The sequence below is a fragment of the Pseudorasbora parva genome, chromosome 8, assembly GCF_024679245.1.
Source record: "Pseudorasbora parva isolate DD20220531a chromosome 8, ASM2467924v1, whole genome shotgun sequence".
Lineage (NCBI taxonomy): Eukaryota > Metazoa > Chordata > Actinopteri > Cypriniformes > Gobionidae > Pseudorasbora > Pseudorasbora parva.
The window spans coordinates 24,205,258-24,277,346 of NC_090179.1; the positions used below are offsets into that span (position 1 = coordinate 24,205,258).

A 72,089-nucleotide genomic window follows, 5' to 3' on the forward strand; every position below is an offset into this window, starting at 1 on the left:
CTTTTAATAATAAATATTATTATTAGCCTATTATTAATAATATAAACGTTTAAGTTATAACGCGCATTTAGCAAGCTCATGGCCGATTTAAAGCAAATATCAAATATCAACAACTTATCGTTGTTGATAATAAACTGAACAAATAAACTGAACAAAAGAAATTGTATTACGTAAGTGATAAACGGTCCTATGCGCGTGTAAACAAAACTTCATTTCCCACACTGCAAAGCATGAAACGCTACATCAAACAGCTGACTGGGGGGGAACCAGATGCGAGCGCTTCTCACAGGGCTTCACGGGATATACATACAACGCTTGAGGCGGAACAAGCTGACAAGGCGTTCTGTCTGGCTGTCAAACCAGTCCGAGTTTGTTTGAGGAGTATGGTTTCGCTCTGAAGTAGCTAGTACACAACTCATTTGGAGTAGCACTATCACCTCCGTTTAGTCTACATGCGTTTACAAACATGCCTTTGGACTTGTGTTTGCTGTAGTTCGAGCTCATGCCCCTAAAGCCGTGCCAATGCCGAGGAATGGATACTAGTGTCTCTGGCAAAGGTGGAAACATGGTCGCAAGTGATGAGGAGCATTTGGACGGGAGCGATGGCAGTAACGCCGGGATAGACGCGCTTCAACAGTGCAAACTCATCCAGAACTTGATCGAGATCTCCATTTCTAGTCTAAAGGGGCTCCGGACCAAGTGCGCCGCATCTAACGACCTGACCCAACACGAGATACGCGCTTTGGAGGTAACGTAGGATTCACTTTTTGCTTATGTGTTTTGGAAAATCAAGCTTTGGTGCATCTATAGGTTCATGTTCATGCCAGATTGCAGATTTACAGTACACTAGTTGAACTCAAACTGCGATGAATGGTAGGCTACTTCTTGATATGTCTAAATAATGATGCTTGCTTTATAGGTAGGCCTACATCTTCAACTCTTCATTCATATTTCTTGTCTATTAGCTAATAAATTGACACACACGTCATAAATGTTAGGGTTCATGGAAACCCCCTCTTGGCTCTCATTGCTTCCTGGTTCTTGAGGTTGCATCTACCTACCCTATCCTGATGTCAAGTTTGACTTGTGTTGTGCATTGCGAAGTAGAAAAGTTATGCACTTGAAGAAATGAACAGCACATTTGAGAAATAACATGGAGCAGGTCACTCCTTTATATTGAAATCACATGACCAGCTGTGTCATGAAAATAATATGTTTACTTTATATGGTGCTTTACAAAGCAAAAACAGATATTTTACAACAAACAGTTTATAAAAATGATTTGACAGAAAGTCATTAGGCTACATTAAAGAATTAGTTCTCTTTATAATGAAAATTACCCCCTGATTTACTCACCCTCAAGCCAACCTAGGTGTATACGACTTTCTTCTTTCTGATAAACAATTGAAGTTATAATTAATAAATATCCTCGCTACAGAAGGCAGAAGGTAGATATTTTACTTTATAAAGTTTAAAATATAGATATTTTTTAAAACCCATCAATTTGCTTCAGAAGGCCTTTATTAACCCCCCAGAGCTGTGTGAAGCAAATCAAATTCATATAAAATATATTTAGGATATCTTTTATATTTTGTAAAAGATATCTAGGATATCTTAAGGGTGAGTAAATTACGGGGTAATTTTAATTGAACTGCTTCTTTAATGCCGATTTTTCAATAATGACGTTGTAAATGCTTTCATATTGTATAATTGTAGTACTCATCCTCATGCTAATCACTGCAATGGAATACTTTTGCAATAGTCTATTGTAGATGAGTTAAAAAGTAAAAAAGTTCCACCATCATGTCAAACAGCCTGTTATCTCAGTTTTGCTCTGCAAACAAGAGGAGCATATGTCAGAGGAGTGTTAGTGCTATTTTTAACCAACATATGCAGGTATTTTGTAACAGTGGTTAACCCCTCCCACAAAAAATGAACTGAAATCCAAAGTTGGCCGAACCTGTGGGACAGTGTCACTTTTAGTCATGGTTGTATTTTTGAAACACTATAACAAGTGGCTTTTCTGTGTATACAAAATTATCTACTTAGTAAGGTCAAGCACCTTCTTCTCTGAATCAAAACATGGCTTTCATGTTCACTCCTAGATATCCATGCTTGCAGATTCAAACTTTTAAATAATCAACTTGTGCTTAAGTTTTTTTATAAATAAACCATCCAACTTTGAAGATTTTATGATGCCTGTTCTCACAGAGGTAATTTAATTGTGGTGGGTTTTGGAGATTCTTATCTGCTGGCTGTGTGCGTCTTAGCGAGCCGCTTCAAGTATTTCTCATGATTAAGTTAAAAAATAGCACTCGTTCAAGTGAGCTCATGTCAGGTTTTTTATATCGTTAATATAAGCTAAGTGCAAGAAAGAGAATTAAATACATGTCCTTTGAAACCACAGCAACGATGATATAACACAATATGATGGACCAAGGCCAAACATTAAACTGTATAATTACAAGCAATATACAATAAGTGGTAAGCAATATGTAACCACAGTGCAACGTACAAAGTAAAATATAGTGTTAAACAGTGCAGACAGTGTCAGATAGTCTTGTGTTGCAAGATGTTAACGTATACAGATTCTAGTGCTCATAGAATGACTGTAATGCAGCAAAGATTGTGCTGAGGTAGAACAATAACAAGCAGAGTCAAGAGTATGGGTTGCATTTCTGCATTGGGTGGGGGTGGACAGTCTGTTTGTTGATTGTCAGTTGTTGGATAGTATGAAAACTTGTGGGAAGAAACTGTTCTTTCGTCTAGTGGTTTTGTACTGATGGTAGGGATAAGAAACTAGATGAGACCCATAATGATGCTGTGGTCCTTCCCATTCAGTCCTTGATAGCTGAACATCAAGTTCCAGCAATGAACTGAGCTATTTTTACCACCCACGGCAAAGCTTCTATTTTTGTCTAAAAAGAGAGTGGTTCACATACCAGACAGTGATCCAACAAGTACCTCAGGTACTCTCTACGACACACCTGTAGAAGCGGTAGAGTTTTCATTGGCTGATGTTTAAGTCTGTCAGGAGCTATCAGGTTAAGGAAGAGGTGATCAGGGTTGATGTGTTGAGGTCACTGTTAAGGTGCGCATTGTTGTCAATACGAACAGTTGGTTTATCTGACCTCTCCAATCATTTGTTTTGATTTGTTTTCTTTTCATCAGACTTTGAGCTGTGCTAACTTTCGTCCGTTGGCCATCTTGTTGATGTCATCAGCTTATGTAATTGCTTTTATGTCTGGATCTATTGGTCAGCAAGGTGTGTACACAACCCCGGTGACACCTGTGTGGAGAAAGGTTGCCTTTGAAGCGAAGAAACAGCAGGTGGACATGGCTCTTTTGATACCTGTGGAGATGTAGGTCCAGTGCCAGATCTGCAAGCAGAATTAAAAGCTTTGGGCAATTGTGGAGGGCTGAGAGAAGACCAACACAGTATGGCACCAGGCCTCAGAGAGTGGATTGACATCCCAAGGGCTGGCTAAGGGAGGGACATGGTAACCTGAGTCGCAGCAGTATCCAGGCAATGGCATGGGATTCCCTAACGGCTCACTTCCTGGACCTTTAAAGATACAAATTTGCATACCCAGTGAAGATGCCAATCTCCAGAAGTTATCGAAATCTGTCCAGAGGGAAAGTTTCAATCCAGTCCTACTCCTGGAGAGCAGCCTTTCTGCAGAGTCCACCTTTCCATTGTTGGAGATCAGCTCCGCAGGGCATCGGACCTAAACAATGGACATTTTCCAACACACCTAATCTGAAAGATCTAGAGAAACCAGTTCAGGTGAGTCAGGAGCTAAACTCTGCAAGAAGGTAGCCCTCCAGGAGCAAGATTGGACACCCCTTATTTAAGGAAAAGCATTCATTGGACCTAAACATAGGGGTGTGTGATATGACCATTTTTGATTGTGAACAATTCAAATGTCTCCACGATCTGCTTATGAAGTGCTATAGTCACTGTACAATCTATCATTTGTAGTTCTGGCGCTTTCATCCCAACATACTGTACAATGTAACGTACGTTTACATCGCATGTTAAAGCAGAGGTCACTAAGGTTTAAAGTCCTCATGAAATCAAAATTTACCCAATTTACTTTAGCACATATTAAAGGTCTTACAGTAAACAATTAATCCATGCAAGTAAAAATACGGAAAACAATAGTTTGTCATGGTAATCTTTAAATCAAAATCTGAGAAGTAACTTCCAGTCTGGAAACGGTGTTCCTTCTCAGATGACGGCAGTTTGACGACTTAGGTTTAAAAAATGTTTAACCATGCTCAGGTAAGATGACGTCAAATTATCAGAGAATTCTGTCTGTTTAGTTTTGACTGCTTTGCTCGCTTTCATCACTTTTGCACTTATTCTCGTGCACTGACTCGTTCGCTAAGCTGAACAGCCAATCAGAGTTCTCTCTCTCACAACTGCCCGACGCAGATTCTACATGTTGAATCGGCCCCCCAAAAAACCTCAACCTCAACGATTCCCGACTAGAGCCAACAGTGACCCTCAAAAACAGCTCGATGTTGCCTGACGGCCGGCTGACCGTTGGCTTGGTCTGTTCCTGGCTTCAGGAGAAACGGCAAAAGACAGAGAAAATCACTTCCAGCTCTTCACTGAATAACTTTAATTGCTTTATATTTTTATGTAGTTTTATTTTTACATTTGTTTATTCAATTTCTTACTTGAATGCTATGGACACCCATGTGAAAAAATAAAGCACTCCAATTTATATTAAATGGTATTTCTAATGTGCATCTTTGTTCACATTTTTAAACAAAGCTAAAATAATGAAATTTTCATCTTCGCTTACCCCTTCTTTGGCCTAAATAGTCTCTCTTCTTTTTTCTTTTATATTTTGTTACCTTGTAAGGCTACATTTTTTTAAATCGGGAAGTTGGTTTGGCTGTACTTCTCAGTCACCTGCAAAATAGTAAAACAAACATAAAAATAATCGTGATATGATATTGTCGCCATATCGCCCACCCCTACCACGGCATTCAGCCAGGGTGTTTGATTGGGTAGTGTGCTGATCAATGCATTTGTTGAAGTAACCTATTACCAATACAAATGCCTCCATTTAATATCCATATAGCCTTTTTGAAAATGTCCCTATCATTGTGACCAAAACAGTTGGGCAGGGCTTTGTTTTCTCCCTCTGGACACACTTTGATAACCGTGGCGATCTGTTTTTCCCGACACTCAAAGCAAAGCACAGAGACAGACATGGTGCTAAATGGCAATTATCGTTTAGATTCCTGTCAGTAAATCTCACTAAATTCCTGTGGATGAACTAGCTGTCTCTGGCAGCTGAGAATCTCTGGTTAGTGGTTTGTCTTCTCTGGTCATTGGAAAGATTGCTGTGTGTTTGTGCTATTGTGGCCGTTCCTATATTTAGCAAGCTTGCTCACTTCACATGCATGTGATTAGTGAGTAAGATTCTCCAATCCGAGGGATGGTTTGAAAAGTGAATCTGACTGCACGGTACAATCCTGTAATGCCGATTGCCGAAACTCCACTAAGCACTTTGGTGTAGACAGCGGGTATCTGTCAAAGGGCAGAAGAACAAAAGTGGTGGAAAGTGCAGGCAATGCATTCTTCCCTCTCCCCGCTTGAACAATAAGCCTGCGAGTGACAGGCCGAATTGCATTAGGAGTAGGGTTACATCAAGCACTTCGAATCAACCGAGTCGACTGTGTGTTTATTGATATTGGAGAAGACGAGCAGTTTGTATTTTGACATCTCTTTTATCTGTCTTGATGGTGGAACAAAAGAAAATCTTTAGGTTCTTGTTTAATCTAGTGAGGAGAACAGATGCAGACCTGGATAGACACTAGCAGATGTCCTACAACTACATGTTACACAATAACCTAAACAACCAATGAGTGTTACGTTTCTGCCTGGGAGCAGACCCACACTCTCTCCCTGTAAAGACGTCAGGCTCATATTAACAACAATTTGGAGGTCTGGAGGTCACCAAGTCGTTGTACTGGTAGGCATTCCTGCTTGACTGGAGTAGGCTATTCAATTGTATTCAATTGTATTATTACCCCAGATGGAACTCCTAGTGGTAGTTGCCAACATTCATTGAAAATTCATGACTTTGTCGCTGCAAATTATAAAGTAGGACATATGTAAAATTCCACTTGCATTAATAGTCAGCATCACAATTCAGTATAATTTATGTTGCATATGAAATATGCACAGCTTTAGAGCATTTTTGGATGTTCCATGCATTTAAATTGTATTTCTCCCTCTATTTGTCTCCACAGATATATGCATATATTTGTTGTTGTATTATGTGTCTCATTCCAGCATGTGAGAAACAAGTTTTGCACAGAGGTGTCATCATGCAGTTTAGGTTTAGAATGAAATGTCGGTCAACCTATACTGTCAATCTACAGTTTTAATCGTACACGTTATACTTTCACTTTGAAATAAGTGTAAGTCCCTTCAATAAAAGCTTTGTCTTTCAGTAACGCCATCTAGCTCACTAAATGTTCTCCACGCTCAGTACAAATCTAGCCACAACCATTCTGTGGCCAGAGTCTCAGTCTGCAAGACTGTTTGTTCTCAGAAGCGAATCATGCATTTGTTTTAAATGTGTATATGCAAGGGTTTTTTTTACTGGTCAGGAAGTGCTATGCATTGAAGTCCCATTTTCTACTTGTTTTGAGCTGGTGAAAAAACTGTCAAGTTGTGTGTTAGGATTTGTTTTGTGAATAAGCATAGCTGTTTTAACAGACAAAGTATGAATGTTTAGTATTTACTGACTACTAGCTCACAAAACATCATCCTGTCTTTTATAATGGCTTGAAAGTTTTGAGAGGTTTAAGCACAAATTCAAAATTACATCCAAGATCTGTAGTCAGAGAACTTGTAGGTAGTCTAAAACTGAGAACTAGACTAACGTATTTTATCGAATTTTTCACAGATTTGACTAGTATGGTGGGTACAAAAATTTGTGGCTTATGATAAGTTATATTCAAATAATTTTGCTCTGTGTTGCTGGGTATTTGGTGCTGCCCCTGCATGCCGCAGTGACGCAACTCTTAATGAAGGGGTCTCCCCCATCTGAAGACACGGTGGGAATGTCTGCTGTGAGGCGCATCATCTGTGTAAATAAAAAGAAATGCACTACTAATCTGAACATATTAAAATGGATAATTCACCCAAAAATGTAAATAAAAAAATTAAAACATCATAACTCAAAGCTATGTTCTTCCAAATCTTTATGACTCTCTAAGAATGTTCCCCCTTAATTTATTTTAAAGGGGGGGTGAAATGCTGTTTCATGCATACTGAGCTTTTTACACTGTTAAAGACTTGGATTCCCATCCTAAACATAGACAAAGTTTCAAAAACTAATGTTGGACGTTTGATGGAGTATTTCTGTGTCAAAAATACTCCTTCCGGTTTCTCACAAGTTTCGGCGAGTTTTTTTCGAGTAATGGGTCTACTTGACGTTAATAAGAGCGAAAGGTCCTTGTATGGGCTGTACAGGCTAGTGTTGGGCGATATGCCTAATTTTCCAATCGTCATATCGTCAGCCTGTGAGATCGCCGATACGCGATCTTATCGCGTCGGGGCGGAGCATTCAGTGGCATAACTTTGTTTTAAAAAGTGGGTGGGACAGTCTCACGAAAATGCGTATAGTACGAGTGTGCAATCTCGTGGAATGTATACGTCAAAATGAGCTTTGGCTTACAAATGGTAGGCTACGCAGTTTTTTGTGTGCATATGATACACACTTTATGGCGTATTATAAGGGGATGCATCTAAACACAATATAGCGTTAGTGTCCAGATTTTTCACGTGAATAAAGGCATAGATTTGCACACTTTAAATCCTCGTATTTTTTTCTCATTAAAACCGAATATCATGAAGAGCAGGGACAGTTTTTGTGCATTTTGTTTCGTGATTTTACCGGAACGAATACAAAAGTTAGATTAAAGTGCTCTGCACATGCACGAGCCACGAGAGAAATCTGCACCACTGAAAACAGCGGCAACGAGCACCCGATCGCCTCTTATTTAACAATCGAAATGATGCTCTTCTAGTTAACCAGATGTGTTGTGTTTGTATTAATTAGGTTCATCCGTGAAGCAATCCGTGTGCAACTGGTCCGCTGTTGCATACCACAAACACAGCATTTATTCATTATTTTTTATTTAAAATCCAAAAGTTTTTACTGAACATGGCTCGTCACTAGCCTACATAAACAGCATTTTATTCAATTAATTTATTCATATTTAGATTTAGCTCACACAAGTGGCAAAACATTTAAACATAGGTTATAGCCTAAATCACAAACATTTTAAATTAGAAACTTACAATAGGCTATTCAAAAACAGCCGACTCTCGTCTTTTCTTTCGTTTTTAAACCTTTTAAAGGAAATCCTGCAGTCTCGTTTCCTTGCTTAACTTGAGAAAAAAAGCCATGTGCTGACTTTGAAACAAGAGTAGGCCTATATTTTAAATTATACGCATCTGTGGTTAAATTACTAGATTTTCGCGTCAATAGCCTACCTGTTTATTTTAATGCGAACAATGTTCTGTCGTTTTAATGCAGCAACGCAGCGCAGCAAAAAATAGCCTCGGTACGAAAACGATCCGTGCACTGCTGCAGACGCACCGCTCCTGGAACGGACTGACGGACAGCACCCGCGTGCAGTGTGACAGCTGTCATCCGTTAACATGGGTACGGAAAAAAATACGCACCGCACACGCACTGCAGACGGAGTAGCCTATGTATGAAACGGGCTCCATCGGAACGCGTGTTCATTGCAGCGGGCAACATAACTCCCCACCGCAACCTTCTCAAACCAGCTGGTTTTCTTTATACAAAACATTTTTGGGAATAGATACCTGAATTGCATAACAATAATTGTTGTCTTAATTGTTTCTGGCCTTGTGTTTGTTTTAGCAATAAGTTAATTCAAGTAGTCTATACATTTGAGGTGATTTAATTGTTTTGCCGTTTTATTTGAGTTATTTCATTGTGTTTTTTATTTATTAAAGCCTATTTCGTTATTTATTATTTTTAGGCTACCGTCAACGTGGTGTCACAGCCTGTCTATTTTAATAAACTATTTATTTCTGTAGCCCATACAGCGGGCAAGGGCTAAAACACATTATTAGAAAATACATTGTCTGCTGACATTTAAGTATTTCACTGCACTTTAACAAGAAATCTTAGCTTAACAGCCAGTGCAATATTTTTTGTTCATTGTTGTTCCGTCGTTAAGTCGTTTGAAATAAAGCTGCTTTTACTTTTTGACTGATTGCTCTGTTCAAATGTATATGCTATAGCCTATAATTATAATATAGCAATTTGTTATTGTATTATTATAAGTATAAAATAAATGTACATTTATGAAAAAAAAAATGCTTTAGCCTGATGATGATGATGATGCCGTTTTCGCCGTGGCTTATGTGAATTTGTGAATATAGGGCTAGGTTGATCACCTTGCAATTAAATTCTGAAACTATGTAGTTTTTTCGTCTTAAAAAAACATTTTTTTCACTGAAGAGTAACTCATTTTTACATTTTAAAAGCGTGTGGTGTTGCACTCGCAGTATATGCGGCACGTAGCCTGTGAGTGCAACACCACGCGCTTTGATGTTGATGTGAATAGTAAGGCTAAGCAGAATAAGTACAATTAATGTAATGATGATGATAATAATAATAATAACTATGATCATAATATTTTCATTTAATAATAATTTTTATTTATTTATTATATTCATGGGGAACAAGCCAAATATCGCCTTGAAATCGCCAACAGCTTCAGCTTTCGGCGATCTCTCTGCCTATCGTCGATACACGATACTATCGTCTATCGGCACAACCCTAGTACAGGCTCTTCTCCCGGTAGGGTGCGCGTGCGCGTGACTAGAGCACGCTGTAAACAGTCTCTCAGATGCAGATCCAGTCGTCCGTGAACACTTATGTGGCGCCGCGCTCCACTTTATTCCTATGGGTGACGTCGAGCGACTTCAACGCTTCAGCACAGCATTCCGGGAAGGCAGCGCTGCATTTGAACCGATTTGAACGCAGAAATGACGGGAAGCTTGACAACATCGTTTCAGTTGCGTCTCAAAATGGATTTACACGCCACTGCTGTCAGGACTTTACCAAATCATACCAAAGAAGTGTGTTTTTGACGGAGCGGTCCCAGCGATAAAGCTTCGACGGTGAGTTAACTTAAACTGCTTCAAATGTCTCATTCAAATGCGCTAACTGACTCCATTGTTGTTCTCTGTATAACGTTACAGTATTCTGACGTGCAAAACCGTTTTGCTTGCTACTTCTAAGGTCTAGTCGCATACAATAGTCCATAAACCGAATCATGTCCTCATACACTGCGAGTAAACACACAGAAATGTGGAGAGGGCATTAAATACAGTAACTTACATACCACAGAGACGGACGTCCTGCTGTTGCCGTTTCTCCTGTTCAATTTATTTCTCCCTCAGATTTGATTGTGGATCATTATCTGTATTAGCTGAGATAGCCACGTCACCGCTTTGCGCGCTTGTCATTCTTTAGCTCTGCCCACACGATACGCCTCCAGGCGCTCGGTTTTTTCCGGAAAGACTCGGTACAGCCTATATTTCTTTTATAAATATGATAAAACTAAAGACTTTTCGGAGATATGAAGGATGCAATACTACTCTATAGGTACTCAAGATTGACATGAGATTGACTGAAACTGAGTGTTTCACCCCCCCTTTAATAATTTGTTTTACTTCTAATGGTCAATGGTGTTCAAATGATCCCATTTACTTTTTATAAAGAACAACAGCAACAACACTGAGACAAATGTTGAAATGTCTTTGATTGTGTTGCAAAAAAGAAATTTTGGGATTTGAGTTTTCACCATTGTGATGCTCTTAGTTAGAACATGTTAACCTATTGTGTTCTGTGGTTAATTTAAAGGGGTCATATAATTTGTGTTGTCATTTTGCAGGAAGTTACTTTGGACACCCCATATTTAACAAATTGCTGGTGACTCGTTACGAAATATATTTTAACTACCTGATTTCCTTTTAATTATCCCCTGCAAGAACCATTGTGGGCCAGTTACCTTGAGTACAGACCTGTGGATTATTGCAAAATCATTAAATGTGCAGTAGATGTGAAGAAGGATTGCCACATTGTTGAATGTTAGCTCATAAAAGCAGTTTGTTGCGCCAGGGCTGTGGTAATCGTAATTACTTGAGTGATTTTCCTAGATGACGCTCTTTCATGTAATATACCCTATAATTGACTGAAGAGATCTGGGAAAACAGATTTTGAAGAATCGCAACTCCCTAACGTCTCAGTTTTGGTTTCTGGGAAATGCTATTCTTTGCTCAGTAGCGTGAGCGCTCATCAAAGGCTTTTTAAGGCTCATTTGCACTTTGTTTCTATGGATGGAAAGTTAACACATCGCTGTGAGGCCCATTAGGTGCGGTGAAGCGTAGACCTCTCTACCGGCTAATGTTTGTTCGTCTCAGGAAATCCCCAATGCGGTTTTTCAACAGCTTTTTCCCCCTTTCTCTTTTCTTGTGTCTTATGACGTTCCACACACCCTTGCACTTTGTCTGATGCCTCTCAGATTTTTTTATTCACTTTTTAATTCGTGCTTGCAGCTTGCCTTTTTTAACATCCATGTTCTTTTCTATTAACCATTCTGTTTTAATTCTCTACTTTATTTTTTTGGGTGAATTCTCTCAACATTGAGACAAACTATTGCCACATTTCTGCTTCCCCATGTGCCCTACTCAAGTGATTTAAAATACCCATCCTGATTTTGGCGCTAGAAGGACTGTTTAAACATAACATTTATTATCCCATATGCCTTTATGTTATTGTCAGAAACAAAAGGAGCGGGTTTGCTTGCATTGGTGACAGTGCGTAACAGGATCCACACCACTCCACTACAGTCTACAGTTACCTTATCATCTGGTAGCCTACAAATGTGACACGTCTTTATGCAAAGCTTTTTATGCATGTCAAATCTGATGAAATGAAGCAAATTTGCAGTAGTGGGTGCATGCCGACACAAAAGATGCGGAAATTACGTCATCTAATCTTATGTGTCTTCCTCCATGCAAGCTCTTGCCAGAAACACTCCTCTTCCTGAAATGACTGTTGCGCCGTTTTGCCAGGAACCATAATGATGAAATCTGTGTAACACTTGCCAAAATACTTTTTGTGTAGCTTTCGTAAGACAGAATCGCACCATATGGATTGCACCACCTCTCTAATGAAGCTCATTTCATTAGATCTCATCTATGGGCCTCTTCGTGGGGCCGGCTGTTTTTGAACGTCACAAAAGATTCTCAATTTATCCTCTCAGGTCTCATGCAGACACTTTAGTTAAGCAGGTCCCCCCTGCCCCATACTCCATCCACCCCTTGAGAGGTGTAATGGAGACGGCAGATGAGAGGATAGATACAGGCGTCATTGAATACAGGCGTACTCCGGCACATTGTGCCAGGCTATGTCTGGTGCAAGCTAACACCCCGTTGTGTTTGAGGTACGCTCGTGGCCGACCGATGCATCAAATCAGCTTGGGGGCATTCTCACATAGTACCTAGAGAAAAGAGCCAGCACACCTTCTCAGACTGCTATAGACCTCTTGAAACTTTAATGATACACTGCTCCTCTTTTGAAGACTGCGCTACATTCTATCTTAGCGGTTTTGCAAGGTCGAGGTGATAATTCGCTCATACATAAAGCCATCCGCTGCTGTCGTGTCTCTCAGTGGAATTAACAGCTAGTAAGGCGCTCCAATACTGCAGCTGCGTTCTTCTAGAGTGCTGTGACCTTATATAGATACGAATGGAAAGAGCTAATCAACTGCACAGGTGGCCGGTTGCTGGGCTACAGGTGCAGGCTGATTTGTCACAGTGATCTACCAGGGCTCTTGTAGACTACAGAGTGTATTTCTCTGTGGAGTTTTGTTAAAAACGTTAAATTGACCCTATTATGCAATTTTAAAGGGCCCTAGAATGAGTTGAAACAATATTTTAAATTGTTTTCTGATATCTACATATAGGTTATGTGACTTATTTAAGGGTTCAAATTGTCCAGATACGGTTTTACATGTCCATTTACAACCTTAGAAATTGTCCACAGGATGTAAAGCTCTGTTTTTGCCTTATTTGGAAGGGGTCATGAATATTAATGTGGAGTTCGGCTCTGATTGGCTGTTTCACTGCGCGACTCATTTTCAATGACAGAAACACATCTACCGTATACTGTCAATCATTGAGAGATTATGCATCCAACCTTATGTTTGATCCTGTTTCTGACGAAGATAACCAATTGTTTTGAAATTGGAAATGGATGGTTCTGAGTTGTAAGTTTAGTCTTTATTTTCAGTAAGACCTGCAAAACGTAACGTCAGTACTATAACTTCAGCCTACATGTGAACTAGCATATAACATTATCTTTTAATGGTAACTCATATTTTTAGTAGTCACAACTATTTTTTAGCATTTTAAAAACATTTGAGGCTACGTCTACACTAATCCGGATAAATTTAAAAACGGAGTTTTCGTCTAAAAACGCTCTGCATCCACACTATCATTTTCAATCGTTTTCCAAAAAGTGTTCATCTACTGAAACGTCCTAAAACGCTTACATCCCCGTACTGCGCATGAGCAAATCCAAGACGATTCGACTTGCGTCATTTCCGCTAGGCTACTCGTTTATACTCATTTTGTGACAATGTCGAGAAAAGGCACTGAGTTTTTTTAACAGTATGTACAAACTGACATTAATATTTAACAAGGCTGTCAAAACAGAAAGCATACAAAACAACTGCTGTACAATGTCGTTCACCATCTTGGCTGAATTGGTCATATGACTGCATCACATGGCTAAAAATGCGTCATCGTATTATAAAGCCTCCGTTTTCACAGTCCACATTACTACGTGAAGACTGCGTTTTTCAAATTTATCCGCTCTGGAGAGCGTTTTCAAAATGATACGTTTTCATTGACTTAAGACGCTGTCTCAGTGTGGACGGAAGGCCAAAACTGAGAGAAAAATATACGTTTTCAAATGAAAATGTATTAGTGTGGACATGGCCTGAATCACTGTAATGCATCACCGTTTGATTGTACAATGATAGCTTCTTCACTTTGAATCACAAACGTTTAACATTAGCGCACAAATATGTTGTTTGTACAGTACAGTAGCCTAGAGGTTTTAAAAAAAATGTTTAAACAAATTGACGATGCCATGACAAATTAATACCGTTTCAACTTAAGTGATGATGACATTAGAAGGATTGAGTGAGCGATTTGTAAGCAATCTAAAGTTAGCTCCTGAGTTATGTGTTGTTGATGAAAATTGGCCTATAGGCTAAATTATAAATTCTATCCGTCAAAAGGGACTGCCATATCTACGGTTGTATTTTGTAGGTTTGTATGATAACACTGGCAGGAAATAATATCAACCTTTGACATTTTGTCATACTGATGTATACTACTTGGAGTTTCCTATTGTTACTGTACTAGCAGCTTGCGTTGGATCTAGACAACACAGGGGATATTATCGTTAATGTTGTCTCCCTGAGAAACTTCCAGTTTAATCAGAAATTGTTTAGACAGTTAACAAGTGAATAAAATCGCTACTTAACGATCGCAGGGATATTATTTGAATTGCCGCTACTCCAGTATCAGATGCTGAGTGATGCTTGCTATTTGTCCAGGTTAGAAAAACTGTCTGTGGTCAAATGGGCCAAGCAAACGAACAACTTTTAATTAAATTGTTGCGGTATCCGGTTATAGATAAACATGCCTGTTGACAGTTTTTTTCAGTGGGAAGGGTATAAAAAAAGTTTTAAAAAATGATCTTTGAGCATTTTGGAAATCCCGCCTTTTGAGATTTGAGAAGCAAAATGCGAAGTAAAATGATATTTGAGGACTGGTCAAGTTGTTTGCAGCCTGTTGACGGACAACAAATGCAAATGTCCTTTCTAGTTACATAGAACCATCAGGCAGTGAGATTCGAATTAAAAACAACTTGTATAGGCGGTTCAGAGGCAACGTTGCAGAATGTTTACATTCACAAACATCTGTATACTGTATGAAAAAAACCATAATAGGGCACTTTAATCTGTAATGCTGTGTGAAATCTAGAAATGTTTGTGGTTCTCATAAATGGATGGATCTACTTCAGTTCTCCTAAATGGCTGGTATCCTAAATAGAAATTTAGACTTTTTCGACTGCTTGCTTTCTTTTACATGACGCTCTAGAAAACGTACTTTTCTCCAAAAAAACAATGCTACAGTTATTCTACTTTGAAATATCCGTTCCGTTTCAAACTGTCTGGTTTTGTTTTGGTCTGTGTGATACCACCCACTGCTGATTTACCCAATAGTATTACAACATCCCGGGTTACTAATTGGTGGAAAACAAAGTGTATTGTGTAGTAATTGAAATCAGCTAACAAACTGGGTCTGAAATCGCAGATTCTACCTGACCTTAAAAACCACTGCAATAAAAATATTGCAAACATATAGATTAGCTTATCAACTATACGCCTAATCTCATTCAAGCTTTCTATCGTCAATTGCACTCCTTCCTGTTGCATGTCCTCAACCAGATAACCTGCATGAGCGTCTAGGAGGAGGTGGGGGAAACAATTCTCTAAAATTTTGAATTTGTATTGCAGCACTGTCAATATCACATGCTGCATCTTTAACCCAATGGTGCTGTTCTGTCGATTTTAACAGAACAATGTAACATTTTGGTTTTTATTTCTTTTTTTAAATTTTATTTAAATGGAATAGTACGAAACTCTGGTTTTGGCACTTGGTAATTGGTTTTGTGAACACGCACTGGCAAAAAAAAAAAAATCATGGTCTTGAAAAAAAGTCACACTTGTATTGTTCTATAATTTTTTTTGGTTGAACTTTTTTCATTTTAAGCCTATGCTCCAAAGCATTAAATATTTAACAGTTTAAGTTGGAAATTTCATTTCAGGTCTATGCTCAAAAAATGGTTAACAGGTAATAAGTTCATGCAAATAGTTGTAACTGATGCAATAAAAAAATAAAGTTAAATTTAAAGCAAGAATGCCACTTTTTGTAATACACTTTTTTAATAATTTTTGTAACCGTCTTTCATTTGCTATAATGCATCACAATTACCTTAATTCAAGGCCTTTCTGAGCAAATATTGATATGATTAAATTTGATTAATTTGGTTAATCGCTGCACATTATGTAATAACTTTGTTAAAGGTAACTTTGTTAAAGGTTGTATTCATATATGTATGTATATAATACACATACACACTAACTTTTTTAAAAAATTGTGTGTAAGACTCACCACGTCTCAATTTATTTGATCAGAAATACATTAAAAACACACTTCATCATTACTCCAGTCTTTAGTGTCACATGATCCTTCAGAAATCATATGCTGATTTGCAGAGAAACATTTATAATTTCAGTTAAATATTTTGTAGTAAATTCTTTGATCAATTGTAAGTTAAAAAGCAGACCGATTTGATCAAACTAAAGTATCCCATTTCTAAAAAAAAAAAAAAAACTGAAATCTTACTGACAAACAGTAGTGTACTGTTACTGTATTTCTATTTTACAGCTATATCCATATCTACAGCTATATCTCAACGGATAGCTATTTATATCTATATATGTAAACAAGGGGAGTACCAGGATTGTTTCGTTTCATGCAGTTTGTAGTCAACAAAGTGAATTAAAAAAGAAGCACCAAACATCCCATGGGACCAAGTCTTTAAGTCTTACCCAAAGTAACCTTTTTTATTTTCAAGCAGTCGTTACATGTTTTCAGTCAGTGAAACCAACCCCTTCTTTATGAGCACAGTTGCAGCTGTGGTTGTCTCTGAGGTGGTTTAACTTGTACCTATAGAGGCAGGTGTGAGGTGGTTTCTGTTAACCTGCGGACCGCAGTGTCTTGCTGCTCCATGATGTCACATGGGACTCTGGCTGCAGTCGCCAAGTGTTCCAGCCAGCGTTACCATAGTGCCGGAACAGACGCCCCCGTGAGAAAGAGTCCAGACACCCTTGCCATGATAACCACTGTCTATTTTTAGACAGTTTATTGCAGTGGGAGCGTTACAGCAACAAAGGGAGGGCACCGTCTTTGTCCTGCAAGCCTTGAACATTATTGCCTTGTTGTTTTAAACCCGATATATGAGTCTAGTGTCAGTAAGATAATGACTGGTGGAAGCACTGAACAAGAAATCATGGCGTGTTTGTGTACAGTGTTTGTGTGCACTGTAGTTGGTTGTTTAACTGACACCACGCACACACACAACACTTTCATCGCCCACCCGTTTACAATGAAGTCACACATGGGGATTTCCTTTTGCTCTCATCTCATTTTGCATTCGGTGTGCAATGCTCGCTTGCGGACACGGAAGGTTTAGAGAAAAAAACGCTTACGATTAATTATCATTGACATCCTTATTTTGATCTTCTAAGGCATCTGATTAACTTTGAAATGGCTATTTTTCTCTGAAGTGCTCTGAAATCTTTACATTTTAACGTTTTAATGTCTGACATTTCTTCAAGGATTTTAATCCATAAACTTAATATTAAATTCACAAGAAAAGATCATTTCTTTTCACTTAAAGCAGGGGTCCCCAAACTCAGTCCTGTCCTGCAGAGTTTTGCTCCAACCCCAATCAAACACACCCGAAAAAGCTAATCTATGTGAGCGTCTAAATCAGCTCCCTAGTTCAGTTGTCAGGGCACTGATCAGGGAGTCAGCCCATTGACTTATGTCCTGATTAGTGCCCTGACTAGTGAACTAGGGAGCTGATTGAGACGCAGAGACTGCCTTTACAGGACCTAGTTAAGACATCGATTAGCTGGTTTAGGTGTGTTTGATTGGGGTTGGAGCTAAACTCTGCAGGACACTGCTCCAGAACCGAGTCTGGGGACCCCCTGACTTAAAGGGATAAAAACTAATCGGAGGACAGGTGGTGTCAATGTTAAAAGCAAACAGGTATATAACTTAGCTCAACAATTCTCAGATCAGTTGTTACACCAGTTACACCAGTTTGTCTGTGTGTGTGTGATTGCCATCTACAGGTGAAGCTGGTGAAGTACATCAGTAAACAGTTGGAGTGGAAGCAGAGTGTTCCAGAGAGCGACAGACCGCTGGTGCTGGACTCTTACCCACACCTCACAGACTGGCTCCACACCATCAACCTCCGGCCAGAACTCATAGAGGTACCATTATGTGTGTTTGTACTGAATGCATTTGTTCCTTAGTTCCTTTGTGGCCTTGAGGAATTTTAATGTTGACCATTATTTTCCTGCTTCGTGGCCTTTATTGAGCTAATGGACCGTTTTTGGGCATTTTGCTTTGCTTTTGCTTTTTGTTGATTTAAGGGTTAGTTTATAAGTTACTTTTTTACAATAAAAAAATGTAGAATAAATATAAATAAATGCATGCATACATACATCTGATTAATAGAATAACATTCAGAATTTAATTTTATAAGTTTTACTGCATTTTTGCATTATACATGTTTTTTTATTATTATATAGCAATATTTAAAACATGAAAGTACAATATAATCTCTTCCCTTTAAAAACAGGCTTCTTAAAGGGGTAGTTCACCAAAAAATGAAAATGTGATGTTTATCTGCTTACATACATCATTACGTGCATCCAACTTGTAGGTGTCTTTGTTTCTTCAGTAGAACACAAATGAAGATTTTTCTTTTTGCGTTGTCCCAGTCATATAATGCATGTGAGGGTAACAATTTTATGAGAGCAAAAAAAAAAAAAAACATGCTTTGACAACATGCACGAAGAGCCCTGTGGCTCATGATGACACATTGATATCTTAAGACACAAAACGATCAATTTGTGTGATAAATCAAGCAGTATTTATATATTTTTTTTACTTCAAATCCAACGCTATATACAACAGCCTGGAACGTGCTTCACTTCCAGTACGGAAGGTCAATATACACGCTCTGGCGTTGTGTATGTGTAAAGACATCACTTCCGGTATACACAATCAATGTGTCATCATGAGCCACAGGGCTCTTTGTTCATGTTGTCTAAGCATGTTTTTTTTTGCTCTCATAGAATTGTTACACATTCACATGCATTAAATGACTGGGACAGAGCAACGGTTTGAGTTAAAAAGCTTAATTTGGCACCTATTTGTTGGATGCACTGGGGGTAAGCAGATAAACATCACATTTTAATTTTTGGGTGAACTATCCCTTTCAACTATATCTTCAACTTAAAGAATGTTTAAAAAAAAAATGTTATTGGAGGGTTCGGACAGGGGAGGAAAGATGTTTTGCTTGCTCGCTGCGGTGGTATCTGTGGCGTTTCAGCCCTTGGTAGATCCACACACCTGATCCCACTCCAAAGCTCAGAATGTGCAGTGTCAGCCACTGTGTCAAAAACTCTCCCGTCAGACTATTTATAGACTGCAAAAGGGGTCTCTCTCGGCCAACCAAACCCCCTGCCCCCATACTGCCATACACAAATCTGACCAGAACAGCACCGCATTCATGACTGCCTGGCAAATGCGCAGACTTGTTTGTCTTCGATAGACACGGAAACAGACAAACGGGGAAATAAACAGCATAGACAAAACTGAGGAACGAAACTTAAACTAAAAATAAAAACGATTTATCCTTGTGGGGACAAGAGGGGTCACTTTGCGACATGCCTCTGATTAGATGACTGCTTAACTTCGGTCACTGTGGTAGGACAACATGTTTTTTTCTTGTGTTTTTTATTATGTCTCCTCCAGTTTTCCTCTCTCTCAGATGTCCCAAAATACTTGCTTTGTCGTTGTAAACTCGCAACAGTCCATTACTGTCTGTCTATGTCAGCCTGTGGCCTAGTTTTGCTTTGGGACCCAGATTTTCCAAGTGTTGACCCAATATGGTACCATAATTGTGTATTGTACAAAAGTAAACTAAAATGTCTTGTAATTCATTTCAAATCTATTCATATATATATATATATAATATAATATAATATAATATAATATAATATAATATAATATAATATAATATAATATTATATATATATATATATATATATATATATATATATATATATATATATATATATATATATATGAATAGATATATATATATATATATGAATAGATATATATATATATAGATATATATATATATATAGATATATATATATATATATATATATATATATATATATATATATATATATATATATATATATATATATATATATATATATATATATATATATATATATATATAATGTGTGTGTATACAGTATGTTTACAGTATACAATATATATATTGTATACAGTATGTTGACAAACAATGACACTTGATAATAAGCCTATTTATTTTCCTATCATTTTTATTTATTTCTGTAATTTCATTTATTTTATTCCTGTAAGGTGGTAACTAATTTTGAGCAACAAATTGACAGTTACTGCTCTAACTCAATACGCATCACACCAGGCTTCTAGAGTGTGATTCATGGGGCAGGAATGCTGGCATGTGGCAGGACACCCATGGGCAGCCTGCCCCTCTCGGAGAGGACAGCAGAGATAGAAAAACTATTATTTGGGGTACTAATATGCAGTCTTTAGTTACAACGGTGTACCTTTTGAAAGGGTACCGCCCCAGTGACAGCTTTTGTTGAGTGTATGGTCATCAAGACTTCAGGCAATTTGGTTGTATTTGCATGATTAGGCAGTTTAGGGAAAGATGTTTCATTGGAGATATTTTGCATATGTGTAACTTGTGGTTCCTGGTGCGTCTACAGGAAACACTTCTGTTTTGTGAATATTTGTTTACATTGCAGTTACTAGAAATGGAGAACTATCTAGGGTGCCATCATACTGTGACTGATCATATCCATATATTATAATATCCTTCATATCTGATCATGTTTAGTCATTATGTCATGATGTCACAGCTTGCTTCATCTGATATCATGCCCTATCTGAAATTATAGATGACCTAAAAGTGTGATACTAATAAAACATAGGCTATTAATGATACTAGCATTTGTTTAATTACGCAAGTCTTTCTTCTTTTTTGACTAACTTTTGGTATGAAGTCAATTCCCCTCAGGTTTCGCCTGAAAGAGTGCTTATGTTATATTTCTTTCAAATAAACACTACTTTGATTTGAACATTTGTTATGTAAGGCAATAACATTATGACTTTAAGCACAGTGTCCAAATACTTTCAGGGCATCTGTTCATGTCCTATCTATAACCATCTGATGAATTTGGGTTATTATCGTTAAGTAAAAACATTTTTGTTAATTGAAATTAAGCTGAACTAGTTGAATTAATAACATAAATATTAGATGCAGCACTAAAATGAATGATTTTATCTATGAATTAATTAATAAAAAATTCACTGGAAATAAGTTATAAAAATGAAATAAATGAGATTTAACCAGTAATATAAAAAACACAAACCATTAACAAACGCATATAAACACATAATTTACTTTAAAATAATTAAATCATAAATTACTTCAAAATAAAAGCTACTTCAAAATATTAATTAAAAATATATTAGTATGTAAATTATACTAAAATAACACTGATTAATATGCAAATGTTGTGTGCGAGTCAATGAGCAATAACAGAGTTGACGTCACTATACTTTATTTTGTAGTGTGACTCATTCCTTGTTGTTCCCAGCTGCCACAGACTGATGGGGTTTCCCATTGCTCAACAACCATGATGCACCATTCAGAGTTTTGTTTATATATTTCTTTTTGCTGTATTTTGTAGCGGTGAGTTGCCTGTGGAATATAATGCTTATATTAAATCAACCAGGTTTGGAGAGTTTGGATTTAGTCCGTCCAAAACATGCAAACGTGTGTTATTGAGAGTCTAAAGGGCACAGGCAGGAGTGGTTGTCTGAGTCACTTTTTTTTGTGGGTCACATCCTGTGGATTCACTAGAGTCCTTCCTTAAGGCAAAGATAAAGAGAAAGAGATAGAACGAAAAAGAGTCCGTGACGAAAGCAATCTCACCCAAACCGCTGTTTCCTGTGCTGTACCCCTTTTCTTGCGCTCCTTTGTTCCTCTAATGTGGCCTCTCTTTTGGCCCAGGATGATCACTCATGCACAAAATGTATGGTGACAGGTCAAAGAACGACTTAGGCCAGCCTAACCCTCATTAATCTCAGTTTCACACAGTCAAAAGACATCCTGCTCAGTTAATAGCCTCATAAATGATTCTTTTTGTAGAACATGTGGAATCTGTGATATCGGCTCAGTTAACGGTTGTGGAGATGACAATAGGGAAAGGATGTGCAAAACTGCATATTTTTGAAGTAGACTAGTCAGTTGATTGCCTGAACAACTAGTCAGTTTTAAGGAAACTTTGTATAATAAGGCTGGTTTCAAGTTCACCTGGCCCCAGTCAGAAGCGTTTCTAAGGAGGCCTTTACACAACAGCAATAGAATAGATCAGAATGCAGAGTTAGAGAGAGCATGTGAATTATTTTGAACCTGAAACGTATTTTAGAAATGCAAAACTATTTACCGCGTGGCCTATTATTTTGTTTTGTTTTAAAGGAGAAATTGAAAACAAAATTTCAAAGCTGAAAATGCGTGGTACAATCAAGTTTAGTTTAAAACATTATATTTTATACACACGACGCAACCAAACACAGAAACGCGCTGCAAACACTCACGACGCAACCAAACACAGAAATGCGCTGCAAACACTCACGACGCAACCAAACACAGAAACGCGCTGCAAACACTCACGACGACGCAACCAAACACAGAAACGCGCTGCAAACACTCACGACGACGCAACCAAACACAGAAACGCGCTGCAAACACTCACGACGACGCGACCAAACACAGAAACACGCTGCAAACACTCACGACGCAACCAAACACAGAAACGCGCTGCAAACACTCACGACGCAACCAAACACAGAAACGCGCTGCAAACACTCACGACGACGCGACCAAACACAGAAACGCGCTGCAAACACTCACGACGACGCGACCAAACACAGAAACGCGCTGCAAACACTCACGACGACGCGACCAAACACAGAAACGCGCTGCAAACACTCACGACGACGCGACCAAACACAGAAACGCGCTGCAAACACTCACGACGACGCGACCAAACACGGAAACGCGCTGCAAACACTCACGACGACGCGACCAAACACGGAAACGCGCTGCAAACACTCACGACGACGCGACCAAACACGGAAACGCGCTGCAAACACTCACGACGACGCGACCAAACACGGAAACGCGCTGCAAACACTCACGACGACGCGACCAAACACGGAAACGCGCTGCAAACACTCACGACGACGCGACCAAACACGGAAACGCGCTGCAAACACTCACGACGACGCGACCAAACACGGAAACGCGCTGCAAACACTCACGACGACGCGACCAAACACGGAAACGCGCTGCAAACACTCACGACGACGCGACCAAACACGGAAACGCGCTGCAAACACTCACGACGACGCGACCAAACACGGAAACGCGTTGCAAACACTCACGACGACGCGACCAAACACGGAAACGCGCTGCAAACACTCACGACGACGCGACCAAACACGGAAACGCGCTGCAAACACTCACGACGACGCGACCAAACACGGAAACGCGCTGCAAACACTCACGACGACGCGACCAAACACGGAAACGCGCTGCAAACACTCACGACGACGCGACCAAACACAGAAACGCGCTGCAAACACTCACGACGACGCGACCAAACACGGAAACGCGCTGCAAACACTCACGACGACGCGACCAAACACGGAAACGCGCTGCAAACACTCACGACGACGCGACCAAACACGGAAACGCGCTGCAAACACTCACGACGACGCGACCAAACACGGAAACGCGCTGCAAACACTCACGACGACGCGACCAAACACGGAAACGCGCTGCAAACACTCACGACGACGCGACCAAACACGGAAACGCGCTGCAAACACTCACGACGACGCGACCAAACACGGAAACGCGCTGCAAACACTCACGACGACGCGACCAAACACGGAAACGCGCTGCAAACACTCACGACGACGCGACCAAACACGGAAACGCGCTGCAAACACTCACGACGACGCGACCAAACACGGAAACGCGCTGCAAACACTCACGACGACGCGACCAAACACGGAAACGCGCTGCAAACACTCACGACGACGCGACCAAACACGGAAACGCGCTGCAAACACTCACGACGACGCGACCAAACACGGAAACGCGCTGCAAACACTCACGACGACGCGACCAAACACGGAAACGCGCTGCAAACACTCACGACGACGCGACCAAACACGGAAACGCGCTGCAAACACTCACGACGACGCGACCAAACACGGAAACGCGCTGCAAACACTCACGACGACGCGACCAAACACGGAAACGCGCTGCAAACACTCACGACGACGCGACCAAACACGGAAACGCGCTGCAAACACTCACGACGACGCGACCAAACACGGAAACGCGCTGCAAACACTCACGACGACGCGACCAAACACGGAAACGCGCTGCAAACACTCACGACGACGCGACCAAACACGGAAACGCGCTGCAAACACTCACGACGACGCGACCAAACACGGAAACGCGCTGCAAACACTCACGACGACGCGACCAAACACGGAAACGCGCTGCAAACACTCACGACGACGCGACCAAACACGGAAACGCGCTGCAAACACTCACGACGACGCGACCAAACACGGAAACGCGCTGCAAACACTCACGACGACGCGACCAAACACGGAAACGCGCTGCAAACACTCACGACGACGCGACCAAACACAGAAACGCGCTGCAAACACTCACGACGACGCGACCAAACACGGAAACGCGCTGCAAACACTCACGACGACGCGACCAAACACGGAAACGCGCTGCAAACACTCACGACGACGCGACCAAACACGGAAACGCGCTGCAAACACTCACGACGACGCGACCAAACACGGAAACGCGCTGCAAACACTCACGACGACGCGACCAAACACGGAAACGCGCTGTAAACACTCACGACGACGCGACCAAACACGGAAACGCGCTGCAAACACTCACGACGCGACCAAACACGGAAACGCGCTGCAAACACTCACGACGCGACCAAACACGGAAACGCGCTGCAAACACTCACGACGCAACCAAACACGGAAACGCGCTGCAAACACTCACGACGCAACCAAACACGGAAACGCGCTGCAAACACTCACGACGCAACCAAACACGGAAACGCGCTGCAAACACTCACGACGCAACCAAACACGGAAACGCGCTGCAAACACTCACGACGCAACCAAACACGGAAACGCGCTGCCAACACTCACGGCGCAACCAAACACAGAAACGCGCTGCAAACACTCACGGCGCAACCAAACACAGAAACGCGCTGCAAACACTCACGGCGCAACCAAACTCAGAAACCCGCTGCAAACACTCACGACGCAACCAAACACAGAAACGCGCTGCAAACACTCACGACGCAACCAAACACGGAAACGCGCTGCAAACACTCACGACGCAACCAAACACGGAAACGCGCTGCAAACACTCACGACGACGCGACCAAACACGGAAACGCGCTGCAAACACTCACGACGACGCGACCAAACACGGAAACGCGCTGTAAACACTCACGACGACGCGACCAAACACGGAAACGCGCTGCAAACACTCACGACGCAACCAAACACGGAAACGCGCTGCAAACACTCACGACGCAACCAAACACGGAAACGCGCTGCAAACACTCACGACGCAACCAAACACGGAAACGCGCTGCAAACACTCACGACGCAACCAAACACGGAAACGCGCTGCAAACACTCACGACGCAACCAAACACGGAAACGCGCTGCAAACACTCACGACGCAACCAAACACGGAAACGCGCTGCAAACACTCACGACGCAACCAAACACGGAAACGCGCTGCAAACACTCACGACGCAACCAAACACGGAAACGCGCTGCAAACACTCACGACGCAACCAAACACAGAAACGCGCTGCAAACACTCACGACGCAACCAAACACAGAAACGCGCTGCCAACACTCACGGCGCAACCAAACACAGAAACGCGCTGCAAACACTCACGGCGCAACCAAACACAGAAACGCGCTGCAAACACTCACGACGCAACCAAACTCAGAAACCCGCTGCAAACACTCACGACGCAACCAAACACAGAAACGCGCTGCAAACACTCACGACGCAACCAAACACAGAAACGCGCTGCAAACACTCACGACGCAACCAAACACAGAAACGTGCTGCAAACACTCACGACGCAACCAAACACAGAAACGCGCTGCAAAAACCCTCACGACGCAACCAAACACAGAAACGCGCTGCAAAAACCCTCACGACGCAACCAAACACAGAAACACACTGCAAACCCTCACGACGCAACCAAACACAGAAACGCGCTGCAAACACTCACGACGCAACCAAACACAGAAACGCGCTGCAAACACTCACGACGCAACCAAACACAGAAACGCGCTGCAAACACTCACGACGCAACCAAACACAGAAACACGCTGCAAACACTCACGACGCAACCAAACACAGAAACGCGCTGCAAACACTCACAACGCAACCAAACACAGAAACGCGCTGCAAACACTCACAACGCAACCAAACACAGAAACGCGCTGCAAACACTCACAACGCAACCAAATACAGAAACATGCTGCAAATACTCGTAATGCATCTGTTATGTACTGCTCCGAGACATGAAGGTTAAGGATCTAATTACAGTATTTATTGGGGTAATCCACAATCATAGTCAACAGGCAAGGTCAAAACACAGGCAAGCAGTCCAAACAAACAAATAAAGCAGGAGACAGAGGCAAAAGGGTAATCCGGGAAACATGCAAGAAATACAAAGAACGAAGAGACGTGAAACTGGGGACAATGCTCAGTAATACAGTGTAACAACAAAATAAGACTTAGCCATGAGTGACAGAATTGACCAGGTTTCATAGGGTGATCTATCAAGGTAAATGAGACACAGTTGGATGTAATCAGGAATGATGACTCTGGGCAGAGAGTATTATGGGTAATGTAGTCTTTAATGGAATGGCAGTCTGGGGTGGAGTGCCCTCTATTGTTAATCAGGGGTACTCTCACTGGTGAATCGGGACAGCAACCAAATACAGAAACGCTGCAAATACTCACAATGCATCCAAATAGACACGTTGTGAGTACTTGCGATTTGCTGTACTTGTTTCTGTATTTGGTTGTGTTGTGTGTTTGCAGCACGTGTTGTTAAACGGATGAAGATCTTTTCTTAATTTGCTGGGGGGTTTTCTATTTGCATGCATTCTCTTCAGCCACCATACTTTTTCCCCATGGAAAACTGTCAAGTTTAGTTGTATTTGTTTATTTATTTATACTACATTAAAAAAAATATACAGATTTGTCAGGTTGTTAAAATGTCTCTTTGATTGTATTTCTTCTGGATTACCACTTCCGTATAGATAAATAGCTAGTTGCGTGATGCCCCTGAGTCAGTTAGTTGACCATTGCTACCCATCATTAGTTGAGAGAAGGGATGTTAATCTGCAGGAAACTGAAAAGCTCAGTTGGAAACCATGTGTTTTTAGGAGGAGTGTCCAGAGCTGTGGATAAACTTCCCAGGCATTTTCACAGGAAGGATAGAGTGATAGAGGGGAGGGACGGTGGGGAAAGAGGGGAGGGATGGTGGGGAAAGGGAGGAGGGACTGGGTGAGTAGGAGGGGAAGTTTGGGTTGGAAGGGAGCAGCTCTCACAGCGTGACTGACTTCTGAGGAGAGACTCTGATTTGTTGTTTCTGGGATATGAGATTTAAGAAAGGACAACTTCAGTGCAGAATCTCGCGTGGTATAGTATTCTTGAATACTTCATGTTTTGGAGTCTCATTTTAAGACTGTGTTTTGTTTTTGATGTTTGTCGGTTTCCTGCCTGCATGCAAGTGGAGTTTCAAGAGCCTATGTGGTAGAAAGTCTGCAAACTGAATAACCAACGGCAGATATCTACTTACACTGTTTGAACACATCAGGCTTATGTCAAGATGCTTGCGAACTCACAAGCTTGTGAGGAAGTTTGTCATTTGTTTGAGATACTTATCAAGTTGAAATTCCGTGGATTGGAGCTTTTTGAGGGAGGCTTGGTGATTTTTATTTCATTTTTGGAAGACACATTTTGACACCTTTTCTGATGTAGTTTTACTACTTGGCTGTAGTTTCACATGAAACTGTACAAACAGACCAGCAGTAACTATCACTGTCAATGACTTATTCTTCTGAATAATTATTTGTTTGGGGAGTTTACCTGGATGGTTTGAATTGTGGTGGGTGGGAGTTTGTGTGTGTTTGTTTGGATGGAAGCTAGCGTAATGCTGCGTCTTGCTTTAATGTTCAGAGCATCACTCCCAGTGTTACGTCAGCTCTTGAACTCGGGTAGAAGGCATGTTCAGACATTACCTCGGTATCGGTATGTGTCATTTCACCTGCTCTCTGCCCTGGCTTGTCTGTTTTAACACAGTAATTCACATACTCATTAACTCAGACATATAGATCAACTAAGATGTGTATTCTACACCTTCATTATGAAAATATACCTATTGTGTTATCTTAATGACAGAAATAAACAAAAACATGTCCATATGCTTATGGAAAGATTACACTTATTGTTTTGATTTTAAGTTAATATTGGTCTCTTGTTCTTCCAGCTGGAAGGTAAATGTCTGGATAATGCTGTGTAGTATTCTCTGAGAAGAGATTTGTGCTCTTAATTCTGATCTCTGGTTGTTGTTCAAAAAGGAAGTCTCTCTATAAGGATGCTGGAAGATTCCCATTCCCCTGAGTGCCATGCGTGCCATTCAGAAGGCAGTTTCACTTGTTTATGATATGCTGCATTACACACACCCACCTCATATAAACACAATTACATGTGTAAAGGAGGAATTTTTTTAACTCTTCAATTTAAAACATTTAGAACAAAAAACATTTAAACTTTAAATATATTATAATGTGTTTTATGTATACGAGTATTTATTTTTAGAGCTTTAATGCACGGCTTTGGCTGTGGATTATCCCAGTTATACCATGGTCATTTGCCAGCATTGACAACTTAAAGCAGTTACTGAGGTTTGTAGCGCAATTTATGATTTGGTTATTGGAATGAATTGGTTATTTTTGTCAGTTACAGCTTGTTAGATCTAGCGTTCTGCCCGCTTTAATCATGCATAGAGATAAAGAAGTGTGTGATATTACAGTGCCTTGCGAAAGTATTCGGCCCCCTTGAACTTTGCGACCTTTTAATTTTTTGTGAAGAATCAACAACAAGTGGGACACAATCATGAAGTGAAACGAAATTTATTGGATATTTCAAACTTTTTTAACAAATCAAAAACTGAAAAATTGGGCGTGCAAAATTATTCTGCCCCCTTAAGTTAATACTTTTTAGCGCCACCTTTTGCTGCGGTTACAGCTGTAAGTCGCTTGGGGTATGTCTCTATCAGTTTTGCACATCGAGAGACTGAAATTTTTGCCCATTCCTCCTGGCAGAACAGCTCGAGCTCAGTGAGGTTGGATGGAGAGTGTTTGTGAACAGCAGTTTTCAGTTCTTTCCACAGATTCTCAATTGGAATTAGGTCTGGACTTTGACTTGGCCATTCTAACACCAACTATGTTTATTTTTGAACCATTTATTTTTTCCATTGCAGATTTTGCTTTATGTTTTCGATCATTGTCTTGTTGGAAGACAAATCTCCGTCCCAGTCTCAGGTCTTTTGCAGACTCCATCAGGTTTTCTTCCACAATGGTCCTGTATTTGGCTCCATCCATCTTCCCATCTATTTTAACCATTTTCCCTGTCCCTGCTGAAGAAAAGCCGGCCCAAACCATGATGCTGCCGCCACCAGGTTTGACAGTGGGGATGGTGTGTTCAGGGTGATGAGCTATGTTGCTTTTACGCCAAACATAACGTTTTGCATTGTTGCCAAAAAGTTCAATTTTGGTTTCATCTGACCTGAGCACCTTCTTCCACATGTTTGGTGTGTCTCCCAGGTGGTTTGTGGCAAACTTTAAACGACACTTTTTATGGATATTTTTAAAAAATGGCTTTATTCTTGCCAGATTTGTGCAGTATACGACTGATTGTTGTCCTATGGACAGAGTCTCCCACCTCAGCTGTAGATCTCTGCAGTTCATCCAGAGTGATCATGGGCCTCTTGGCTGCATCTCTGATCAGTCTTCTCCTTGTATGAGCTGAAAGTTTAGAGGGACGGCCAGATCTTGGTAGATTTGCAGTGGTCTGATACTCCTTCCATTTCAATATTATCACTTGCACAGTGCTCCTTGGGATGTTTAAAGCTTGGGAAATCTTTTTGTATCCAAATCCGGCTTTAAACTTCTTCACAACAGTATCTCGGACCTGCCTTGTGTGTTCCTTGTTCTTCCTGATGCTCTCTGCTCTTTAAACGGACCTCTGAGACTATCATAGTGCAGGTGCATTTATATGGAGACTTGATTACACACAGGTGGATTCTATTTATCATCATTAGTCATTTAGGTCAACATTGGATCATTCAGAGATCCTCACTAAACTTCTGGAGAGAGTTTGCTGCACTGAAAGTAAAGGGGCCGAATAATTTTGCACGCCCACTTTTTCAGTTTTTGATTTGTTAAAAAAGTTTGAAATATCCAATAAATTTCATTCCACTTGATGATTGTGTCCCACTTGTTGTTGATTCTTCACAAAAAATTACAGTTTTATATCTTTATGTTTGAAGCCTGAAATGTGGCAAAAGGTCGCAAAGTTCAAGGGGGCCGAATACTTTCACAAGGCACTGTACATTTATTTTAATTTATGAGCTACTATCGCATTTATTAGAATTAATTATAAAGAGAGAAAGACAGAGAGACAGAGACAGAGAGAGATGAGATGCATGTGTGAATTACCTGTGTCTTTGTGCAGTCTCTATTAACAACTTTGCTATGAGTTTAATTACTTTAAAACCAGCAGTGTGGCAGTTCATTAGCAAAGTTATATTAGTCGCAATGCTGCAATGTTAACAGGTTTCTGTGCTCCGGATAGAATGTTTCTGTGTGTGTGCAATGCAATCTCTCCAATAGATACATATATGTATCTATGTCTGTGTGTGTGCTTCAATGAAAACATTAGTGCATTAATATAGAACAGTGATTAAAGCATTAAACCGTTTTATTGCACACTTACCAGCCAATCGGAAAAGAGTATTCAGATAAGACCATGATATAAATACTATTATAGTATTTATTAATATTCCGAATTAGCATATTTTTTCCGTTGTTCTTTTATTTATATATATATATATATATATATATATATATATATATAATATATATATATATTTCTATTTATATTTAGCACTAATTTATTTCATTTTAGTTTATTTCTTAAACCTCATTTAAGTTAATTGTAAATGCAACATTTCTAATTTAATGTTTTATTTAAAGCTGCTTTCTGTAACTTTTTTTTGTGTTCAAGATTTAAAAAAATATATAATGAGAGTGTACAACTGTATTACAAGTGTATTATAAGTGCTTATATTGGGACTATTTCAGAAACCGCTGCGGAGGAGCACAGTCCCTGTGTGACTCGCCATAGACATAAACAGAGAGAAGTAGATCCAGCTGAAATGTTCTTCCGCAAGAGTAAAAGTTACGGACTGCAGCAAATTTAATTTTCATGTAATATTTAGATTTTATTTCAACTTTATTTGAATTACTAAAAATGTTTTTAAGCAGTATTTTTTTAGTTAACAAGTACCTTTAGTTCTGCTTCTATAATTTGATTGATCACAGTGAGTGGTGTGGAATGGAAATTTTTTTTTTTTTTTTTTTGTTGCATGGAACAAAAAGTGGTGGAGATGAAAATTTGTTCTGAATGTCAGAGAGTTAGATATTTTTCTCCAATCCAGGATCACTCAGAGTGAAGTTTTGGAAATTGAAAACCTTCCACAACCATCTGACTACATCTGCATTATTACTTCTAACTGTTTTGTCCCTAAGTGTAGCTTACATAACTAAAATTAAAAACACGCATACCCCTTCTATAAACACAGCAGTAGCTGCATGATTGCCATGGACCCGCCGCACAAAGCTGTTCTTGTTAACTTTTAGCAACCAAACATTAAAATGTTGTCATTTTATCCTTCCACCTGAAACCTCTATAGATTGATGTGTGCTATTTTTTTTTTCTTTTTCAAATCAAAATCCTGTATTGATGAATCTGATTAACCCAATTTTCTCTACCAATAGACTTTCTGTGGCTTTTCTAGAGACCAAGGGGTCTCATGTAGGACTGGGCACAATTTCCAGGTTCACAATTCACTTTGATTCACAAGCTTGATTAGATTCACTTTGATTTTTTAATTTGATATTTTAATTAACAGTCATGTACTGTGACATATCAGTTACAGTACATGACAAATTTCCTCAAGGAAAAAATACATCTCAAATAATGGTGTAAACATAGGGAATCCTAGCTGGTGCATCACTATAATATTAAAGGTTAAAATGTACTCATTTGTAGGGGACTTACATTTTAAATTGCAAAACGTTTTTATAATAGTCTAATAACAATATAATACGTTGTTAATTAAATATTTATGTTTCTACTAAATGGTGGCGGAATGATTTTTAACAAATGACTAAAAATACATTAAATATTGAAGAACAGGTAAAGTACAAATTTAATTGGCAATATAGGGCATAAGCAAAATGCTACTCTCTAGGGTTCATTTTTCTAGCTGACTAATGAGTTTTGAATGACTTTTCTGAGGTATATGTAACGTTACTTGGCATTGTTTACAAGCAGTTTTATTGACCTCTTTCGGTTTTTGAGTGATTACATGGGCCGTTATGTGGATTTCTGTATCTTTTATTATACCTTTCATTCATGTTTATTTTGTGCTGTAACTAGTAGTAAACAGGAAGAGATGATCCGTTCATATGCCGCTTCAGTCCACTAGCGACCTGTCACGCCACATTAAAAGGCGCCTAAACTATATTTATTGTTTGAATTTAGTAATACAATTGACAGAATTTGAAAGCTGAAACACAAAGCTTATTGCAATTTATTGGATGGGATGTACACTATAAAGCTTTTTTCATTCAGCAACTGAATTTAAGATTTGAAATTGGCGTTTTAAAATGAATATAGATTAAAATTCATATTTTTAACCCTTCCCTAGTCTCATGCATCCTGTTATCTATTCATTTACCACATGGAGGCCTCACTGACCATAGCTACAACTGTTGCTGGGCAGCTTCTCAGTCATGCGTTTGAGTAAGCGCATGTGTGTGTTTTGGGTGAGAACTGAAATACGGCAGGGAGACGCCAAAGAGCGCAGGAATGTTGTAGGGTGGAGGAATGTAACAGGGCGGACAGTGAAAGAAAACTGGACTGTGCAGGGTATCTGGACATTGGCTCAGTCTGGTGCCATGAGATGCCAGCAGTCTTAGTGGCGGCGGGGGGATTCCAGGGGGCTTTATTGCCTAATCTTTCTCTAATTAGTATATAGACTCCCTTCTGGCTGTCTGTTAGAGCCAAACACTCAAATAAGACAATATTGAGTCCAGAAGAAATATCTGGTGCTGTTTACTTAATAGATATCAGTTTACAAGAATAATGTGCAGTTAATCATCTGTGTCCATTTCTGCCTATATGCAATGATTATTGTTTTATTCTGTCTTCCAGGTAGTCCCTGTGAAGCTGTCTCTGGATGCTCTCCTGCAAATGTCCAGTGCACAGGTGGAAGACACCATGAAAAGACTGGGCTCTAGCAGTGAGGAGTGTTCCCGCATCACCGCTGCCCTCTCCTGTCTCAAGAGCGCTACTGACACAGGTCACTGCTGACTCCATCCTCTCTCTACTCTTCATGCAGACCCTGCTCTAGGCTTTTTACCTGGCTTTAATTCGAGCTGTATTAAGCATTTGCTCCAAATTTTTTGATTTGATTTTGTACCACTGCTGTTTTTATTCAGCAAGGATGTATTAAATGTATTAAAAGTGACGGTAAAGACATTGATAATGTTACAAACTATTTCTATTTCAAATAAATGCTGTTATTTTAAAATTTCTCTTCATCAAAGTGTCCTGACAAAAACAAATTATCACAGATTTCACAAAAACAAAAAAAACCTTTATCTTACTGTTTTCAAAATTTGACAATAATCATAAATGTTTCTTAAGCGCCAAATCAGCATACTAGAAGGATTTCTGAAGGATCATGAAGACTGGAGTAATGATGCTGAAAATTCAGCTTAGCTATAATGGAAATAATTACATTTTAAAATATATTAAAATAGAAGATGATGAGTACTCGAGTCATGGTGAGATAATATTTGACTAAATCGCGTATAGAAGCACACAAAGTTTTCTGGACTGTCACCAATAGAAGCAAGGTTAGAAGCGAAACATTTAATTTGTGAGCAACAGTGTTGTTGTTATTAACTAAAAAGCTATTAAAATAGTTATTTATTTATTTCTTAATTGAAATAAAATAGTTTAAATGTTACATGGAAAAATATTAAGTTTATTTAAATTTACTAAAAACTAAAATTAAAATAAAAAAACACAATTACTAAAATGTAAACTAAAATGGAATCTTAAAATATAAAAATAAAAGCAATTTTAAATTATTAATGAATACTGTAATTGTATATAAAAAATACTACTGGTAAGCAATCATTATAGTCAAGGTCTATATCCCTGCATTGATCATCCACCTGCTCCTGAATTGTCCTAAAGTATCTCACTCTTTGTGTTTTAGGGGCAGGACTTCTTAGGAAAGAGGGCATCCCGTGGATAGCAGAACCCGCTCAACGTGACCCACTCTCTGCTGACCCACTGTCTTGTTCTATGCGTGCACCTCTGTCTTACAGTCCTAACCCGATCAGCTGGCCCCCTTCTTCTGCTTTGCCTGCCCCTCGTTCCTGCGTCTCAGTTTCTGCCCTACCCTCGGACTTCCCTACAATTGTCCACACCCGCTGTGATGGGCTGACGGACCCCTTCTCATCCTCCCCGCAGCTGAACCGCTGCACCTCCGGGCTGATGTCCACCCCTCCAGCCACCCCACCACCGAAAAGGTCAGGCAAGCTGAAGCCCCTACGAACTCCACCACCCCCCTCCCGCAAGCTGTTAAACCTCCTTCCCAGCATCACCCTCACACGCAGCAAGAGCCAGAGCCAACTGGCCAACCGGATAGATGACCCTACACCTAACAAGTAAGTTCAGCACTGAAAAATATTTTATTTATGAAATTATTGATCAAAGTTATGTGACAGGATTTGTGTGTCTGCTTCTGGACTTTAGGGTGTCTTTAAAAATGACTGTCTAGAACCATTTTTTTTCTGTTTCAACGCTACATATTTAAATGCAAACTGGGTATGCATTTCTGAAACTGCAGAAGACAGCCCAAGTGCTGGCAATGGTTCTGTGCAAATAAAAAATGAAATGCCATATCAGGCCTGATTTCCTGTTTTCAGTCAGCTACACACAGAAAGCCACAAAGTCACTGTGTGTGGCTATAAATGATTAAATACATGCAAAGAAAACTGACCAATCACAATTTAGTTTTCAAATGCAGTACTATTCAAAGGTTAGTTGTCTGTAAAATGTTTTTATGAAAGTCTCTTATGCTCAGAAAGGTTGTATTTATTTGATCAAAAATACAGTAAAAATAGTACTATTGTGAAATTACTATTCAAAATCATTGTTTTCTGTTTGAATTTAAAATTTAAATATAATTTATTATTAACAATTGTGCTGTTTAATATTTTTGTGGAAACCATACATTTGGTTTCAGAATGTTTTGATGAATAGAAAAGAGCAGCATTTATTTGAAATTAAAATATTTAACCTTTTGAATTAGTCTTTACTGTCATTTTTGATCAATGCATCCTTACTGAATAAGAGTGTTGTTGTTTTTTAATCTTGCTGACCTCCTTCTGTAACAAATGCATTCATTTGGGCATTAGTCTGCATTATGTATTGATTTTTTTTCTAAAGCCTAATACTTTGAACATGATGTCAGAACCTCAAAAACACTTATCTCATTGTACAGTCATAAAGTAATGCACTGAAGTGATAATAATGTGGAACATGTTCATCTGAAGGGTGTGAATATTTAAAGATAAAATCTGAATTTGCCTCTTCAAACCATGAAATTAGTCACAGGGCTAACAGTAACATGAAACTACACAAATAGTGCTGACATTTCATTTTAATTATGTTAATCTTGATGCAACTAAGAATTTCCAGGCTCCATTACATGCATAATCATTTTTTAAATGAATATTCGGTCATTACCCTCATGTTTCTCCAAACCTGTCTGATTTAGTTTCCTCAGTGCTGGTTGCTATTTTCCATGCACTTACATGGCATTGGAGCTTTCAAGCTTCAAAAAATGATGCAAAAGCACAGAACTGAGTGATGTGTGCACATTATTCCAAGCCTTCCAAGTTCCAAGGAAAAGACTTAGATTTGTTCAGTGGGCTGTTAACTACTGTGACTGAATTCATTGAAATTCTTCTGAATTCATCTGGCACGCAGTCTCCGCTATAAATCATCCCAAAGGTGTTCAGTCGGGTTGAGGTCAGGACTCTGTGCAAGCCAGTCAAGTTCCTCAAAACCAAACTCGCTCATCCACGTCTTTATAGACCTTGCTTTGTGCACTGCTGTGCAGTCATGTTATAAGCTTATAAACTTTTCCCACAAAGTTGGGAGCATAAAATTATCCAAAATGTCTTGGTATGCTGAAGCAATAAGAGTTCCTTTCACTGGACCTAAACAACCCCTGAAAAACAAGCCCACACCACAATCCTCCCTCCACCAAACTTTACACAATGCAGTCAGGCAAGTACCATTCTCCTGGCAACTGCCAAACCTAGACTTGTCCATCAGATTGCCAGACAGAGAAGCGTGATTCGTCACTACAGAGAACACGTCTACACTGACCCCTCTCTATAATTTGACGTGGCTGAGTTGCTGTTGTTCCCAATTGCTTCCACTTTGTTATAAACCAGTTGACCTTGGAATATTTAGTAGCGAGGAAATTTCATTAATGGACTTATTGGACAGGTGGCAACCTATCACGGTTCCGCGCTTGAATTCACTGAGCTCCTGAGAGCTCAGCTCCCATTCTTTCACAAATGTTTGTAGAAGCGTCTGCAGGCCTAGGTGCTTGATTTTATACACCTGTGACCAAAAAAGGGATTGGAACACCTGAATTCAATGATTTAGAGGGGCATCCCAATACTTTTAGCAATACAGTGTATGTCTCTTTAAAAATCTAGAGGATTTTTAGTTATGTTGCGCAACATTTGCTTTATGTAACATGTTGCCTAACTCAGCAAAAATGTGGAATGTTTTTTTTGCCCTGCAGCATAAATGTAGAAATCCTTCTAGTTCATGCTTTTCATATGTGTACCATTGTCGCCCTGCCCCATGCGTGTTCGGTCTTTGGGCGCCGACTGCTGTGTCATCTCAGATCACTGATGGCCGAGATCCTGGCAGGTTTTGGACAGGGGCGGAAAAGGTCAACTCAACCCCTTCACGTAGCCCCAGTGTTTCCCGTCAGCACAAAGCCGAGGTCAGACCCCTTCTCAGACTCGCTGGCGTCCTGCACTTGATCATTCCCGCTCCTCTCCCCTCACTCTGAGCAAATAAATGTCTGCAAGATTGGAGCTCCTCCTCAGAATCTGTGTGTGAACTGAAGCCCAACTCCCTGCCTGTGAAGCTGCACGCCTGCATTTGTACAACATTTTTTAAATATTTGTGGTGGCCTAACTGCAGATGTGTGTTCATTTAAAGAACTATAGAAAGATTTCTTGCTGGGAGGAGGTACAGCATGAGTCATTATGTAAGCTTTCTGGGAATTATGCATTGTAATAACTCCAGTGAAACACAGCAGGTGATAAGAGTCATAATGATTTTAGGTTAAATCGTCACTAGTTCATTTGAAAGGGTTCTGCAGTGTAATAAATAATTTTTGTATTTATCTTCAAATGTTACATACATACAGTATTTCATGTAATATGAGATTATAAAAGCTACATTTAAAAATATTTTTTTAAATAATTCATTTCATTATTATATGTATTATTCTAATTATTTTAATAATGAATTGGAATAGTGTGTAATATAGCTGTTTTTTTTTTTATTATTGTAAACGGTCTGCAAATTTCAAAGATCAAAGTGCACAACAAATAGAGTTATTGTCTTTCAAAAGAAATAATTACTGCCAAAAAAACGAGTCATCAGTAATCCCGAACCTAAAATGTTTGCTACCCAGATACTGAATGTAGTCTTGTATCCTCTGCCCTGCAGGAGTGGGAAGAAAAACAAGCCACTTCTGAACGTGCAGGTAAACGGTGGAGGAAATGGCTGGGAAGACTCGCCCTCACGGTCACCACTGCTGTCTGCCCGTTCCCCCTGCATCCTACCAAATACCCCCAGTCACCTAGGAGATCCTGCGGGTGTAAGAAGTAAGTTTTCTTATTTAGCCCTAGTACAAGATTCGCTGTGCTCCAAAACTCATCATCCTTTTTACGGAAACACAAATGTGCTTCCAACATGAAGGCTGATCCACAGGTGCATATGCATATATGCTTATTTGAGTTTCACAACATTAGCTTAGCAACATGCTAACACTAAGAGTCCAATCCATGTTTCTTTAACATCATTTAGATAACATTACAACCCACGGAAGCTCTCCGCTAATCATGAGGAAGGATATTGGTCTGGATGTCACACACAGGTACTGACCACAGAACTTTTTCCTGTTTTCATTCTTTTGTACTAGTTTGTATTTCTTTTGTACTAGTTTGTATTTCAACACCACTGAAATTAGCTTTCTGATTGTGCTTCCTCAGGTTTTCCACCAAGTCCTGGTTGTCTCAGACATGCCAGGTGTGCAAGAAGAACATGATGTTTGGTGTTAAATGCAAACATTGCAAGTAAGCAAAAAGAAGAAACATTCAGGAAAACCACATCTGATTCCTCATTATCTCCCTGCTAATGTTTGCTTCCATCTCTTTTAGGGTGAAGTGCCACAACAAATGTACTAAAGAGGCCCCTAAGTGCAGGATTTCATTTGCACAGCGTAAGATTTTGTTGTAATATATATATTCAGACAGCTTTGTGCTGCAGATGATCTAAAGTTCTGTCCTGTTTTTTCAGTTCCAAACAAGATCAGAAGAACAGAATCAGTACCGTCAGATATCAACAACCAGGTGGAGCGACCAGCAGACTCGCAGCAGTACGGAACGTTACCGAAGGCAATAAACAAAAAGGCATGTAGCAAACCACACAAACCAGGAAGTTGAAATTCATGTTATACTAGCTCCTTATATGTGCTGACTCAGAGTGGTGTTGTAAGTCTCTTAATGTTGAAGTGTCATTTCTTTTTTAAGAAATAAGATTTAATAATAATACATTTGTAAAAATACAAGTAAATAAATAATAAATGCTAGTGATTACCTAGAAGATTTGTTACTGAACTTCTGTTTTGTAATATGTCATAACTGTTTTAAACTTCCGGTTTTTCACCTTGTTTCTGAAGAATGTTTTTTGGTTAAGATCTGTGTCTTTCCCTTCAGGATCACCCTTCATCACTGAGTCACCTGGACTCCAGTAGTAACCCCTCCTCCACCACCTCCTCCACCCCGTCCTCACCTGCCCCCTTCAGTCAGAGCAACCCCCCAAGCGCCACGCCGCCACCCAACCCCTCCCCCAAGGGTCACGTTGACAGTCGCTTTCACTTCCCAGGTCAGTCTTATTTATACAGATACCACGGAATTGTATTTTCCCACCTATGTCCGCAAGAAGGTCCCTTTTTTTTTAAGCACAGCAGTTACTTCTTTGTTGTCTGTCTGTCCTCCAGTGCTCAGAATTAACCTCTTGGATGAATGTATACTAACCTACTAATATCTGCCCTTAATGTTTCTGCAGTGCATTACTAAAGCATTACTAAATCATTTTAAGGAACTCCTGCTGATGCATAACAAGCTAGTGGTTTAACTGGGTCTTTCTCTTTTCCTTGCGGACATCTGTTTGTCCCATTCATTAGCTGCCTGCTACTTTCAGCATAGACCGCAGTTTGTCTTCCCTGGTGAGTTAACACTCCTCCACATCACAAAGTTGTGTTATTTACCCTTCAGGTGTGATGTCTGAGTTCCTTGTTGAGTTATCGCTGACATTTTGTGACAACTCAACTGTGCTTACTCAATCTTGAGAGCTTAACCTGCAGTAAACTCTGCAATTTGAGATTAAGTTCCTGTCCCAAATGGAACTCTAAGCCCTCACGATCTGTCTCCGAGTCCATGTGATGTAATGCCGCTTTGACTGTCGAGTAGAAGTCTGCTGCAGAGCTCGCAGGCTTAGTAAAAGTGTAAACTCGCGAGCACCCTACTGAAACCTAAAATGACAAATAGGACACCCTACAGTAGGGGAGCCCGATTGTGTCCTGAAGATCCACCTACCTGCAGAGTTCTGATCCAACCCTGATCCATCACACCTGTCTGTAATTATCAAGTGCTCCTGAAGATCTTAATTAGCTGGTCCAGTTGTGTTTTATCAGGGTTAGAGTTGAAATTTGCAGGACGGTTGATCTCCAGGAACAGGATTGGGGACCCTTGCCCTATGGTCTTTTGGCCATTGTAAGTCCACAAGTGTGCCATTTGGGACAGGGCCTGTGTTGCTAGTAGTGTTTAGACTGTGGTGTGCTGCCTCCTAGTGGTTATATATGGGAATTGCTTTATTTTTTTGCTGTATTTTACACTTTCGGCTCTCCGCTACTTGCATGGAGAATCTGAAATGCATATTATTCAGGTGTATAGTTTATTTCTTGTTAAAGATATTAACACGCAAAATCTATTACTGATGCTCAAATGCCTAACCTTAAATACTACTGTTCTAAAGTTCACAAAACCTATTGCTGATGCTCAAATGCATAACCTTAAATACTACTGTTCTAAAGTTCACAAAACCTATTTCTGATGCTCAAATGCATAACCTTAAATACTACTGTTCTAAAATTTTAGTTCATTAAATGGATCAAAAGTTACAGTTTCCACACAGAAAAAATCAAGCAGCACAACTGTTCAAATTTTAAACTTGAAGTAAAGTAAAATGACTTGGGAAATGGAATCCGAAAGTTTAACAGCAGCATCGGCGTATAAAGATGAACTTGCATTCCGAAGTACACTTACACAGCTCATGTAATCACACACACAGGAATCCCTTTTTTTTTCTCACAGACATATCCAGTTCCACGCATCCAGATGGCAGTTACAACACAGGGTAAGGCAAGACTTCTCGATTACTGTTTCTTCAGTATTTCTAAAAGTGTTTTGACCCCAGGCAAGTGTCATGGGTTTTGGTTCCTCATGACTCAATTGCTGTCCATGTTCCTGAACTGTAGCAGTGACGGCACATGTTTTAGTTTATTGCTTCATCATGAATTAATAATTTGCGCTAAGTTCACACAAAATCAGTGTGGCAGCACTGAAATTCCTCTACAAGTTCAAACTTAGAATGCATGCTTCATTGACGCTCATTGAGATACTTTTTATTCACTTTCATGTCAATTCCACTCTGCTAGAGCGACTTTTTTTACGTGGAACACAAAATTAGATGCAAAGCACAAAAAAAGCAGTATCTTAACATAGTCATTTGATGTCTTTGTGTGAGAAAAGGCTTAAATGGATAGTTCACCCAAAAATTCAAATTTGATGTTTTTCTGCTTACCCCCAGGGCATCCAAGATGTAGGTGTGTTTGTTTCTTCAGTAGAACACAAATAAAAAAATGTTTTAACTCCAACCGTTGGTCATATAATGCATGTCAGTGGGGTCTTTTTAAAATTAGACCACACTGACATGCATTTTACGAGCAACTGAAGATAAAACTATTGAAAATGTTGTTTGCGAATTGAAAAAAAGCTAAAATAACACAAAATAGAACAATATTTAAAAATAAAAACTTAATAAAAACTAAAATGAGAAATGTTGCCTTTTTAACTAAATTAAATAAAAGTAGTGACACTAAAATAAATAATCAAAGAAAAACTTCAGTTTTGAAAACAAGTACAAAAGCGCATAAAATAACTAAAATTTTTAAATAAATATAAAAATAAAAGCTCATTCAAAATAATAGGAATAAATAAGTATGATAGTATATAAATACATAATACTAAAATAATACTGTCTCAAATATCATTTAATTCAAATGTTTCACATGAGGTTTGATGTCAGTGAAAAGAAAGTTCAGCAAAAATGTTCCCTTTATTTGTGACCCACATTAGAAAGACACATGGGTTCAGAAAAACGTGAGTAAATAACAGAATTTACATTTTCAGGTGAACTATCCCTTGTAAAGGATCAAAATCATACATATATATACTGCTAAATATTTAATATTTAAATGTGCTGAGTCTTACGTGTCTTCTCTCCTATGCAGAGAAGCAGACCAGTTGGATGGTAATGTCAAGCAGACATCAACAGGCCAAAGGGAAGCTGTGGTAAGTGCCACAAGAAACTCCTTTCACCCACAGAGCTATCAGGAATTGAAAGCATTTGGGGGCTTAATTTCCAGTTTATAGTGGCAGTCACATGCTTTTTTCTTTTTTTTTTGCGGTCAGTTGTGTACATGTAGTGACCCTGACCATTTAAAGAGACAGTACTTAAAGGTGCTGGTCATATAATTAGAATACCATCAAAAGGTTGACTTATTTCACTAATTCCATTCAAACAGTGAAACTTGTATATTATATTCATTCATTACACACAGGCTGATATAATTCAAATGTTTATTTCTTTTAAAGGAACTGTATGCAAGAAATGTATTTCAATTAATCATAAAATGGCCCTGATATGTCACTAGACATTAAGAAATCATGTTCATTTTAAATACTTATATCACTGACAACAGTAGTCCGGCCAGGATATTGTCATTTTAAAAGTTGTTGTTGCAGCCCTCAACTGATGTTGACATGTTGTGTTTTGGCCCGGAAGCTCCACCCTCCACCACCTATCTACCAATCACAAAGTCAGTAGTGTTTTGGCATCCGGGTTGCCTGATCTGCTCTAGTTACCGCAGCTGCAGCTACAAGCGTTCCTGCTGGATCCTGCAGCCTATCAGACAACCTCGAGACAGGGGGAGGGGGAGAGGGGATACACCACTACAGTCATTTGAAAGTTGTTTTGGCCACAATCTTACATACATTTCCTTTAAATTTTGATGATTATAACTGACAACTAAGGAAAATCCCAAATTCAGTATCTCAGAAAATAAGAAAGTTACTTAAGACCAAGATATTTGACAAGCACCTTTTTGCACAAACGCACAAACTTTTTGCTTAAATCTGCATTTTGAATTGTGTAAAATCAAAACCTATTCTTCTCATTCAGGATGAGGAACAGCAAGGGGACGATGGTCCGGATCAGGAGGGATCGGATGATGAAAGTGAAGGTGATGAAGTAGATGACCTGCCCAACTGCAGGGGTTACTGGAAGGACCACATAAGCCGTAAAGCCAGCCAGACTAGCGTTGACCTGCGGGAGTGGGATGTGCCTTTTGAGCAGCTGGAACTCGGAGAGCTGATCGGTAAAGGCCGTTGGGGGAAGGTTTGTAGGGGCCGCTGGCATGGAGAGGTGGCCGTTCGATTGTTGGAGATTGACGGTAACAATCAGGAGCATCTGAAGCTGTTCAAGAAGGAGGTGATGAACTATCGGCAAACGCGACACGAGAATGTGGTGCTGTTTATGGGGGCCTGCATGAACCCGCCTCATCTGGCCATTATCACCAGGTTCATCTCTTTCTGCTCTCTCAATCTTGGGATGTTCATGTACCCTGCCATTCAAAAGTGTTTTTTTTTTTTTTGTAAGACTGTTACTTAGCAAAGGTGCATTAAATTGATCAATTTCAAATAAACAGTTTTGACCTTTATGTTAAAGGGTTTAATTCACCCAAAAATGAAATCTTTGTTAATAATAACTCACCCTAATGTCGTTCCACACCCGTAAGACCTCCGTTCATCTTCAGAACACAGTTTAAGATATGTCATATTTAGTCCGAGAGCGTATTCAAGTGTATGCACACTATACTGTCCATGTCCAGAAAGGGAATAAAAACATCATCAAAGTAGTCCATATGTGACATCAGTTAGTTCATTAGAATCTCTTGAAGCATCGAAAATACATTTTGGTCCAAAAATAACAAAAACTACGACTTTATTCAACATTGTCTTCTCTTTCGCGTTTGTTTTCAAACCTCAAATAAAGATTCAAATGGTTATGAATCACTGGATTGATTCATGATTTGGATTGGGTGTCAAACTGCTGAAATCATATGACATTGGCGATACAAATCATGAATCGATATTCTGATTCATGACCGTTTAAATCTTTATTTGAGGTTTGAAAACAAACGCGGAAGAGAAGACTGATGCTGAATAAAGTCGTAGTTTTCGTTATTTTTGGACCAAAATGTATTTTGGATGCTTCAAGAGATTCTAATGAACTAACTGATATCACATATGGACTGCTTTGATGATGTTTTTATTCCCTTTCTGGACATGGACAGTATAGTGTGCATAGACTGCATATGCTCTTGGACTAAATATAAAATATCTTAAACTGTATTCCGATGATAAACGGAGGTCTTACGGGTGTGGAACGACATTAGGGCGAGTTATTAATGACATACATTTCATTTTTGGGTGAACTATCCCTTTAATCAAATAATCCTGAAAAAAAATGGTTTCCCCAAATGGTTTCTTTGAGCAGCAAATCAGGATTATTTGACACTGAAGTAATGATGGTAAAAGTTCAGCTTTGCCCAAACAAGAATAAATTACATTTTAAGAAATTTTAAAAAACAAAACTAAATTAAAATTGTAGTAATATTTCACAATATTACTATTTTAGTGTATTGTTGAAATGAAGTCCTTGTGAGCATAAGAGAAACTTTTGAACGGTAGTGTTTTAATGTTTAATATTGAAGATTATATAATAGCAATGTTCCCTCTAAACTGAAATGTGAAATGAGGGGAGAAATCCATTTGATTGTAGTTTAAAATGAGAAATAATTGCAGTGCTCTGTTCAACCGCTATAAAGTTAGTTTAGCTATAGTGTTAGAATCGGTGAATGCAGTTTACAGGTTTCATAGAGAGAATTATGTCGCATGTGAGTGGCTGTGAGTCTGTGAATTATGTAGCGTGCAAACTAAAAACATATCAGTAACACGTCAGTTTAAATAGATGTGTGTGTGGTTTGGATTTCAAAGGTGTTTATATAACTATAAAAGAGTTCACATATTCCCTTGAACATAATTAGCTATTAGATCTATGTAATTACTTCAGCTTGTTTTTTGGGCATCCTTGCCATTAAAACGTTTAGTTTAAAAAAATTATAAAAAAAACCTGCTATAGAAAATATTGGAAATTCATAAGCAATAAACAAACATTTAAGTTTGATGGTTTAAGCTGCCTGTCGCCAATAAAAACAATCCCAGTGTAACTGCTTTAATTTTTTTCATATATTACATTACATTACATTACATTATATTATTTCAAGAATTTAACGTTTTGTGGGAAATTTTTTATAGTTTTTCTTGGTAAAGAAGATTTGTACAATAAAGGGATAGTTCATCCAAAAATTAAATTGATGTCATTAATGACTCACCCTAATGTCGTTCCACACCATAAGACCTCCTCCCTTTCTGGACATGGACAGTATAGTGTACCTACACTTAGATGCGCTGTCGGACTAAATATAAAATATCTTTAACTGTGTTCTGAAGATGAATGGAGGACTTACGGGTGTGGAACGACATTAGGATGAGTCATTAATGACATAAATTTCATTTTTGGGTGAACTAACCCTTAAACAGCTTTGTAAAAAAATCTGCTTTGTTAAAAAAAATGCTTAATTTGACTTTTGAATTAACTGCTTTGTAAAAAAATATTTTTAATACATCAATTAGTTATATCAAGGGTTAAATAAAATAAAAATGGCACATTAAAGTTAAAAGATATAACTGCATGATAAAACCACTTTTTGTGTGCGTTTTCGTATGCTGAACAGGTCTGGTATAAAGAATGTTTTTGCTCAGGTGACCAAAATGTCCGCCCAATAGAGAAAAGTTTTGCTCAGCGAGGAAAGAAATTAGAGGGAACATTGTATAAGAGCTTATGTGTGTTTGGATTTTGATTGATCTATTTATGTTGTTCTGCCGCAGCTTCTGTAAAGGACGGACGCTGTACTCTGTTGTGAGGGACTCTAAACTTGACATCAACAAAATAAGGCAAATTGCTCAGGAAATAGTAAAGGTATGAAGCATAACATGCAATACATTGTTCTTGGTTTTAAGTGTGCCTATTATGCTATTTTAAAGGCTCCGACAACAAGTTTACATTCATTAAAGGGTTAGTTCACCCAAAAATGAAAATTATTTCATTAATTAGTCACTCTCATGTCGTTGGACACCCGTAACACCTTCGTTCATCTTCGGAACACAAATGAAGATATTTTTGTTGAAAGCTGATGGCTGAGAAAGGCTTCAAAAAGGCCTCCATTGGAATTCAGTACATTTCCACTGACCCACCCACAAGACCCATAAAAGGCACTTAACACATCGATACAAAGTCCATCTCACTACAGTGGCTGTACAATAATGTTACAATGCGTAGAAAATAGTGCGCACAAAAATCTAAATAATGACTTTATCCATTAAGTTATTGACATGAACTCGACGCATATGCAAGAATATGATGCAGCTCCACCTCCGTCTCTCTAAAATCCCTCCTTTCTGCGAGTTACTCTGCTCTGATTGGCCAGATGACCCAGTTTGTTGTGATTGGTCTACCGCATACAGCTTGTTTTGGAAGCTAAACGGCCATTACCATAACTGAACGGCAACCCTGTCTGGAGGGTTTCTAAAGCTGCAGTAATGATGGCGTCGATTTTACCATATCAATCCGAACACGAGTCCGATGACCAAACATTGGCAAACTAGTTATTCAACCAGAACCTCCAACACAAGCAGGACGTCACTCAGTGATACGCTACTCGGTTTGAGTCAACTGTAATTCTTCACCGACAGCACTAACAAGTGTATGTCCATCAACAAAACAAATGTGTATATTTCTAATTTTTTGCGGTGCACATACAGGAACTGCTTCAATAACAGCACATAGCCCAGCACTAACGTGAATGACTGATGTACCATTAAAGTTTGTACAACAAATCTTGCTCCATTCTTTATCTTTTGTAGACAATCTGCCTTAATAGACACCGTTTTAGGTAATACTGCAGCCCACAGTTGATTAACATATCAATTTAAGTAAGACAGTAATAATAAGTTCAGTCATACGTAATAACGAGTTAGCCGGAAACTTAAACAATACAAAACACAAAACTATGCATTTTGAACACCTGGTAGAAAATGTATATGTCTATAATTATTCGTACTTACAGGTTGTGGTTCTAAAGGGGCAAGGTGGTCCAAATAAACTTGGTACTGACCCATCTTTCAAGAGTAACCGTTTTTTCTTACTCCAAGAACTTATGTCAGTAAAATGATGTTTGAGGGCTGGTCGACTTGTTCACGGGCAGACGACGGACAACATAGGCGATTAGGCAATTATGCAAATGTATTTTCGAGTCGTGTAGAACCGTCACACAGTGAGATTCGAAGTACAAACGACTCATATAGGCGGTTCAGAGTCGATTCTTTCTTTTTGGGAGCCAATAACTTCATTTATCATGCACTTTCAACTTTACAACTTTGCAGAATGTTTACATTCACAAACACTTATACACACTGCATGTTATTATCCAAAGAAAATGTATTTATAGTCTTACAACAAAATGTAATAGCAATTAATCATAATGTATGCTTCTTCAGCTCAAATCACATTAACACTTCAATGAAAGAAGGGACTATATGAAAGAATTACTATAGCTGCCATATTGACTGCAATGGTTATACCCTATGCTTTAACTCTGTTTTTTTTTTAACTTTCTACAGGGCATGGGCTACCTTCATGCAAAGGGAATTGTGCACAAAGATTTAAAGTCCAAGAATGTTTTTTACGATTCAAACAAAGTAGTCATCACAGATTTTGGCCTGTTTGGTATGTCTGGAGTGGTCCAAGAGGGCAGGTAGGATGCATGTCATGACTGCACTATTATAATAAATGAATATTTTTATTATTCAGTATGCATTGTTAAGGGCTTTATTAATGTGCGTATGCCTGTGTGTAGGCGGGAAAATGAACTGAAGCTGCCACGGGGGTGGATCTATTACCTGGCTCCAGAGATCGTGCAAAAGATGGGACCGGGAAACCAAGAAGACTGTTTGCCTTTTTCAAAAGCTGCTGATGTTTACGCCTTTGGGTAAAAAACAAATCTCTGTTCCCACATCTGCTTCTCATCTAGCATTTGGTTTCGGTGTTAGTTTCATTTCTGATTGCTTTTTCTAATTGATAAATCACTTTCAATGCCTTTCAAAAACAACATTTTGTATGCCAACAAAAGTTGATCATTTGACTTTAAATGTGTCTGTCATAGCACTATCTGGTATGAACTCCAGGCCAAAGACTGGCCCATCGTCAACCAACCTACTGAAGTTTTGATCTATCAGCTGGGAAGTGGAGAAGGCCTCAGAACGTTACTGACCCAGAAGGGTACAAGCCTGGGCAAGGAGGTTACGGTGAGTCCAGCCATAGTATATATACAATTATATATACACCGATCATGTGAATTGAATAGTTTTGATGCTCACGTGCCCACTCTTGGCACTGTCAACGGTGGACAGGGGTCAGCATGGGCAACCTGACTGGTCTACGGCTATGCAGCCCCATACGCAACAAACTGTGATGCTCTGTGTATTCTGACACCTTTCTATCAGAAACAGCATTAACTTCATGAGCAATGTGAGCTACAGAGTTGTAGTAGTAGCTCGTCTGTTTGATCAGACCACACGGAATCAATGAGCCTTGGCCACCTATGAACCTGTCACCGGTTCACCACGGTTCCTTCAATTGGACCACTTTTGATAGATACTGACCACTGCAGACCAGGAACACCCCACAAGAGTTGCAGTTTTGGAGATGCTCGTCTAGACATCACAATATGGGCCCTTGTCAAACTCGCTCAAATCCTTACGCTTGCCCATTTTTCCTGCTTCTATCACATCAACTTTGAAGACAAAAGCTTGCTGCATAATATAATCCACCTATTAACAGGTGCCGTGATGAAGAGATAATCAGTGTTATTAACGTCATAATGTTCATAATGTTATGCCTGATCGGTTTATGATGTGTGTGTGTATATATATATATATATATATATATAAATTTATTTCATTAATTATATGATGTTTAATATAATATGGTCATTGTTTCTTACACTGTAGGAGATCCTGTCTGCCTGCTGGTCTTTTAAAGTTGAGGACAGACCTACATTCACTCAACTAACAGACTTACTAGAGAAGCTGCCGAAGCTCAATCGCAGGCTCTCACACCCGGGACACTTCTGGAAGTCTGAGGAGTATGTATCCTAGACTGGACCGCTGGCATGCTGCGGATCCCCATTTTTTGATGGGTGTAGTTTAGTGAGCATGGAAACTAACTGATCGTATGGAGCCGACCTGTGGATTGTTCTGTTTTTATTTTATTTTATTCTGAGCCTTCTTAATTTTACACTATTGGATTTTTAGTGTAGCGAGTATCAGAAGGATGGTGTGCATGAATGAGTGCAGTGTCATATATTTGGTCAAACCTGATATCACATGGTGCGGGGAAAAAACGAGTGTATGGTTTTTTTCTGCTACCAATGTTTTTGCCTGTTATATGAATGACTGGTCTGGTTTGCTAATATGTGTGAAGCTTGGGATTTTATCATATTCACCATATAAAACAGAGGGATGGTGCCTAAGATGTTCTTATGTCCAAATATCTGGCCTGTGGTCAGTAATGAACCTATTATATTTAACAAATATTGTTTAGACTGTGGCGAAATGAGCGCAATCAAAAAACATTTTTATAATAAATAAAATAATGGCAATAATTGTAATTCTTTTAATATTATTAAGCAGTAAAACCAAATGAAAACCCTAAAAAAAAGAAAAAAGTAATGTTTCTGTTGTGTTGTTTCTGCCCTTTTTCTTGTGGGTCTCTCTCTCCATTCTCGGAATGGGCCAAACTACTGTGATCTCTGTCATCTGCTGTTCCTGTCTCCAACTTGATGTCACAACTTTTCTTCTCACCACCAACATGTCACTTTGTTTTCTCATCTGTACTTTCCTTCCTCCTCTCCTCTGATTGGCTGAATGTTCAGTGCATGGCATCACCACTGTCTGCGCGAGCACTGCAGTCCGGGCCTCCGCTCTCGCTGTCCCTATGTGTACAAATACGACCATTTGTCCACAGCTGCCGTTAACATTAGCTTGGCTGCTGCATTCAAAGAAAGCAACTGATTTAGATGTCTGATTCTATTCCATTGATTTCCTGTGTGATTTACTTGATTTCGATGCTTATGATAAACATAGCTTCTTACGAATATTGACACTGTCAACCTGTGCGTTGCTTTTCCTTGGCAGTTCTTTTTGTCTCTTAAACTTTTAAACCTTAGCCAGTTCTAATACTGAGCAAAGCCATTTCAGATAAACTTTGTAAATGGAAAATATGCTGATAGGATTTCATCCCTTTTGTTTTATTGAGCTAGCAGACTTTCAAATTCCCCTTGTGTGAGGTCACATGAATGTAATGTGATCTCCATTGCACTTCTGGTAGTCAAGACCTTGTGCTTTTGCAATCCACAAACAGTGTAATTTTTTTTTTTTTACAGAAGTGCCTTCCATTTTAAAAACAAATTGCTGAAAATTAAGATTTAAATTAATAATATTTTACCAGATGCTAATCTGACCTACTGAGCCTTACTAGGACAGTTAAAGAGCCTCAAAAAAATCCTGACAAGGTATTTGTAATATCATAAAGTATGAAAGATATTATGACGCAGCAGGATGATGTTCAGGAACTTTTAATGTCTAATACCTCTCATTTGTGAGTGTGAGTGTGTCAGGGTGAGTGTGTGAGCATTTGCATGAAGAGTTTTGGGTGATTTATTTGTGCAGTATGAACAATGAGAGGATGATTTTTAAAGACTGCAGTGACTGTTCCCATATCAAAAGACAACTAGTGTTTTATTTATTGTACAGCTAAGATTTCTTATATTATTTGTACAGTTTTATGTTTCCATCGCAAGATTTTTTCTAAAGGTACTTTACTCCTGTTGTACAGCTCTTTATATGCTAAGTGTCTCGGATATAAATTGTACATTTCTAGAATGAGATTGTGGTTTTAATGCTATGTAATTATGAATTCATATTTTTGTAAAGCTTATAGCCACTTGTCACAATGCAATTTTATCCTGGCAGAAATAAACAAATGAAACATTTATTTTTTTCCACTTTATGAGAGAAAATAAGACGGAATAATTCATCCATACATGTTAAACATATACTCTCTGGCCACTTTATTTGGTACAACTTGCTAGTAGTGGGTTGGACCCCCTTGAACTGCCTTAATTCCTCCTGCCTTAGATTCAACACGGTGCTGGAAACATTCCTCAGAGATGAGTTGCTGCAGATTTGTTGGCTGTCACATCCATGATGCGAATCTCCTGCTCCACCACATCCCAAAGGTGCTCTATTGGTTTGAGATCTTGTGACTGTAGAAGCCATTTGAGTTTAGGTAACTCATGTTCAAGAAACCAGTTTGAGATGGTTTGAGCTTTGTGGAAATGTGCACAAAGTAGCCATCACAAAATGGGTACACTGAGGTCATAAAGGACAATGTCAGCAACAATTCTCAGGCTGTGGCATTTAAACAATGCTCAATTGCTACTAAGAGGCCCAAAGTGTGCCAAGAAAATACCTACACCACCGCCCTTTGTGAATTGTAGCCTCAGTTTTTGGTTCTGAGCTGACAGGAGTGGCACTGGTGGATTCTTCTGCTGCTGTATTCCATCTGCTTCGAGGTTCAACGTGTTGTGCATTCAGAGATGCTTTTCTGCATAACTGCACCACTGCTGCTACGTCCTATTAATATAAGTCTACGTCAGATTTATTCTCTGAACTCAATACTCACTCTGGCCTATGCCGTATCCTCTTATGTTATGCTATTCTGTTATATCAATATCCAAAAATGAAGAGGAGAGCTCTTCGTGGCAAGATAAAGTGTTTTGTGAATACGTCCCCTGGTATATATATCAAAACGGCAAATTTTGACAAGTTCAGTTCACTTAAAAAAAGGTTTTGGAAACCGATTGCCTTATTTTTGCAAAGCAAACTTAAAGGGAAAACTGAAGTTAATTTAACATTCAGCTACAAGTAATGAAAGCTAACACCTAAGTGGAAATATCTTAAAAGTATTATACTTAACATAGTTTTAATCTGTCATTTTCAGATATGGTGACTTAAAAAACTATGTCAATCGGTTTCCACGTTTTCTTCAAGTAAAGTGAACATATTTTTAGTTGTTCACTTAGCATTAATGCACTTAACACTCAATTAAGTAAGCTTAATTGCATCAAGTTGTTCTTATGTAAACCATTTAAAGCTGCAGTAGGGAAAACATTGACGTAACCTGAACATTTTAACAAGCACAACTCACAGGTCACTCCCCTTACTCTCTGCTGCTACAGCCTTCCACAGCTCCTCCCTCATCACAGCAGAGCCGGCCGTGAACGTGCAGGCTAGTAAACAATCGGATAAACTGTTATGGCACATTCACTGGGATGGATGAAACATCAACAATATGATTTACATTGACTATGGCCTGCCCATACTTTGACTACAGGCTTGGTCCTCAAAACATTACGTATTTTGCAATATATGTAACGTAAATTTATGACGTTGAACTATGTCTATAAGTAAGATAAAATAAGGGTAACTAACGTTACAGCATTCTATTGATATGTAATGCTAAATAAGGTTTGCTAGTACAATATTTCAGCAACATGACAAGCCAGTGAATTAGCAATTGGCAGTTTGGATTGATTGTCTGCCATAAGCAAAGATCTTAACGATAGAACATCCTAATCTTGAATTTGAACTGTACAGCTCACTGTGTGCATGCATGATAGTGCAGGAGAGGGGTTTGATCAGCGCATGAGCCTGATTGACATTGCTCAGACACTCCTCCTGGCTCTGATTGGTTGTTTCTTACTGGGAGCGGTGTATTTCTGCAAATGGCAATAGGAGGACCACTGGGAGGAGCTAGAGGAGCTTGATTTTTTTCACAGTTTATCTGTCTCAAATTCTACTGTCAAGACATAATGACAGGTTTAAAAAATATGTAAAAAATACATTTTTTACAAAAGTTACCTACTGCAGCTTTAAGTTGTGTTGGCAAAATGCATTGCAGCACGAATAAATTCATTGCTTAGTTTTATTATTTTTGGCTTTATTTTACCATTTTATTTGCTGTCTTTCGTCAGTTTAACTCCAATAACGACAGCAAATAATCTTGTAATGGTCTTATTAAGTGTAAAAAAAAACAATGTTACCATTGTTGTGTTTTGCATGCTGAATGTTGAAGTCTGTGTGTGACTCAATCATGGTCAACTGGACGATATTGTCAAAGATATAGAGGCACGCAATTAAAAGTTTGTCATAAGTGTTAGCGTTAAAATGTTAAAAGATCATTAATTGGCATTGTGTGTGTGTGTGTGTGTGTGTGTAACAACTTATTTCCCTTCCCTTGAAATCAGATAAATGTGATTTTTTTGTTGCAACGCTGCATCAATAGGAAGAGATTTACAATAATATAGATAAAGTTCCAAGTGCCCAACTAAAGGGAACACTAATCACCATAATGGTGAGCAAATCAACATAAAAATCAACATTTTTAGGAAATCAACATAAATGTATGAAGTCAGCTTATGTGACGCTCTCCCAAAGTATTTAGTTGTATTGTCAATAACATTCAAGATGACTTAAATTAGTGAATACAACTAAGAAGAATAATGACTGCATAAGTGGAGGAAAATTATGTGTTGATTGTTTGTATTATTCTTTATTTTTTTCCCTTTTTCCATTGTTGCACTTTAAGATTCTTCGGAATGAAAAGTGCATTATAAATTAATTATTATTATTATTATTATTATTATTATTATTATTATTATTATTATTATTATTAAATTAGTGAAAAGTCTATTAAGAATGGCCCCACCTTTTTTTGCTTTGGCAAAATGGTACTCAAACCAATAATCTTTACTTGGGTTTTCTGAGTAACAAATGCATTAGCATGCATTAGCCTTCTTGCAGATGCAGATTACTTTTTTAAGTAAGTTCAACAAATCATTGGACATTAAGTAAAGTTAATTAAAAAGTCTAAGTAAGATCAACTATTTTAAAGTGAATAAGACTCATGAGATGAAGGTTTCAGCTTAGTTATCATATAGGGGCATATGATTGTCCAAGGCTTCAAAGATGAAAGTCAGTGAGAACAGCAGAAGGACAAGATAAATCATAAAATCATAAAACATGAGTAAGACAGAGAAGATGAGTAAGACAGAGAAGATGCATTGATGAGTCTGACAATAAAAGAGGATCAACATTATTTGATATTGCGATTATTAAGAGGTTCAGGAAAAGGAAAGTCAACTATAACTTTATGATCAGAGATAGCCTACCAGTTTGTGATCCAGAGACGTTGATTCCTGACGTGCAAACAGGATCAAGCGTGTGACCACGGCTGTGAATAGGAAAATCAGCATGTTGTACAAGACTGACATCGTCCAAAGGGCTCGGTCAAAAATGAAAGTTCTGTCATTAATACTCACTCTCACTTCATTACACCTCATACAACTTCATTAGTTGCTGATGCAGTAATCATTAATAAATGGTTTAGTTCTTCAGAAGTCATACATCTCATGATTATCTGTGCATTAGTTAAGCATGAATTAATAGTATTAGTGCAGCCGTATATGAAGTGTTACCAAAACGGTAATTTATTTTAGTATATGTTAGCCTAAATCTTGTAAATTAGACACTTGTTAAAATGGCAAACATAGGCCTACAGAAGTAGCTATAAAAAGTCATCATAAATAATTGTAGCAAGGCTAATGTAGGCTACCAATTCTTCTATGTGTAGCCTATTTCATTCGGTATGTAGCCTAGGCTACAAATCTTCACATATTTTGAGGATGTGCTAATACACTGCCGAAACATGAGTAGATGGGAACATTCCGTATGTGCTTTTACGATACACAAACCATGTTTTAATCGGTTTATCTCGTTGCGGGAGGACGCTTCTGGTATGTCGAGGACTAGCCTACGAATTCGGTTGCGCAATAGGAAGATACACCCGTTACGACGACAATAAATGAAAAGGATGGGATAGGATGAAATATCTCCTGTACATCTAGCTAATGGGTTTCTCTTTGTAATATTGCTATTTTTTCATTCTAAAATCACTGGGTATGTGAATGAGCGTTTACATCAAATTAGGCTATTGAGAATGTCTAGGCTATATGAAGACATTAGAAGTTCCTGGTTACAAGAATCGAAACCAACGTGTTTTTCACTGCCGCGAGCCTGTAGGTGGTTCTTAAATTATTGCTGTAGCCCACAGCGCTTTTTTCTTTAGACTTTGTCCATCGGTCTAGACGCAACACTTAGAGTTGCAGGAAAGTAAGAACTTGGAAATATGGCGTTTTATCAACAACAGCCGTTTTATAACCCGGTAAGTGAGTTGTTCGTTTTGTGGAAAATGTGTGTCTCTTTTTAACTTCCTTCTCTTTTTTGAGTTATTACAATGCCTATTTCAATCTACTCTGATTGTGCATGCACAAAAAGGGCAAGTTGTCACTTTTTAGTTTTTACTAGGGGTTTCTTGGTCTTTCTTTTATTAATTGAAAATTAATTGTAGGCTATATCGGCTATAAAACCTTACAATTTTGACTGCTAAGCCTACATAATTGAACATTTTCACCTTTGTTGTCCAGGACGGTCATAGACATCTAGACTTTACAGTTACACAATAGCTCTGTCACATGGGCACGTGTAGGGTACTACTTTTGCGTCCAGATCCATTCCAGCTAACCCAGAAATGAAATGGGCTACGAAAAATTCAATTTCTTTATTGATTCCAAAACGAATAGAATAAACAGCAACTAAACATCCAATGGAGAGAAACTTCCAGCTGAAATGTAGGCTATTGGACATGTTATTATTCCATAAGGGCATATTCAGACGGGAAACTTTGATTATTTAATGTATTTACATCGACACAGAGAGTCCCATTCAGTGGCCCAATCCAAGGAGGCTTGCAGGATGGGAAGAGCATTATCATAAGTGGACGCGTTTTACCGGGAGCTAACAGGTGAGCAATATGTTTAATGAAAACAACATAGTTTTCAAGGACATAAAAGAGTTTTATTCCCATTCATCTGCTAAATATTTATTAGATGCATGCAATGGATTAAATAGGCTACCTGTAACAGACCCTGCATCTCAATCAGCTCCCTAGTTCACTAGTCAGGGCACTATAGTCATTTGATTTTACAGGCAACCACAGACATTTCACAGGATGGTAGGAAATGCCGAAAAAAGTGTTATGCAGGCACAATACGCTGACAAAATCATTTCCTTGAGGAAGGGGTCAAATGTATTTCCTGGAGGACCACTGTCCAGCAGAGTTTACCATCTAATCAAGTTCTTCATGATTACTATGTTTTGGAGCTGGTTGGAGGTACAAGACAGTGGCCCCCCAGGAGCGGCGTTTGACATACCTTAAAGCAATTTTAGAACTATCAGATGATAAAGTCTTAGCAAAGCATTTATAATCATGCTTTCCTCGTTACAGTGGTTATCTCCTGTTTATCTTATTCCTCGTTTTTGTCTGGTGGTGTCCTGCAGATTTCATGTGAACCTTCAGTGTGGTTCTCATGCCGGGGCTGATGTTGCTCTGCACTTTAACCCACGCTATGAGAGCATGGGGTATGTGGTGAACAACACCTACCAGAACAGGAACTGGGGCTCAGAGGAGCGCAAGCATGAATCTCCCTTCCCCCAAGGCCAAGCATTCACCCTCCAGATCCTTGTCGCTCAGGACGCATACAAGGTACCAGATCATTTACTCTCGCACGTGCAGTTTCTAAAGCACTTATGAATTATTGGAGAGGCTTTTCCTTGATTACTTTTTTGACATCTCTCTCTAGATATCTACTAATGGGAGACACTTTGTGGATTATAGACACCGCATTCCCTTTACTCGGGTGGACACTGTCGCAGTGGAGGGAATGGTTGAGCTGAATTCTGTTGCGTTCCAGAATCCTGCCGTGAGAACAAAATGCACACAATGTCACTGCTGAACTTCCCCTAAACTAACTTCCCTTTTCATTTTTGCAGTTACTTACAAATGTGTGATTTGTAATGGAGTGACCACAAGTGTAGATCATCAGATTAACAGAAAAAAGTAACTATATATATATATAGTTTAAGGTAAAATTTATTTTTAAAGAAATTAATAATTAAATTAGCAAGGATGCATTAAATTGATCAAAAGTGACAGTAAAGTTGTTTATGTCACAAAAGATAATTTTATTTCAAATAAATACTGTTCTTTTAAACTTTGTAATCAAATCAGCACAACAGTTTTCAGCTGATAATAACAAGATTTGAGTATGGTTATGTCAGGGGTTGCTTGTATAAATCCAAGGTTGATACATGACGAGAACTCTACACAAGGGAACATAACATTAACACGAGACAAAGAAATGAGGAACACAGAAGGCTTAAAGGTTTAGTTCACCCAAAAATGACAATTCTGTCATTAATTTCTTACCCTAATGTCGTTCAACACCGTAAGACCTCCGTTCATCTTTGGAATACAAGTGAAGATATTTTTGTTGAAATCCGATGGCTCAGAAAGGCCTTGATTGACACCAATGTCATTTCCTCTCTCTAGACCAATAAGGTACTAAAGACGTCATGACAAAGCCCATCTCACTACAGTGGCTCAACAATAATTTTATCAAGCGACGAGAATAGTTTTTGTGCACAAAAAAATCAAAATAACGACTTATATAGTGATGGGCTGTTTTCAAAACAAAGTTTCGAACAGTTATGAATCAGCGTATCGATTCAGGATTCGGATCGCGTGTCAAACTGCTGAAATCAGGTGACATTGGCAAAGCGAATCAGGAATCGATCAACCGATTCATAAGCGTTCAAAGCTTCTTTTTTTAAATCGGCCCATTACTATACAAGTCGTTATTTTGTTGTTTTTTTGCACACAAAAATTATTCTTGTTTCTTCATAAAATTATTGTAGAGCCACTGTAGTGAGATGGTCTTTGTAACGACGTCTTTAGTGCCTTTAATGGGTCTTGAGATAAGAAATGACATTGTTGTCAACGAAGGCCTGTCTGAGCCATCGGATTTCAACAAAAAATATCTTAATTTGTGTTCCGAAGATGAACGGAGGTCTTACGGGTGTCGGACGACATTAGGGTAAGTAATTTTTGACAGAATTTTCATGGGTGAACTAACCCTTTAAATACACTGGCTGTGTCCAAAATCAATTTCCATACACAAAAAATGGGGCACTATTTAAGGGGACAGCCATTTGTAGTGGTGTCTAAAACCAAATTGGACGTTATCGATGCACTCCTTCCTACAATATGCTGAATAATGAGTGTACAATCAGTGGCTAGAGAATACACATAAATCACATGTTTTTTTTAAACTCCTGCTCCATTTCGTTAGACTCTGTTTGCTCTCCTTAAGCACAGGTAAGCTAAGGGAAAGGGACTCAGCCTTGGTTAAATGATTTTAATCACTCTCCAAGAGTGTCATAAGGCAGAGCAGAAGTGGAAAAGAGATCAACTCCAAGTATCACGTTAATGTTTAACTGCATGCTTAACCAGTTAACAAAAGTCAGTGAAAGAGGCCAAATCAAAATTCTTCAAATAAAAAATTAATTCATAGTTTTATTCCTCAAAATCACTGAAAATGAAAATCTTCAGAGAATGGTTTTAAGACAATTGATTCAGTGCTAAAACCCTTACCAGCCTCTTCTCTTGTTTCATCTCTGTAAACCTGTGAGAACTTAAAAAAAAAAAAAAAAAAAGGATGATAAAGTTTTGGCGATCAGGGCTTCCATTAACCCAGAAATATATAAGCCTCCCTCGATCTGTTCACCAACTGATTCACTAACTTATTTTCCTCCAGTTACCTCTGCTCATCTAAGTTGAAAGTGGGCACGTTTACATACATGTTTTTAAGCCGATTATGCCCAATAAGCCGACAATGAACATGGTCATGTAAATGCAGTTTATGTGCATTGTCAGTTTACTGGTTTGCATGTAAACGGGGAAAACTTGGGGTTACATTTGATTTGTCACAACATTTTGAGAAACAAATTCAGTGCTAAAGGGCAGTTTCTTTCATTTGAGATTAGCCAGCTTTAAATCTTATATAAATCTCATCTGTTCTTTCTGGCTTTTGATAAGATCGCAATTGGTAGGTGTTTATCTTTATTTATTATTTGGATCTAATGTGTTTATATTTTGTATCTGCCTTGTTTCTTTTAATGCTTTCTTTTTATATGCTCATTGTTTTAATCTACAGTCCTTTGGCACAACTCTTTAAATTTGCTAAAGAAATACAATTTGACTTGACTGTTATGCTGTTATATGCTAGGCCAGTAATTGTCAGTTTGTAAAGTAACACCATGCGTCTGTAACCCCTCCTTTTCGAACCGCCCACTCCAAGGGGGACTCAAACCTAGGTCCGCCAGCACCAGGTTGCAACCTGTATAGACTGAACCCGTAATACGCATGTGTTTGTCACAGTTTACACAAATCTGTGACTATCTTTGAGTCATTCAAAAATGCTGATTCATTCATAAATGAAGCAATTTACAATATCACAAGCAACATTCATTATGTGAGTGTGGTCAAAGATTTAAATGACGAAGAAATGGAAAATCAAGATTAAGGAGATAGTTAAACACCAAAATAAACAAAAATAAATAAATAAAAAATAAAACAAGCAAATGGGAACAGAGCAAACAGAGAGAAAGCTAAACTAAAACAGATCATACATATTAAAGTAATATGTCATATAAACTTTTTTTCTTCTTTGCAGCCCTATTTTCCTCCACAACCAGCCTTTCCAGTGAGTACCATAACCCTGTACCTGTGAGACGGATAAGAATATCAGCTCATAGTGTATTGTCACTATATGTGGTAAAAACTGAGATACTGCTATCTATACAAAAAAGGAGAGCTTTGCATTGACTTTTAAATGTGCTTTGCTTTAATATTTTTCTAGGGTTATATGCCACCACAAGCATGCTTTCAGGTGGGAGGAACATGTTCAAGGACATCAGTCATATTTTTTATTATTTTAGTCTTCCTGTCATAAAAAAAACCTTTGTTCCTTTCATTTACAGCCTCAATATGCTGTACCTCCAGGATGTGGGGTAAGTGTTAAAAAAATATTTCATGTGACAACTTTATGGTGATGAGTAGAGTTTAAAGTAGCTTGCTTTTGAGGGTTATACCGCTCTGGAAGAGACTACTTAACATTGAGAAATCCATGCTAAGTGGTCTCTTAATTTTTTAAAGAGCTGTATCTGTTCCCTTTTTTGATGCTCTAAAAACCGCAATGCTTTACTGGAGTTTGCAACCTTTAAAAGACCTGCAACATAATCTAAATGAAAGGTTTAAAAAAGGTTAACTGCTAATGAAAAACTACTAGAAAGACGATAAACTTGTTTTTGCACATTTGGTGTGGTTGACGAGGTTAATCTGTAAACTATGGCTCAAGAAAAAGATTAGGTCTAAATCACCTCTGCCAAATGATAGTTCACATTAACTTCACATGTAAGCATTTAAAATATAAAACAATTTAAAACTAAGTTTTATCTGGAGTTTGCAGTGCTCTTATTTGTGTTTCTGATAATAATGAATAACACCAATAAGTAGTTTTTATTTATTTGACATTATTATGTTAATCATTAGAATGTTCCATGTTAGTGTTCATTAAGGTGCCATTATTTTGATCAAGTGACATATGAGATCAAGTGACATATGAGATCACGTTGTTTGTCTTGTACAGTATTAGGAAGTGAAACTAATAATTTACTTTTCCTCTCTCCACAGTTTCCGGCATACCCATCTGCACCAACTTATGTAAGATCAGATCTCTCTATTTGGCTTTGATCTTACAAAAACCCCCAACAAAAAACAACTTGCCATTAAATTCAACAACTCTCACAAATCTTCATAAGTGTCAGGGTTTGTTGAAGGGAAAGGAGCGAGGACTCATTTTGCAGACCCTCACACCAAATGTGACATGAACATGCAGCCAATGAAAACTCATATTCTGCATGTTCACACAAAACATGACAACAGGAAAGCATGGAGCTAGTGATAAACACCAGAGGCCTGTTGCATGAAGCTAGCTGAACAAACTCAGTTTCAGAGTAGGTTTAGAGTTGACAAATCCAGATAAATCCAACCGGGTTTAATCCAGAGTTAGCAATTAAAGGGTTAGTTCAACCAAAAATGAAATTTCTTTCATTAATGACTCACCCCAATGTCGTTCGACACCCGTAAGACCTCTGTTCATCCTAGGAACACAGTTTAAGATATTTTAGATTTAGTCCAAGGCCTTTCTGTCCTTTGAATGGAAGTGAATGCCGACTTGCTGTGCATGTTCAGAAGGTAATGAAAACATTATTAAAGTAGTCCATATGTGGCATCAGTTGGTTAGTTAGACTCTTTTGAAGCATCGACAATACATTTTGGTCTAAAAATAACAAAAAATATGACTTTATTCAGCATTCTCTACCGTGTTTATTTTCAAAGCTCAAATAAAGAATCAAACGGTTGTGAATCAGCAGATTGATTCGTGATTCATATCGCCAATGTCACGTGATTTCAGCAGTTTGCCAGTTTGAAACGCGATCCGAATCTTGAATCATGACCGTTTGATTCTTTATTTGAGGAACACGGAAGAGAAGACAATGCTGAATAAATTTGTATTTTTTGTTATTTTTGGACCAAAATGTATTGTTGAAACTTCAAGAGATTCTAACTAACCAACTGATGTCACTTATGGACTACTTTAATAATGTTTTCATTACCTTCTGGAGGAGGACAGCAAGTGGGGATACACTTACATTCAAAGGACAGAAAGGCCACGGACTAAATCTAAAATATCTTAAACTGTGTCCCGAAGATGAATTGAGGTCTTACGGGTGTGGAACGACATTGGGGTGAGTCATTAATGAAAGAAATTTCATTTTTTGGGTGAACTAACCCTTTAACTTTGAAGCGCGTGCACCTGAAAGTGTGACTACTTGTCTACTTGTCAATTCATATAATAATTATACGAATATATTATATTATAATTTTAAAAATGTAATTTAAAATTAAAAGTAATTATAATTCGTATAATATAAATATAATAAATAATTAGCGCCAAAGAATGAGGAATTTTGTCTCTAACGTTTTTTTTAATTATAAACTGCTTTAATTTAGATACAGGGGGTGTGGCTTTAGTGCGTCTTTGCTTGCAGCTGATTGGTCCAGTTTGGGTTTGCTTTCTCTAACCCAGAATAAAACCTGCTCCAGAGGTTAGCCGTGTAGTGTCAGTTACCATGGTGATGAACAACGCTTAAAACCAATCCACCTTCTTGAGCCTGAAAAACAAGAGTTTGCTCAAACTAACGACAAGACAAGAGCGAATGCTCATTCAGTGCGCTCACAACAGAAGACAAAACACGAGGAGCATGAATGTCCGAATCCCAACACAAAACCGAAACCCAACCAGACCAAAGTGCTGGGATCCAAACACCACGCCCCACACAGAAAACCCACAAGGACAGAAGAGCGTGCAGCTCGAGCATGCCCAAAGCTGCGTGCTCACACAAGAAAAACAATATAGGAGTGTCAGGGCTCTGTCACAAAACCAAGAGAAAGCTAGACCGAAGTGATAGAACCCAAACACTATGACAATTCCCAGACACAAATACAAAGTTTTATACCTAAACATTTATTTTTCTTAATCACACTTTTTACCATAGCTCAAAACTGGTCTCTTTAGATTCGGAGCATCATGCTGAGTTATACGATACCCAATTTTCCCATATCAGCTATTTTGGGCGTCGGCCATTTTAAATTTGGTAAAAAATGCTATATTTTATGAAGCACCATGCCCTGAAGGTACTCATAAAGTTTTGGGGCAGCGGCACCTTGTACTCTCTTGTAATGAAACTTAATACATTCCTTGGGTCATGCCGAGAAATAGATGCCAATTTTGCCATATTTTGCTGAACTTCCTGTCCAACATCTTGTTTTTTATTAAAAACCTACTTTTTTAACCGTTTGTCTGATTTTCACCAAAATTAAAACGTCTAATATTCAGACTGCCGACAAAAAGTTAAGGATTGCGTGTTAGTAGACCAAACCGTAATTAAATATCTTAGCCACTAGAACATTGATATATATCTAGGGATTTAATTTGCATAAAAATAGAATTGTTTTCGTTGAATTGATATTACTTGACACTGTCCGCCGAATTTGTTCGAAATCACTCTCTACAAAGCAGTGCAACTGACTGAATAAATAATAAATATATTTGACTCGTGGCTAGTGCGTAAGGTAAATTGCACGCAACGTAAATTAGCACAAAACTATGCTAATATCGACTGAATGCAAGAGTACAGGTATGTGTCGATGCACATCCTCAATATTCTAAATATTTTCATCCTAAATATTCTAAAGTTATACACTCTAAAAAACTGCTGGTTTGAAAATGGACAAACCCATAAATTGGGTTGTTTAAACCCAGTGAATGGACCCATTTAAACCGAAAATGAAAAGGTCCATTTTCAACCCAACTTGGGTTGTTTTTAACCCAGCATTTTTTAGAGTGTAGTTTTTAATGAAAACCAGTGTCGTTTTAATGTAACATTTAAATAAGTATTACAGGAATCTAATTTAAGTTAATGTAATATGCTATTTTACATCCATTATCTTTATTATGACCCGTATTTAGACTGTCCCGTACAAAACTGTCATCAATGGTGGACTTCAACCTGGAAAAAACATTGTCATACACGGAGTGGTCAACCCTAATGCTAGCAGGTTAGACATCAGATGACACATATTATTTTAATTATATTGTTGTTATTGTAAGATATTATAAATCCTCTGTTCTGCTTCAGAATAACTTTTAACCTGCGCTACGGAAGTGGGATCGCACTTCACTACAATCCCCGTTTCGATGAGAAAGTGGTTGTGCGCAACACCAATCAGATGGAGAATTGGGGAACGGAGGAACGTTTCGGAGACATGCCATTTCAAAGAGGACAACCGTTTCAGGTAGGAAAATTTACATCCTTGAATATGTTGTTACATTGTTGCTATTAGTGTTAAGAGCAGTCATTGTGACTTGAAACAAATTTTACTTGTGAGTTTTGTATGTGTGTTGCAGGTTACCATCTCTTGCAATCCCCACCATTACAACGTGTTTGTCAATGGCAATCAAGCACACACTTACAAACATCGCTACACAAGACTGGGAGACATTGATATTCTGGAGATTAGCGGAGATCTGCAGCTGAGTTTAGTGCAGGTCTAACAGGGATCTATGATGTGCTAAATGTTTTGAAGGAGGTGACTGATTGTTCTGAAATAGCCTAAAGAAAAATAGATAAATGAAAACATGAACAGCACTGTGACTTTGCTGTTTTGACTGAATATAAAGCTTTTTTTTTACTGTGTGGCTTTCTGTAGCCTACTATTTCTGTATTATGGATGCTGCTATTATGTAGTAGTTGCCTGTTTCTATATAACTGTATTATTAAATCTCATCGCTCTTACTGCATGTTTAAATACAAGAACAGATAAACAGCAAATGATAGGCTAGCAAAATATTGAAATGCGTATGCCTCATATATCCGTACAATATACATCCTAACCTTTTTATAGGCATATTTATTCAAAATAGTGTTTTCCATTAGCAAGCTCGTAACCAGTGCTTCATCTTTTAAAATGCAAAAAAGTTTTTGTTTTTATGTAATTTTTTTCTTTCTTTTTTTTTCTTTTTTAAATTGTGACATTAATTAAATTGCATTATATTTCCTGTCTCTGTTAACATTATCTACATTTAACTCAAGGTGACAGTAGAGATCCATCAGAGGATCTCTGTGGCCTTATATTACTGTGAACCAGATTAATGCAGACTGATGAGACATATTTTAAAATAAAACTTAATGATTCCCAGGGTTGGTTTATTGTTTGTGGGTTTTGATATTTTAGCTGTGCATAAGTTGCAGTAGTGTATATTGTATTTTCTACATTTTATGAGGAGGAGCAACTAATCCTGTCCCATCCAGTAATGTGTTTGACAAAGCTACAGTCAAAAGCTCTGATGTTAACTAAGATGTTAATTACAACTTTAAATAAAAATATGCAGCGGTAAAAATATGCAATAAAAGTGAGTATATTTCTGTCAGGACCACTAGCGTCAAGTATGATGGATTGACTATTAGCGTACAGTTTGGATTGGCGGTATATGGTTCCATTCTAGGCAAGAACTCCCTGCGCATTCATGCAGCCTACAATAGATAAGAGCAGGGAGAGCTGCAATAACTCCCCTTAGGGTAAACAGAACAGAACCAACACGATGTATTGCAGATATCATTAATGGCGAAATACAAAATCATTCAAGAACTCAGTCTAATTCAAGGGGAATTAGAATGCCAAATCCTGACCGACAAGAGGAGGAGCTGGGGATGGAGAAGGGTACATGAGCTCTGGAGAAACATGATAGCTGCTGATAGTACTGAGAAGCTATATATATATGGGCTCTCTCTCTCTCTCTCTCTCTCTCTCTCTCTCTCTCTCTCTCTCTCTCTCTCTCTCTCTCTCTCTCTTTCTCTCTCTCTCTCGCTCTCTCTCTCTCTATATATATATATATATACAGTATATATATATATATATATATATATATATATATATATATATATATATATATATATATATATATATATATACTGGGATTTTCACGCACAACCATTTATGGGGTTTACAAAGAATGGTGTGAAAAGGGAAAAACATGTATGGAAAGGAACACCAGTATGCGGCAGTCCTGTGGGCGAAAATGCCTTGTTGATGCTAGAGGTCAGAGGAGAATGGGCCGACTGATTCAAGCTGATAGAAGAGCTACTTTGACTGAAATAACCACTCGTTACAACCGAGGTATGCAGCAAAGCATTTGTGAAGCCACAACACGCACAACCTTGAGGGGGATGAGCTACAACAGCAGAAGACCCCACCGGGTACCACTCATCTCCACTACAAATAGGAAAATTAGGCTACAATTTGCACAAGCTCACCAAAATTGGACAGTTAAATTTTGGAAAAATGTTGCCTGGTCTGATGAGTCTCGATTTCAGTTGAGACATTCAGATGGTAAAGTCAGAATTTGGTGTAAACAGAATGAGAACATGGATCCATCATGCCTTAATGCTGCTGCTGGTGGTGTAATGGTGTGGGGGATGTTTTCTTGGCACACTTTAGGCCCCTTTAGTGCCAATTGGGCATCGTTTAAATGCCACGGCCTACACGAGCATTGTTTCTGACCATGTTCATCCCTTTATGACCGCATGTACCTATCCTCTGATGGCTACTTCCAGCAGGATAATGCACCATGTCACAAAGCTTGAACAATTTCAAATTGGTTTCTTGAACATGACAATGAGTTCACTGAACTAAAATGGCCCCCACAGTCATCAGATCTCAACCCAATAGAGCATCTTTGGGATGTGGTGGAACGGGAGCTTCGTGCCCTGGATGTGCATCCCACAAATCTCCCTCAACTGCAAGACGCTATCCTATCAATATGCAATCCTATCAATTAGATTCCCATAGTCTGACGTAGTCCTCAATGGGACGGTTGCCTTGGCGAAGGGAGCAGGAGGCGAGAAACTGCTGGGTTCAGGGTTGACGGTTTGCTATTCTGTAACAGATAAGGTCCACTGGAGGCAAGCTTGCAAAACTTGTTTAAATGCAAGCTTGTTTAAATGCATCAATGTTCACATTGAACGTGACAAAAAACAAAGTCTGTGTTCTTTGGATAATCAAGCATGAAAACATATTCTGTTGTGTACCCTATATTGTTATATAGAATAGTTTATCCAAAAATGAAAATTCGTTTAAACAGTTTACTCACATCACCCTAAATCTTTAAGACTTTTGTTTCTCTTTGGAACATGAAAGAAGCATGCATGGTTGGATAGAATGACATAAGGATGAGCAAATTATGACATAATTTAAATTTTTGGGTGAACTATCCCTTTAAAAGTTAAGAGTAAAGGTTTGTGACATGAGTACAAACACAGCTCTATTCTGGGTCACCATCTCCTGCAATAAAGAGCAGTTCACTGTGATTGTCAATGGCCAGAAAGCACACACTTATAAGCATCACTTTGCTAAACTGGAGGACATTGATGTCTTTGAAGTTTATGGAGATTTACAGGTATTTGTTTGTGTGTGTGTGTGTGTGTGTGTGTGTGTGTGTGTGTGTGTGTGTGTGTGTGTGTGTGTGTGTGTGTGTGTGTGTGTGTGTGTGTGTGTGTGTGTGTGTGTGTGTGTGTGTGTGTGTGTGTGTGTGCGTGTGTGTGTAACCTAAGGATACAGGTTTATTGGAAGTACATTAGTGCGCCCAATGAGTTATCATAATCATATCCTCCAAAATATACAGTGCTGGGTAAATTGTTTGCACAATGTAGTCAGTTACTGTAATCCATTACATTATTGAAGGTAATATGATACTTTTTGATTCCTTTTGATTTAAGATAAAAAATTTAGTAGTAGGGACAATCAAATGAATTATGAATAATGTAATGCCATTGTGAGAATAACACGTAAGATACAATTAATAAAAACAATAACTGTAGTCTGATTACAAGTTTTTAAAAATGCAATTAATTTAAGTAGCCTACTTAATTTTGGGGGTTTTACACAATTTTCCAGATTACATGTACTAAATTACCCAGTACTGCTAAATATATTTCTGCATTTAAATCAAGGTGAAAGTAGAGATATACTCAGCTGGATTCATATCAGAGGATCAATGTGGCCTTTAATTATTGAGAAATGTACAGGTGCAGTAAGTGATTTTTACAGACACAGATGTCTGAACCTCCAGACAGATTTCACTGAAATATGTGTCCTAAAAAATCCCAGATAAGTTTGGAACAACATGCTATATGTCCTTGTGTTATTTCTGCAGTACATGACACTGTAAGATGAAAATCAGACAAAAATGGAAAAGGTATTGGTAGTTTTAAGCATAACTGGTAATACAACAACGCATAATTAAATTTTTTTATGTACTTCACTCAAAGTGAAGAGTAAGTATACTGTATAAAAATGTTCTGCATTATGTATGCAAATGTGTGTATGCATTATAGGCTATACCTTTATGCAGAAATACATTTAGTTTCACTGAAGTTAGCAGAATGGCTGAAATAGCTTAAACAGCATCTTTAACATCGGTTCCTCTAATGTTGTTGGGTTAAAAAAAGAAAAGAAAATGCTTGACTGACGTTGTGTGATGATTATGCACTTCTATGAAATGAAATAAATAATTTAAATAGCAACAAAAACAAAGTTCATGGTGTGTGATTTTTTTTGAAGCAAATTAACAAATAATTTATAAGGGATTTCTAATCAGAAACTAAAAATACTTCCAATTAAAAGTTATTTTCAGGCAATAAAAAGTGTTTGGGATGCAAGGGACATTTACCAAATATCAGAAAGAGAAATGCAGAAAATTATATTAAAATCATGTTATTCCTTAAAATGGATTCATGATCAGGCAATATACACAACATAGCACTCTAGACGAGTCTTTAAAAATACATATATTGTTCAAAAGTTGTTTTGTTCAAAAAATATTTCATACGCCCTCTGGTGATTGTAAGTAGTATAGGCTAACTATAAAAATAGCTGCTGCTTTCTGTTGACGCACTATTTAGATTCATCTCAAGGTGGCAGTAGAGGTCTGCTTACATTTCTCATTAACGGCTTCCAGCCTTAGACAATTCTTTCTGTCTTTTTTTCCCACACAATTAAACATTGTTTTAATAATTTAGGGGAAGCTTTTATCCAGCGATACAGAACAAGAGATTCTTCTTAAAAATAGGAAATAAACGAGAAGTACATAAAAGGTTTCAGGTATCGTTCAGAATTATAAAAGCTAGAACAGTGAGGTATATGAATGAACAGTGAAATAGATTAGATGTTTTTTTATTTAATTTAATGGTCTGTCTCTTATTTTAAACTAAAGAAAATGGTAATCTGATTCTTAAACTTGAATATACATACAGTACAGCATTGATAATTGTATGAATTTGTATGAAATCATGTTTTAAAATTGCAGACAAACAAATGTTTCAAAATGTCAAAAATTCTCCAAGATAATTGTTCATTGTTATTAATGAATTTGAAGAAACTTTGGTTTATTAGTCTATGTCAAGGATAACACGCATTAATATGTATTGGTTCAATGACAAATAAAGTACAAATAACAAATGACAAATAAAAAAAATAGTTTTTTTAAGCCTACAAATCTTTTTAATGTGTTTTGAGTCATGAACAATGTGAAACAATTTCAGTTTTGAAATAAAATTTCAAAATTGTTATTATTAATATTATATTATTATTATTATTTTACTGTTTTTATGTCAGCTGGTACAAATAGTTTAGAACTGTAATTGTAGGCTACCATCTGACATGAAAAATGTACAAACCCACCCTTGAAAGGAGCTGTTTTTGCAGTAGCCTATTTGAGAAAGATACAAACCTTTAAACTCTGCCAAAGGGATCATTTGTGATCATCTGGATGATGCATTATTTTGTTTACTGTTATTAAAAAAATGTCATGTTTGCAGACAGTTGTCCCACCCTGACATTTGACAATACAAATTACTGGTTACTAAGTTTCTTTTAATTATCTCAACACCTTTAATTTAAATCTACCAACTCTACCTACATTTATAAAATGTGTTTATATAATAGGTTTCAAGCCTAAAATTATGCCATAATATTTATTTTTGTTTTATTATAGCTCATTTGTTCGGACAGTTGCGCCATGTTGGGGGTTGAAGATAACAAAACAACATAATATGCATTATTTAAATGTACTAGAATTTAATTCAAACTAAATAGGTTTTATAGACTAAAGTAATATCGGTCATGAATTTATCAAATTATTTTAAAAGGAAATAATGCATTTGTAAATAAAAATATGCACGTTATGTCAGAGATCCTAATAGACAAATCACAAGAGTAGGCCTACTTTCTTTTACTGAAAGTATTTACCAGAAAACACCTATCAAACTGTATTAGTTGATAAGATACTGTGATAGATAGATAGATAGATAGATAGATAGATAGATAGATAGATAGATAGATAGATAGATAGATAGATAGATAGATAGATAGATAGATAGATAGATAGATAGATAGATAGATAGATAGATAGATAGATAGATAGATAGATAGATAGATAGATAGATAGATAGATAGAGAAACCTTATCCTTCTTGTAATGGTCCAGTTCTTCAGTAACATTTGTGCGCATGCGCAGCCCCCGAGAACGCTAGGGAGAGAGAGGAGGATTCAAACTTCCGGTGGTGTGTCATGGCGGCGTGGTGGAGTATGCTTGAAGTGAAAAACTAAACCAAACCCCCCTCCTCCCTCCACCTCCTCCTATATTCTCCTCCTTAATTAATTTGCGGAGCGGTTTAGGGGGTATTTGGTGCACCCGGGGCGATTCGGGAGCAGGAATCGCGATCGCAAAAGTGATTGATAGGAGACATAGCGGCGCGCGCATCCGCCTGAGCATGGCGGCGCACAAGCCCGTGGAATGGGTCCAGGCCATCATTAATAGATTCGACGAACAGGTAAAGAAAACACTAGTGTGGGATTGGTCGTTTAAAGACCAAAAAGCGAGCATGCAAACGATGAAATGCTTGGTGCATATGCATGCATAGGCGTTGTTTGTGTTGAAGATGTGTGGTTGGTTGTTTTGGGCTTGCACTGGCCAAATACAATACGTGAATGTCTTGATTCAGGCCTGACGTGTTGCATTTGGCCAGCAAAAGCCACATTTTGGGTAGTAGGGTCGTGATTGATTTGATGAATGTTCAGCCGAGTCGCTCGCGCGCACTGGCTATATATAAACAAAAGGAATCAGACTCCCTCCGTGCGTGTTGACATACAGAGAGATGAGATTGCATAGCTAGAGCAGCTCTACAGGAACCAACAGTCCTGTTCACGCAAACACGTTTAAATCAAATTTAAACACAATAATAATGTCAGTTGTCAATGCTTTGTTTTTGAAACTTGTCTGGAACTTTAAGACTGTGTTGAATGCGGAATAACTCGTGTGAAGGGACATTTGACAGCACACTGTTCTTGACAGGTAGCCTACTTGAGCATTAGTAATTTATCATGGATTTAATACGATTGTCTGGGGATTCTGCTACATATAATCTTAAAGGTGTGCTCTTTTATTAATAATCTGATTTTACTAATCAAATTTTGACAGAAATAAACAGCAATTTTGTAGAAGAGGCTTTAAAGATGCACACTCGCGTGATTTGAAGGCTCCGGTCTTATCAGTCTTCTAGACTTAATATTTTGCTCTGCTATTGGGACAATTAAGAGAATTAAATTAATTGTTCATACTAAATATCTGGAATATTTAAGCTGCGTTTAGTGTTTTGATGTGCATCCTCTGACCCTATTCAAAACAGTTGTGTTTTGTTCAGGCCCTTGTGTACTAGTGTGTTTTTTAAATTGTATTGAATGTGCACTTCAACTTCAAATCTTAAAAATATATATTTTTTAAAACACAATTGAAGACGACAATATGATATTAATGCAATTAAAGGCCAGTGTACTTAAAAGAGCACAC

General features: G+C 38.4%; 3 protein-coding genes across 7 annotated transcripts in view; all 3 read left to right on the forward strand.

Annotated features, from left to right (window-relative positions):
- The first annotated feature begins 268 nt into the window (after nt 1-268).
- ksr1b (kinase suppressor of ras 1b) lies at nt 269-51,534 on the forward strand. Of its 4 annotated transcripts, XM_067450470.1 has the most exons (20): nt 269-748; nt 18,088-18,228; nt 33,771-33,918; nt 34,846-35,299; nt 38,403-38,560; nt 38,763-38,832; nt 38,948-39,031; nt 39,116-39,177; nt 39,255-39,367; nt 39,674-39,842; nt 40,144-40,185; nt 41,333-41,375; nt 42,532-42,592; nt 43,482-43,879; nt 46,313-46,403; nt 48,104-48,237; nt 48,340-48,471; nt 48,646-48,787; nt 49,493-49,626; nt 50,416-51,534. In XM_067450470.1, the coding sequence occupies exons 1-20, from the start codon at nt 503-505 to the stop codon at nt 50,552-50,554; spliced, it is 2,961 nt and encodes a 986-aa protein (XP_067306571.1). In that variant the 5' UTR covers nt 269-502; the 3' UTR covers nt 50,555-51,534. The 4 variants fall into 4 exon arrangements, with proteins under 4 accessions (XP_067306571.1, XP_067306572.1, XP_067306574.1 ...); XM_067450471.1 differs by lacking the exon at nt 40,144-40,185 and having other exon boundaries at nt 270-748; XM_067450473.1 differs by lacking the exons at nt 269-748; nt 18,088-18,228 and adding an exon at nt 19,522-19,732.
- A 3,770-nt stretch (nt 51,535-55,304) lies between these two features.
- On the forward strand, nt 55,305-65,386 carry LOC137084307 (galectin-9-like). Its single transcript, XM_067450475.1, has 11 exons — nt 55,305-55,826; nt 56,377-56,465; nt 57,002-57,206; nt 57,304-57,423; nt 60,235-60,264; nt 60,421-60,450; nt 60,542-60,571; nt 61,254-61,283; nt 64,156-64,244; nt 64,325-64,481; nt 64,594-65,386. Exons 1-11 carry the CDS (start codon nt 55,791-55,793, stop codon nt 64,738-64,740), a joined length of 963 nt encoding a protein of 320 aa, XP_067306576.1. The 5' UTR covers nt 55,305-55,790; the 3' UTR covers nt 64,741-65,386.
- A 5,402-nt stretch (nt 65,387-70,788) lies between these two features.
- The window catches only part of nf1a (neurofibromin 1a), a 98,564-nt gene continuing 97,263 nt past the window's right edge, over nt 70,789-72,089 (forward strand). For both annotated transcript variants that reach the window (XM_067450476.1, XM_067450477.1), the window contains exon 1: nt 70,789-71,073. In XM_067450476.1, the coding sequence (XP_067306577.1) occupies nt 71,014-71,073 (60 nt within the window). In that variant the 5' untranslated portion in view covers nt 70,789-71,013. The remainder of the gene's footprint in view (nt 71,074-72,089) is intronic.

What these genes read in the sequence shown, in the direction of transcription:
- ksr1b (XM_067450470.1), top strand. Translation starts at nt 503, where the DNA reads ATGCCCCTAAAGCCGTGCCAATGCCGAGGAATGGATACTAGTGTCTCT. An exon ending in CAGTCGCTTTCACTTCCCAG is followed by an intron (nt 39,843 to 40,143) that starts GTCAGTCTTATT and finishes CCCATTCATTAG; the next exon opens with CTGCCTGCTACTTTCAGCAT. An exon ending in GGAGTGGTCCAAGAGGGCAG is followed by an intron (nt 48,238 to 48,339) that starts GTAGGATGCATG and finishes GCCTGTGTGTAG; the next exon opens with GCGGGAAAATGAACTGAAGC.
- LOC137084307 (XM_067450475.1), top strand. Translation starts at nt 55,791, where the DNA reads ATGGCGTTTTATCAACAACAGCCGTTTTATAACCCG. An exon ending in AACAGCCGTTTTATAACCCG is followed by an intron (nt 55,827 to 56,376) that starts GTAAGTGAGTTG and finishes ACATCGACACAG; the next exon opens with AGAGTCCCATTCAGTGGCCC. An exon ending in GTTTTACCGGGAGCTAACAG is followed by an intron (nt 56,466 to 57,001) that starts GTGAGCAATATG and finishes GGTGTCCTGCAG; the next exon opens with ATTTCATGTGAACCTTCAGT.